This window comes from Magnolia sinica, chromosome 19 (assembly GCF_029962835.1).
Source record: "Magnolia sinica isolate HGM2019 chromosome 19, MsV1, whole genome shotgun sequence".
NCBI classification, from domain to species: Eukaryota; Viridiplantae; Streptophyta; class Magnoliopsida; order Magnoliales; family Magnoliaceae; genus Magnolia; species Magnolia sinica.
The window spans coordinates 7,445,130-7,517,218 of record NC_080591.1 but is presented as its reverse complement, the minus strand read 5'-3'; the positions used below and the strand labels follow the sequence as shown (position 1 = coordinate 7,517,218).

The 72,089-nt window shown below is 39.2% G+C and overlaps 4 protein-coding genes across 6 annotated transcripts in view; all 4 read right to left on the bottom strand.

The window, feature by feature from the left end:
• Nucleotides 1–4,262: 4,262 nt before the first annotated feature.
• Nucleotides 4,263–9,086, bottom strand: LOC131234891 (uncharacterized). The gene is made up of 4 exons (XM_058231880.1): nucleotides 8,708–9,086; nucleotides 8,462–8,593; nucleotides 5,410–5,811; nucleotides 4,263–4,712 (listed from the first exon to the last, which is right to left on the bottom strand). The coding sequence occupies exons 1-4, from the start codon at nucleotides 8,836–8,838 to the stop codon at nucleotides 4,574–4,576; spliced, it is 804 nt and encodes a 267-aa protein (XP_058087863.1). The 5' UTR covers nucleotides 8,839–9,086; the 3' UTR covers nucleotides 4,263–4,573.
• Nucleotides 9,087–21,722: 12,636 nt separating this feature from the next.
• On the bottom strand, nucleotides 21,723–27,082 carry LOC131235035 (uncharacterized). 3 transcript variants are annotated; one of them, XM_058232124.1, is made up of 3 exons: nucleotides 26,968–26,986; nucleotides 26,637–26,921; nucleotides 21,723–22,375 (listed from the first exon to the last, which is right to left on the bottom strand). In XM_058232124.1, the coding sequence occupies exons 2-3, from the start codon at nucleotides 26,765–26,767 to the stop codon at nucleotides 21,904–21,906; spliced, it is 603 nt and encodes a 200-aa protein (XP_058088107.1). In that variant the 5' UTR covers nucleotides 26,768–26,921; nucleotides 26,968–26,986; the 3' UTR covers nucleotides 21,723–21,903. The 3 variants fall into 3 exon arrangements, with proteins under 3 accessions (XP_058088107.1, XP_058088106.1, XP_058088108.1); XM_058232123.1 differs by having other exon boundaries at nucleotides 26,637–27,082; XM_058232125.1 differs by lacking the exons at nucleotides 26,637–26,921; nucleotides 26,968–26,986 and adding an exon at nucleotides 23,779–24,099.
• A 14,876-nt stretch (nucleotides 27,083–41,958) lies between these two features.
• LOC131234862 (protein DETOXIFICATION 16-like) lies at nucleotides 41,959–50,433 on the bottom strand. Its single transcript, XM_058231845.1, has 8 exons — nucleotides 50,088–50,433; nucleotides 45,521–46,065; nucleotides 44,975–45,061; nucleotides 44,670–44,726; nucleotides 44,345–44,583; nucleotides 43,764–43,882; nucleotides 43,599–43,685; nucleotides 41,959–42,091 (listed from the first exon to the last, which is right to left on the bottom strand). Exons 1-8 carry the CDS (start codon nucleotides 50,376–50,378, stop codon nucleotides 42,032–42,034), a joined length of 1,485 nt encoding a protein of 494 aa, XP_058087828.1. The 5' UTR covers nucleotides 50,379–50,433; the 3' UTR covers nucleotides 41,959–42,031.
• A 19,761-nt stretch (nucleotides 50,434–70,194) lies between these two features.
• Nucleotides 70,195–72,089, bottom strand: part of LOC131235353 (protein DETOXIFICATION 16-like) — an 8,220-nt gene continuing 6,325 nt past the window's right edge. Inside the window, exon 8 of the mRNA XM_058232513.1 lies at nucleotides 70,195–70,744. Within this exon, the coding sequence (XP_058088496.1) occupies nucleotides 70,685–70,744 (60 nt within the window). The 3' untranslated portion in view covers nucleotides 70,195–70,684. The remainder of the gene's footprint in view (nucleotides 70,745–72,089) is intronic.

The window sequence follows — 72,089 nt, the reverse complement described above, 5'->3', positions numbered from 1 at the left end:
TTTATCTTACCCCTGCAAACTGCTCCCATCTCAGGTATGCACTCTTTTCAGAGTTCAAAATTCAGCAGAGAACTGTTATTATGATAATTTCTTGTGTACTCTTGTCATATTTTTGGTTTGTTCTTGTGGATAATGTGCTAGGCCATTTCACTTTTTTCTATTTTTTACAGCGCCAGGTATTCTAATGCTGATGAAAATGGTATACAACACATGGTTTTGTGTCATGTTATAATGGGGAGTGTGTTACTTGTTCATCCTGGATCTGAACAGTTTCAGCCCAGCAGCGAAAACCTTGATAGCAGTCTAGATGATCTTCAAAACCCAAAGCATTACATGGTATGGAAAATTAAGATGAATACACACATCTATCTGGAATATATTGTGAGTTTCAGGGTGCCTCCAAGCACCAAAGGTGAATACTCCATATTCCTATATATATATATATATATCCGAATGCTCAGCTGCGCTCCAGTTCACACGGAACTTGTGGGAACTTTTTTGAGAACTCATCCTATGTGATTTGACACTGGCTATACATATTGTTAACTTCTCTATTTAGATTACCGAGGAGCATAACCCATGAGAATCTAGCTTTGAGGAGTTTTTTGTTTATTACTTAGTTGTTGATGTGATGTAGTCAGCCTTCAATTTTGTGAATGGAAATTCAATTATTGGGGTTTTTCTGGATAAAATTGGTCAGGCCAATCAATGAAAATCATGCATCCCATCACTATAGTTAGATTTTGTAGCCTTAATTTTAAGGCATGATGGGGTGTGTCAGATGCCCAACCTAGACATGATGTGCTCCTGATAAATCATAGTTAAATTAAGAATTAGATGAATCTTACTTTTGAATTTGGGGTAGATACAGCAGTAAAATCTAGCCCACTTGATGGGTCCTTCATTTTCTATCGGCCCCAAGGACCTAGCATATAAAGTACACTTGCTAACCCTTATCAGTGATGATTTGGCAGTACATTCATCCCAACTTAGTAACTGAAGAACTTGTAGAAATAATTGATGTAGGCACATACATTTCAAAAAAAAGAAGAAGAAGAAGATGGAGAAGCATGGTTATGCTTACGGATGAACCCATTCCTGTGCAGATGCGCCGCATATCTTGGGGCCATCTTGGATTAATGAGCTGCAATTTGTGTCCTCATTCCATACCACATCTTTTCCTTTTAACAAATTATGCTTCTCATTTTTCAATTCATCTTCCATTCCTTTCATCAATTTTTGGTTTCTGTTAAGAAATCTCAAGAAAAAGATGGTGGTTTTGGTTCAAGAGCACCCAAGATTCCTAAATCACATTGGATGCCTTCCCCCATGTTGTTTGCTGCAATCTCAAGAAAAATTCCTCCTGAGGATGTGAACTTGGTCGATCTTCACTATGATGAATTTAAGGTATGTTGCATGCTAGTGAACTTTTTTTCTCTTGTTCTAATGAAAGCTTTTTTTTTTTGTGCTGTCTTGTAAATTTTCTTCGAATGTGCTGTACTGTAAGGTAGCTGAATATGAAGTTTACCACAGTCGATATTTGCATTGCTGAGGTCTAATGATGAGTAACTACAATACCTCTTTCTAGCTTCTTCTGCATTTTTTTTAATTAAAATTTACACACACACACACACACACGCACACACACACACACACCTATATGAAACAGTGGAGATGGATTGCCCACTTTCAAAATTTTCTTGGGCCAACCGAAGTTTTGGATCAGTCTAATATTCGAGATATCCCTTATTCATGGAGGCACCTATCTTTTGAATAGATTGGATGTCATATAAACATCAATGTGAGCCCCAGGATGGTTTCAATGCATGGTGTCCCCAACTCCCCATCCTCAGCTTCCTATGGTTAGGGGTGGAAATGGGCCTGGACTTGTCTGACAACTAAACTAAGCCCAAGCCTAGCATGGGTCTAGCATATCAGTCCCAAACCTATACGGAAAATTGTTGTTGGTCCTGGGCCTGACTCAATGCATCCCGACCCAACTCGATATTTCATAAGATTCCTATTTTCCCCCTGAATTTTCCCAATTTATCTGTTTAAGTGGACCATGTATAAAAAAAACATTTTAAAGGAATGAAATAAATGGTCCACATTCAAGATAGAAGGTTGTTTTAAGGATTAGAATAATAAACTTGTACAATATAACTCTTATATTAAGAATCCGGTTAGGCCGGGTTGGGTCAGGCTAAAATGACTTGAGCACAAATCCAATTTGCTCAGGTCATGTCTGACTAAAATGACTTGAGCCCAAGCCCAACCCAAAAACTGATAATTCCATCAATGTCAGGCTCTAACCTGACCACAGGCCAACCTACTAGATCCAAGCACAGTTCAAAGCTGGGTTGGGTGAGCCACCTAGTCCATTGCCTACCTGTGGTGTGGACCTCTTGCCCAACCAAGGGACCAAGTGGAACCAGGAAAAACTGAATATGTAGAGATATCTCCTTCAAGTACAAGTGGCAGGGCCATTGGCAAATTGGGTCCGTCCATATGCACCAATGGTTTATGTTTAAGAATCATCCATGTCCTTTAAAACCAATACAATTAACCCTTGGAGAGATGGGTCTAACATATTCTGGTTCTTCAGACTCAATGAAGATCTACCATACCAACCGTCCCTGATCGAGGCTTGCTACAATACACCCCGACATGTTGCAATACATGAGATTTGCTGCAATGCATTCCATTTTTTTTTGCAATAAGACATATCGGGCCATAGCCTGTGGATTGGAATCAAGATTTAAAGTATTGTCCGAAACTGATACATACCAGCATTGCCCGAAAGCAATATGGCTGTATTGCCTGTATCGGCCCAAACAGCCTAATACAAGTGCAATACACTGCAATATGGGGCCATATCTGTGGTGAACAAAATTCACCACCATATAATACCTGCTACACCAATTTAAAACCTTGGTTGGAATCCTTTTCAATGACCCAAAAGTGTTTACATGATGAGGAAAAAAAAAACTAAGATTATAGCATCTCAAACCTCTGATTATTGAAAGTTCATGGAGACCATCCATATTCAAAGGAAAAGAGTCAAATGATCAAAGGGTTGAAATAATCCAACCTAAGAGTATTTGCTTCTTTGAACATCCACCACCAGAGGTGAGGCACATGATATAAATGGTTTGAATCATTAGACCAGATAGAAAGGCTAAAGTCTAATGCAATAAATGAGCATGCAGCTCGTTATACATTTGGATGGCTGAGGCTTTGAGCAGTATATGCTGGTTTCCAGTTCAGAAAATTAAGATTCATGGCTTTGTAGTAGAGACTGTTTCTAAAAAAATCTCAAATTGGAAGATCCTACCACCAATCCTGGATTCAGTTGGATGCTGATAATTGCTCTGTCTATTCCTTGGCCATATCAAATTGACATGATCATCCAAATTGATATTTTGGAGGCACAATACCCCAGAAAACTAGAGTATCCAGCCATTAGCCCCACTTGTCAGAATTGGAAACCTTCATACACTGCTTAAATCATCCTGTAATTCATCCAACAAAAACTCAATTTACCCACAAAACATATAAATTTCGCCAATTCCTGTTGAGTTTTCAACATTGTATTACAAAATCCCCCATTTTCAACATGGTTTGGAAAGAAAAGGCCTGAAATATTTACGGTAGAGGAGAGAGTAAGAGGAGATGCTACCAAGAAATCAAGTTGGCCATCAATCATTTTTGCAGCTGCCACTGGATTATGTCCCTCCAGAAGATGCCTTCAAACCCTTCTCTTCTATAGCACGGCTTGAGCATGACTGATGCAGAACACATGTATTGTCCATTCATGCTGGACCCTTCGTGGGCCTCAACATCATGGTCCAAGTAGGAAAAGTTTTCAGACGTACATTCATCGACGAGGAGAACCGCCTATCAGATTTCCAGTGGGTGATTTTGCCGTTGTCAGGCCTTTGGATCCCTACAGGTTGTTTGGCTTGGGTTTACTGCATGCCTGGCTGTGCAGCTGCTCAGTTACTGTGGCTTTCCAGGATGATCACCACCAATATAAGCAGATGGTTTCATGCGGTTCCAATGTGTTAACAACAGCGATGAACCAAGAGTAAAATGGAGACTCCGATTAAACATGATTATGAATGGATCTTGATAATGGGGAGAAAGAACTATCTGCTACTGTAATTTCAAAAATAAAAAAACAAAAACAAAACAAAACAAAACAAAAGGTAATATAATAGCCTTAATGTGGCATTCAGGCTGCGTTTGGATGTACAAGTGGATTGAATTGTGAAAATTCAGTTTAGAAGCCAAAACAGCAGCCATTTGATATAATCCAAAACAGTTGTATACTGAATCCAAACACACCCCAAATATCAGATAGTTTATCATCTCTCAAACTCAAAACAGAGCTGATGTTATAATACTATTTTTGCTAATCCTACGGGGCCGATCTATGTGCCATCCTATGTGCATATTGGCACATGGGTCTGAGAATAGGCTTCTTCACACGCCCAATAGTTGCCCTTCACAAAGCAGTGTGTGTTTGTCATTGTCGCTATCTACTGAAAATCTAATGTACTCAAACAAATCATCATGGTAACACTGGAAGCTCTGTTCGATCAAAGGAAAAGAAATTGACCCGCCCATGCTCTACGTGGCAGAACTTCAGGGAAATGCCCTTGCAGTCTTTCTCAATGTCCACTAGTTCTGCTTCCGATGGTGGGTTGCCCCTGCAATTTACAAGTCAAACAAAAGCTGAGGTAACCCAACATGAAAAACAACTTTTTGCAGCAGGCCTATGAATAGGTTTCCCACCCATTTCTAATAAAACTGTTTGTTTAAGTGGAAAACTGTGGAAATGAATACGAATCTCCTGATGAGATGGTTTCGTCAATTTATGAAACCAAAAAGGAGGGGGACCATTTCATTTCCTACCTTTTGCTTTAAATAAATAAATAAATAAAAACAAGTAAACCCATTTCAAGAAAACAATGTTAAATGTAAATTTCCACAAGAAAAGTCTCATTGTTTGACTGTTAACCTTTTAACATTTTCATGGAAATCAATACTTATCACTAACATGAGAATCATTATTGGATTCCGCTTCCGCAATTTTCCATTTTATGAGGATTCCATTGAAATGTGGTTATCTATTTTCACATTTTGGATTTTCCAACAGGCCTGATACTTGGGGCCCAACTACCAAACTATTTTTTTCCGAATAGGTGCCTAAAAGGGATGATGCTTCCGCCCTGAATCCCGGACATGATCTTATCATCCTCGACATTCAGGCAGAATGCATCTGCCTTCCACTGAAAGTGGTGGTTATCCAAATAGGCCCTAATGACCAAGGAATGTTACAATTTTTTCAAAGGAAGAAATATTACTATTTCATGCAATACAGAAATTCACATAGCCATGGATTACCTAAGTAGACAAAGGATGAAACTGGGATTCCCTGGAGAAGATTTTCTAAACTTGCTATTAGGCAAGTACACATCAAAATCTAGCTTCATTGTATTGATATGCATGTTTTTGAGCTGCCAGATGATGGAAATATTCTCTTCTGCCCCACTTTCTGATTCACCATTATTTTCTAATGTGCCCTGAGGAGAACTAGTATTGCAATGGCTCCTGTCACCCTTCAGAGTCCATGGAATATCATGGCGACCCACAATGTAGCCTAGCAATTTCAAGTGTCTGTACGCCTCAAAAGACTCCCAGCAACATCCATGCTTCCCATCTGCAACCTTCGTGTATATGTCTTTTAAGGCGATGGTCATGTCATTGTCATCCAGGAGAAGCAATGCACCTCTTTCAGCTAAAAACCTGAAACCATACGTACAGGAATGAAAAGACGTGATTGGGGATCTGATAAAAAGAAAAACCAACCAGAATCTACACTAAATTCCAGGGGTGCGTTTGGATACACATATTGAATTGAACTATAATTATTAATCCAAATTAAAATTTAGTTAGCATTCATATCAAAGGCTACACTCTAATATCGGACTTGAAAAAACATAACTGCAATTTGAGGGCTATGCCCTCATATAAAAGTACTGGAAGACTTAGTATTTATTGGTTCCTCTCAGCTTGAACTGCAATTTCAGGTCTTTTTGTGTTTTGTGGTGTTCCGCAAGAAAATAGGTTTTGGGATAAATTTGAATGAGAGGCCCTTTTCTTTTTCTTTTTTTCTTTTTTTTTGGTTTTGTGGTGTTCTGTTAAAAAGGGGATTTGATTGGGTTTGTGAGCTGTTTTGATTTTTTTATTTTTCTTTCTTCTATGTGGAGATTTTGGGTTCCTACAGTGTGTTTTTTTGTTGTAGTTCTCGGCCCTGCTTTTGGCTTTTCGGGCTATTAATGGCCACCCGACCCGATGTTCTTAAACTGGTCTAGACCCAATTTTCACAATCAATACTTGATTAAAAGAAAATAAAAAAGTAACTAACATTAGTTAATGAGTAGGTCTCAAGTCCAACCAGTTGGACCACAAAGTACATCCAATCAGTGGATAACAACCAACCTATTAAGTGCATGTGGCATCCAACCCTTCCAATGGGTTGGTCTCACCATGAGATATAGTTTTTTGTCTCACAAGGTGGTCCTCATGATAAGGATGGACTTGAGACCACCTCTTAGTTAATTGGTGTGTATGGAGGAGATTCAAGATTGGACTTGTTCCAATGATCGCGCTACAACTGACCTGAACATCAATTTACAAGACTAGAATGACGACAAACACAATCCCTATAAGTCTGGTTCCATCACCAAATTGCAATTTAGGTAGATTCTACTAAAAGAATATTACAATTTAGGTTGCCTTTGATATTATGAGTAGATATTATTGCTTGATAGTTTTCTTGTCAAATGAAATCTTTCTTAATGGATAACTAGCATTTGTTGCTCACACAAATGCTAGTCTTGTTTTTAGATCCATAAGGAGTTCATATTAGGAAAGTTCGATGGGTTAAAGTAGAAATGAGGATTAACATGGCAGGCATCTGTTTCAAAACATGGATACTTTTTGTGTATGGGAAAAATTCATCGATTGCAAAAGAAACAAACTGAAATTACGGGTTGGATTTTTTATTTTTTTTTGAGCGGTGCAGTTTGTTCTCAATGACATTGTTATCGACAGAGTTCTAATATATCCTAGAGTATTTGTTGGTGTAACAACCAGACGTTCATCATGTCAATTTTAGTCCACATTAGAATGATAAAAATGCATGATTATCCAAATTGTTCATTTATAAGATCCCACTGTAAATGTGTTACGTGGAGAAAAACTTTCATGAGAGATCCGACCATCCCTTTGAGGTTCTTGTACTTGAGGATTATGCATGGTTTCTAGATTAGAGGGAGAAAAGCTCCTATTGTTAAAGGAAAAGGAAAGAACTCATATGAACATCTCATCTTTTTATTTTTTCCCTTTGGGGTTTTAATAAAAGCTTTCAAGCGACAAACTTACATTTGCATGAACAACAAATGCTATTTACCCATTAAGAAAGATTCAAGCAATCATTTAACAAAAGAAGGCTATCAAGCAACAATATTTACTCATAATATTGAAAAATACTAACAAATCTAAAACTCAACAGCTAAATAAATCTGTGTTAGGGTGTCCTGAGAAACGTGGTTGGGTGAACTTGATTTCTTCGAAAAACAGTAGCTTGCTCAGTCATTTCCTGGATGAAACAAGTGGAATATCGACTTTGGTGGGAAATGCAAGAAAACAACAAAACCACCTACTGCGGTTTCCACATTCCATTTCTTTCAAAATGCCACACTTTCCCATGTGGGGTTGGCCTCAAGGCTTTTCCTCCAAAAACATGGCTTTTACATACTACTTCCAAACTGCCATAAGGCTGTGTTTAGCTGCAGAACTGATTTGAATTATGAGAATTCAGTTTCAATACAGAGGAAGCAACCCAAGCACGATGATATTTCCCACTATTCACAAAGAGTAAGTATCTGTCAAATATGCATTCACAATCCTTTCATGATTAACACCAATGTAATATAATTGCAAATTGGAGCCCGGAAACTCAATACCAACACTCACAAGAAACAAAAGCAATTGGGTTATTTCCTCTTACTGAAGCACATCGAAACAGCAGACTAACTAGCAGATACAAAACAACTGGCCCTGAATCATGCAATAATTACAAGCAGTACCCTGCAAGTTGCATTAGTTGTAAGTGACTTACCCGTAACTCACTCACAGGTAGTGTTTGGGTGTGAAATTTCACCTGTGAGCTACAACCAGTAAAAAAAAATTGCATCCGAAAACATGAAGAATAAGCATGATTTCACTTGCAGGTAAGCTACAACCTGTAAATCACTTCCAAACAGGCAACATGTAAGTAACTTACACCTGAAAGTCAATTTCAAGTGGAAGTCAACTACAATTTAAAAACTTATAGGCATCCAAACGAGCCCAAAAAAAGTTTCCCAAAGACAACAACACAGTCACCTACGCAATCTCCTCAATCGAGCAATAGAGCTTGCCTCTTCGAACAATTCCAGTAGTAGTCCACATTCCTCCCTTCTTTTCTACAACCTCGGCCAGTCCCATCTTCTCATCCCAGCGACCCTTTGATACATCCTTTCTAACAAAAAATAAAAATAATAAGTTTAAATTTATAAAATTAATAGAATATAAAAAAAAGCCACATTCCTAATCAAAGCAGACTAAATTGCAATAATCTTTTATTAGAATCTACCTAAATTGCAATTTGGGGATGGAGCCAGACTTGTAAAGATGGTGTTCCTCATCATTCCAGTCTTGTAAATTGAGGTCCAGATCAGCCGCCGTGCTATCATCAGAACTTTCCCAATCTTGAATCTCCTCCATACACTTGAACTGGATCCGTTTTTTAAAAAATCGGGTCACAAAGGGTGGCCGTTAATAGCCCAAAAAGTCAAAAGCAGGGCTGAGAAGCACAACTAAAAACCCACTCTAGAAATCCAAAATCTCCACAGAGAAGAAAAAGAAAGACAGCTCACAAACCCAAGTCTGCCCAAAGACTCCCTTTCTTCATGAAACACCACAAAACACAAAAAGGCCTCTCACCTAACTCTGCCCAAAGACTCCCTTTCTTCAAGAATACCACGAAACACAAAAAGGCCTCTCACCCAAATCTGCCCAAAGACTCCTTTTCTTCAAGAACACCACAAAACACAAAAAGGCCTCTCACCCAAATCTGCCCAAGAACCCCTTTTGTCGCAGAACAAAAAACACAGAAAGCCTCTCTCTCTCTCTCTCTGTTTTCCGACTGGCATCTCCGGCCCTGACTTCTCGGCAAGCTCCTCCGGCAGGCGAGCCTCTTCCCGCCCTCGTGGAAATTCTGTATTTTTCTTTGTTTTTGACTGCTATTTCATGCTCCATCTGTGTGTGCGCTTGATACACAGGGAAGCGGCTGGTGTACCACACACCAGCTATATAGCTGCTGTAGGTACGTGTCGTGCGAAGACGAGTGCTGACGTTCATCGAGCTCCGAGTTGTACGAACGGTTCAAAGGAGATCAAAGTTACATGGGCCCTACACTGATGTATTTATTATATCTACACCGTTCATCTATTTTTAGAGATCATTTTAGAGTGTTATTCAAAAAAGAATCACATCCAAAGATCATCTGGACCACACCACAAATAGCAGCAGAGATAATAATTTTCACCGTTAAACAATTCGCAGGGCCCACCGTAACGTCTATTTTCCATCCAATCTGTTTATAAGATCACAGAGCCCAGAATGAAGAGTAAAAACAAATTTCATATTTATCCAAAACTTTTGTGACCCAAAAAGGGCTTCAATGGTAGACATTCAATGCCCTGCTACTTTTTGTAACGTGGTCGACTTAATAGTTATATCTATATTATGTTTCATCTCAGGACTTAAAATGAGCTTGGCAAATGGATGTACGATTTGGATATAACACATACCTCATTATCAAACCCACAGAACTTGCTGCCGTTAATACTCCTGCTGTATAGCTTGTGTGAGGTACACTAGCCAATCCGCTTCCTATGCACGGGAACTTAGAAATGGTACACTGTGGTGTATGTTAACTCAAATAAACCGAATACTAGAGGTGGGCATGGAACCGAGTTGAGCCTATGCTTACGCGAGTTCGAGCTCGAGTTCAACCTCCAGCTCAACATTAAAACTTAGTTTATTTGTCAAAGCTGTTGAGTCGAGTTCGTAGTGATTCAAGTTGAGTCGAGTTTATCTCGAGTCGAGCTTGAGCTTTTTCATATGTAAATATTTTTTTACCAATTCTTTCAAGAAGGACAAACCGAAATATACAATCGGTGGGCCCGAAGAACAGGTGTTGTTGACTCGTTTGATCCTCATGAACCACAACCAACTGATGGGTTTTCAGCAAGCTGGGTTTTCAAATCTTAATTTCAGATATGGCTCAAACACATTGCAATTGCACTGTCTCTCTCACGCGTGGAAAGGTCTCAGCAAGTTGAGTTTTTCCAAAATACCCCTAAACTTAGCAGAGATGACTTCCCACCGAGCTTTCTTTATCAATAGTCAAATGGAATATTAATGGATAAAAAAATGGGTGCTAAGTGCTAACAGAGTTAGAATTGGGCGGCCGTGCGGTCTTCTTCGCTCAGCGAGATTGGGTAGTGGTGGTCCAATGGAGTGGGCAGTGTGCTGGTCTTCTTACTCGAAAAGACTGGTGGTCGTGGTGGTCCGGTGGATTGCTGGTCGGGAGTCGTGCGGGCGTGTGGCGGGTAGAGAAAGAGAATAAAGGGAAAACGAGCTGGAGTTGGGTGGGGTCGATTTGTGTTTGTTTATATTTTTTTTATAAAAAAATAATAAAAGTTTTATATATATATATATATATATATATAAAATAATAATAATAAATTAATATACTTATTAATCGAGCTCGAGTTCAAGCTTCGAGTCGAGTCGAGTCGAGTTGAGTTAAAATGCCTCGTGGTCGAACTCGGCTTGGACTCAACTCGAGTTACAAAAAATTAGTTTGACTCAGCCCGAGTCGGTCATTCAAGCCGAGTCAATCCAAGCTGACTCGAGTCGAGTCGAGCAAGTTATTCGAGCTAGCTCAACTCGTGAACAGCCCTATCAAATAGGGACTCAGGTTGGGCAGTGACCAGTCGGGGACCGAATTCGCTGCTGGAAAAGCTTGTGGTCCCCACATGTATGTGAGAGGGTCTAAGTTCAAACATCCACTTACTGTTTCCTGTGGTGTGTTCCACGTGAGATTTTGATCTAATTACTTTTTGGGGTCGTGTCTTAAAATGGGCTGAAAAAACGGATGGTCGGCGTGGATGTACAACACGTCATCAAGGTGGGCCCCATGGTGAGGTTAACACCCACTGAGGTGTTATCCGGGGAAAACCTTAGTGGGTATTATCTTGATTGTGTGGGACTCACCTTGATGAATATGTTGAATATCCATGCCGTCCATCCGTTTTTACAGATCATGTCAAGGACTTCATCCCAAAAATTAAGCAGATCAAAATCTCAGTGGGACCACACCACAAGAAACAGTGGTGAATGACCATTAAAAACTTTTTGTGGGCCACAAAAGTTTTGGATCAGTATTTTCCATTCATCCATGTCTGATTGACTTTATCAATAGGTTGTATGGAAAATAAACATTACGGTCGGCCCTAGAAAGTTTTTAATGGTAGGCATTTAATCTCCAATGTTTCTTGTGATGTGCTCCAACTGAGATTTGTATCTGCTTAATTTTTGACATCACGATCTAAAATGGGCTGAAAAAAATGGATGGACGGTACGGATATACAACACGTCATCAAGGTGGGCCCCATAGTGAGGGTAACACCTAATCCCCTCCCATTCATCAGTGGGTAGGCATTATTTCACATAATCTAGTCCACGTGTCCACTTGATTGGTCCATTGTCTATTGCACTGTTTTAGCTAAAACGGATGGTCGTTCTTCTCACTCCATTGTTTTAGCTAAACCTATGTTACTCTCCAACTTTTCACTTCACACATTTAACATACTTGTATCTTGGACTGAAATTTTAACTGTTTGTATTAAAATCATAACGGAATTAATTCCATACTATCATTTTTCGAAAGAGAAACGCTTAAAAATGATCCAACAGCAGGAACTTAAATATTTAGGCCTATTTGATTTTTATTTTAAAATGTAAATACATTGTAAATAATTATTATTATTTAAAATGCTAGTTAAAAGTCTTGGCCTTAAATTTTGGATGCAAAAATTGTGTGGCCCCACCATGATGTACGGATTATATCCATGCTGTGCATCCGTTATGTTAGCTCATGATTCTGTTAGCTCATTTTAGATCATGAGCTTAAAAATAAGGCAGATTTAAAGCTTAAGTAAACCATGGTAAACTAAAAAGTGGGTATTTGAACTCTCATAGTTAATAATTGCTCATGAGCCACAAGAATCATGGATCAAGTTGATGTTTTTGTTCACTGTTTATCAATGTTTGTATAGTCTTATGAGCAGGTCAGATGATAAATAAACATTAGTGTGGGCTCTAAGAAGGCATTAACTTTCAATGGTTGAGGTCCATTATAACTGCTATTTCAAGTGTTGTGGTTCATTTGAGTTATAGATTTGCCTCATTTTTTGGCGCATGTCTTAAAATGGCTTGTGAAATGGGATGGATGGCATGAATGTCACGGTGGGCTTCACATTTGTGTGCATATACAAATATATGAAATTAAATTAAAATTATCATAATTTTTTAGGCAATAATTTTTTTAAAAATGCAAATGCTAGTAAAACTACTAATAACCCGTTTACATTACATTTATAGATAATTAGAAATTGAATAAGTGATCCACATGAACTTAGATATTTAGAAATTAAATAAGTGATGTATATGGTAAGTCGATTTAAACCGTCCAAATTATGGGTCACTATTTAGATGTATCATGAAACAAACTTACAGATAATTGTTTGTTAGAGTATTGGATTGGCGGACATCACCAGATGGTTGAAAATGAAAGCAATCTACTTTAAAAAACACGTTTCCACAGAATCAAAAGGTTAAAGATTGTTTAATTAACATGAATTTCTATGGTAATTTATGTACAGTGGGAGAAAAACTTTGATACTCTGCTAAAGTTTGATGGTTGATACACATGCACTTATAAATTACTTTGATATTGCACAAGTGGCATTTGAGGAAGTCAAATTAAGGTGTTTGAATTATGGGTCGCATTTTTTTATATGCACGAACTAAAATTTAGGCACATTTGACTAACTATGAAATTGGTGGGAGTCTAAATCCTCTGCTTGTCATAAATAAAAAAATTCTTGTTTTCCTGCACTGTGATTTGTGATTAGTCCACTTTATCGCTATCACTGACTTTGTCAGCACTTATGCATTAATTGCAATGTACGAAAATGTGATCCACTTATATTGCAACAAACATAAATTTTCTGTTTTGACAAACAAAGAATTCAGATTCAATTGGTGGACATTAAAATAAAAAATATCCAAAGGTCTTATTTCAACCAACGTTTGTCCACAAATCAGAGGTTATAATTCTTCCACCAATATGATTTTTGAGACTGCTCTATCTTCAACAGATTAACCATCTTGAGTTAACTAACCATCATGCTCTGCCAAGTATCCAATTACTCCGTCCCAATATTCCCCACTGCACATCAAACAAAAGCTCTGTAGGGTCCACTGTAATGCTTGTGTGGCATCCACTCCGTTCATGAGTTCGGCCAGATCATGATAAGACGCAATCCCAAAAATCAGGCGGATCCAAAACTCTTCAAATAAGCCACACCACATGAAACAGTGGAGATGGTACGCCCACCTTTGATACTTTCTTCGGCCAACCAAAGTTTTGGATCTGGCTAATATTTGATTATCCAATAATCCTAGTGGGATTAATCTTTCAAATAAGTTGGATGGTATATTAAACATCAATGTGGGCCCAGTAGGATTCAATGCACAGCGTCCCCGACTTCTCATCCCCACGTTTCCTGCGGTTAGGATTGCAATGGTACTGGCCTGACCCATCACTTAAAACCCAAGGCCCAAACCCAAACCTACATGGGCTACAAAAGATTTTTTGTTGCCCCAAGTCCAACTCGACCCAAAAATTGATACAATTCCTATTTTATCCTTGAAATTTTTCATTATTCATTCATTTATCAAGTGAGCTATGCATGAAAACGAAAAATAAACCACCGGTCAGCATTCAAGATAAAAAGTTGTATAAGGATTAGAATGACATATTTATAAGATGACACATGTATATAAAAAGTGTGGTCCACCTTGAGGTGGATTAGGTAGGGTCAGACTAAAATGACTTGAGCCTGAGCCCGAGCCCCAGCCTGACCAGCTTGCCTAACCGTGATGTGGCCCGCTTGAATTTTGAATCTTACTAAGTTTTGGACTCACATCCTAGCAAGAACTCACACAAATAAAGACATCAAATGGTTATGCAAATTGGGTCCATCCATATGCATCAACGGCTTATGTCGCCTAAGAAAAACACCTATTAGACAATCCTATCTGAAGGATCCATGCACATTAAAATAAGGGTGAAAAATCAAAACAGTTAAAACAGTCAAATATGCGGTTGGATAAACTATAGAAAAAAGTATTGGAAAGTGTTGTTTCATGGGTTGTACTTTTTAAAAAGGAAGTCATCAGTCCTCATAAACCTGATGGATACATCATCCTGCATTGAAGCCTGTGGAGAGATGGCTCTAACATATTTGGTTCTTCAAGATCTATGGATTCTACCATATCCTGTCTCTGATAGAGGCTTCCTACAACACACCCTGACATGTTGCAATGCATGAGGTTTACTGCAATACATTCCAATGGTTTTGCAATAAGATACATCAAACCGTAGCCTCTGGTTTGGAATCAAGGTTTAAAGTATCATCTCGGACCGATGCATACCAGTATCGCCCATGAGCAATATGGCCGTAACGCCTCTGTATTGGCCAAAACAGCCTAATAGAGGTGCAATTAGGGGTGTACACGAACCGAGCTAGCTCAACTCGACTCGAAAAAGTTCGATTCGATTCAGTTTGAAGCCGAGTTCGAGTCAACCCGAGCTTATTTTTTGAGCTCGAAAATGAGTTCGAGCTGAGACCCCAGCTCGACTCTAACTCGGATCGAACCCAACTCGAATTGAACTCGGATCGAACCAGTTTGGTGACTTGGTTACTTTGATATTGATGTTGCTCACCAAGTGTTTGATGAAATGACTCAACGAAGTGTGGCTGGTGGCAAGGAAGGTGTGTATACGAAACAAGTACTTTTTTTTTTTCTTAATTTCATGTTTGCCCTGCTCAATTTCTAGTTTGCCCCGCTGAAATTCAAGCTTGCCCCGTTCAATTTCGTGTTTACCCCACTCAACTTTATGTTTGCCCCACTGAATTTTATGTTTGTCCCGCTGAAATTCAAGTTTGCTTTGCTTAATTTTATGTTTGCCCCGTTGAATTTTCAGTTTGCCTCGCTCAATTTCATGTTTGTCACGCTGAATTTCATGTTTGGAATTTAAGATGCAACTGATTGGGTCCTTCTACCTTGGATTAATCCTACTTTTTATCTACCCTTCCTAGACCTAACATTTGTTTGATTTTAACTTAAGTAAATCTCGAAATGATGCCATAGCTGCAGTTGCAGTTGTGAGTGATAGATGACATAGGAGAAGTAACTATCTTCAACTCTAAAATAACCATTTCAACCATATAATCAACAATTAATCATTTTCTAGCTTGCCCCTTTGCTTGGTACAGAGCAAAGAAAATTGACTGAAAGCAGCCTAACAAACTATACTTTAGCTTGGATAAGATATGACTCAGCTCTTTCCCAAATCTTTTCCTAAACTCTATTATCTATTTTCATCGTTAATATTTTTTTCTCACCAAGATACACAGCCAAAACTTCCTTGTTCTCGTCTTTGATTTTTTTTTCTTCTTTTTTGTTGTGAAGAGTAGTTTTATAGATTGATTAAATACTCAATTGGTGCAAAACTTGCCAACTGAATGAAACAATCTTTTTATTTGACTAGCATCACCAAACTTCAATTTTTCAAAAATAAAAATAAAATTTAGGGCCCCAATTCTTTCCTGCCAACCAAGTATATGCAGACCCTATGACCCTATTTCCGATTTGCCCTGCTTAATTTTCAGTTTGCCTTGCTCAATTTCTAGTTTGCCCGCTCAATTTCTAGTTTGCCTCGCTCAATCTTCGGTTTATCCCGCGCAATTTCTAGTTTGCCCCGCACAATTTCCATTTTGACCGCGAACTAATTGAAATTGACCGCGAAGTGAATGAAATGAATTTTCGACCATCAACCCGATGGAATCTTGGAAAATAACTAGGTTGGTTGGCTAAATTAGCTTCTCCTACCCCTAAATCATATGTGGTACGTTAAGTAAATCATTTTAGTTTAGGAGATATGCTTGTTAAATAAATAGGCAAAGAAATGAATTAAAAGATAGAAAAATATTTTTATATACTTATACATATTTACATAATTATGTATTAGAGAAAAAAGTAAAGAGGAAAAAGTTCTCCCTAAAAAAAAAAAATGTGCCACCACAGTATGTGTTTTTTTTTTCTGTATTGCTTTTGTGGGCCCTATCATGAGGTCTTTATTATATCCACACCGTTCATCTATTTGTCGAGCTCATATTAAGACTTGAGACAAAAAATAAGATAGATCTAACTATCAAGTGGACCGAACTATAGAAGGCAGTGGGGAATTAAACGTCTACCATTGAAACCTTTTTAGGGCTTACGGAAGTTTTGGATCATTATGAAATTTGTTTCTCCTCTTCATCCGGGTCTTTGTACGCAGTGAAGGAACATCACAGTAGGCCCCATCTGAGTTCCCATCGCAGGACCTTCCGTCAGTGCCCGTCTCTGCACGCCGGCCAGAGGAAGGCAGGGGTATTTTCATCCTCAAATTTGGTGTCCGTATGAGGAGGTCTAAGTGCGTATGTTAAGTTTGTATTGCTTCATACAAACCACTGGATAAAAGGTGGGGTCCACAGTCGTAAATTTCTCTGAAACCGAATAGGGACTCGGGTTCGGTAGTGACAAGTTCAGTACCGAATTCGCTGCTTGAAAAGCCCCGTGGTTCCCACCTGTATGTGAGGGGGTCTAAGTTTAAACATCCACTTACTGTTTACTGTGGTGTGGTCCACTAGAAATTTTGATTCAATTAATTTTTCGTATAATGTCCTAAAATGGGCTGAAAAACGGATGGTCGGCGTGGATATACAACAAGTCATCAAGGTGGGCCCCACGGTGAGGATAACACCTAGTGGGTGTTATCATAACTGTGTGGGACCCATCTTGATAAATATGTTGTATATCCATGCCGTCCATCTGTTTTTCAGATCATTTTAAGGACTTCCTCCCAAAAATTAAGCAGATCAAAATCTCAGGTGGACCACACCACAGGAAACAGTGGTGAATGACCATTAAAAACATTTTGTGGGCCACAAAAGTTTTGGATCAATCTGAACCTTGTATTTTCCCTTCATCCAGGTCTGATTGACCTTATCAACAGGTTGTATGGCAAATAAACATTACGGTCGGCCCTAGAAAGTTTTTAATGGTGGGCGTTCAATCCCCAATGTTTCTTGTGATGTGCTCCAACTGAGATTTGGATCTGCTTAATTTTTGACATCATGATCTAAAATGGGCTGAAAAAAATGGATGGACGGTATGGATATACAACACATCATCAAGGTGGGCCCCACAGTGAGGATAACACCTAATCCACTCCCATTCATCAGTGGCTGAAAAAACGGATGGTCGTTCTTCTCACTCTATTGTTTTAGCTAAACCTATATTACTCTCCAACTTTTCACATCACATTTTCAACCTACTTGTATCTTGGACTGAAATTTTAACTATTTTAATTAAAATCATAACGGAATTAAACCCATACTACCATTTTTCGAAAGAGAAACACTTAAAAACGATATAACAGCAGGAACTTAAATATTTAGGCCTATTTGATTTTTATTTTATAATGTAAATACATTGTAAATATTCATTATTATTTACTCTGCTAGTTAAACGTTTTGGACACAAAAATTGTGTGGCCTACCACGATGCATGGATCATATCCATGCTGTGCATCAATTCTATAAGCTAATTTTAGATAATGAGCTTAAAAATGAGGCACATCTAAAGCTCGAGTAAACCATAGTAGACTAAAAAGTGGGTATTTGAACTCTTATAGTTAATAATTGCTTATGGGCCACAAGAATTTTGGATCAATATGATGCTTTTGTTTACTGTTTATCAATGTTTGTATAATCTTATGAGCAGGTCAGATGATAAATAAACATTAGTGTAGGCTCTAAGAAGGCATTAATGTTCAACGGCTGAGGTCCATTATAACCGCTATTTCATGTGTTGCGGTTCATTTGAGTTATAGATTTGCCTCATCTTTTGAGGCATGTCTTAAAATGGGCTTGTGAAATGGGATGGATGGCATGAATATCATGGTGGGCTTCACATTTGTGTGCATATGCAAATATATGAAATTAAATTAAAATTATCATAATTTTTTAGGCAATAATTTTTTTTAAAAGGCAAATGATAGTAAAACTACTAATAACCCATTTACATTACATTTGTAGATAATTAGAAATTGAATAAGTGATCCACATGAACTTAGATATTTAGAAATTAAATAAGTGATGTATATGGTAAGTCGATTTAAACCGTCCAAATTATGGGTCACTATTTAGATGTATCATGAAACAAACTTACAGATATTTGTTTGTTAGAGTATTGGATTGGCGGACATCACCAGATGGTTGAAAATGAAAGCAATCTACTTTAACAAACACGTTTCCACATAATCAAAAGGTTAAAGATTGTTTAATTAACATGAATTTCTATGGTAATTTATGTACAGTGGGAGAAAAACTTTGATACTCTGCTAAAGTTTGATGGTTGATACACATGCACTTATAAATTACTTTGATATTGCACATGTGGCATTTGAGGAAGTCAAATTAAGGTGTTTGAATTATGGGTCGCATTTTTTTATATGCACAAACTAAAATTTAGGCACATTTGACTAACTATGAAATTGGTGGGAATCTAAATCCTCTGCTTGTCACAATTAAGGAAATTCTTGTTTTCCTGCAATGTGATTTGTGATTAGTCCACTTTATCGCTATCACTGACTTTGTCAGCACTTGTGCATTAATTGCAATGTACAAAGATGTGATCCAATTATATTGCAACAAACATAAATTTTCTGTTTTGACAAACAAAGAATTCAGATTCAATTGGTGGACATAAAAATAAAAAAATATCCAAAGTTCTTATTTCAACCAACGTTTGTCCACAAATCAGAGGTTATAATTCTTCCACCAATATGATTTTTGAGACTGCTCTATCTTCAACAGATTAACCATCTTGAGTTAACTAACCATCATGCTCTGCCAAGTATCCAATTACTCCCTAACTGTCCCAATATTCCCCACTGCACATCAAACAAAAGCTCTGTAGGGTCCACTGTAATGCTTGTGTGGCATCCACTCCGTTCATGAGTTCGGCCAGATCATGGTAAGATGCAATCCCAAAAATCAGGCGGATCCAAAACTCTTCAAATAAGCCACACCACATGAAACAGTGGAGATGGTACGGCCACCTTTGATACTTTCTTCGGCCAACCAAAGTTTTGGATCTGGCTAATATTTGATTATCCAATAATCCTAGTGGGATTAATCTTTCAAATAAGTTGGATGGTATATTAAACATCAATGTGGGCCCAGTAGGATTCAATGCACAGCGTCCCCGACTTCTCATCCCCACGTTTCCTGCGGTTAGGATTGCAATGGTACTGGCCTGACCCATCACTTAAAACCCAAGGCCCAAACCCAAACCTACATGGGCTACAAAAGATTTTTTGTTGCCCCAAGTCCAACTCGACCCAAAAATTGATACAATTCCTATTTTATCCTTGAAAATTTTCATCATTCATTCATTTATCAAGTGAGCTATGCATGAAAACGAAAAATAAACCACCGGTCAGCGTTCAAGATAAAAAGTTGTATAAGGATTAGAATGACATATTTATAAGATGACACATGTATATAAAAAGTGTGGTCCACCTTGAGGTGGATTAGGTAGGGTCAGACTAAAATGACTTGAGCCCGAGCCCGAGCCCCAGCCTGACCAGCTTGCCTAACCGTGATGTGGCCCGCTTGAATTTTGAATCTTACTAAGTTTTGGACTCACATCCTAGCAAGAACTCACACAAATAAAGACAACAAATGGTTATGCAAATTGGGTCCATCCATATGCATCAATGGCTTATGTTGCCTAAGAAAAACACCTATTAGACAATCCTATCTGAAGGAGCCATGCACATTAAAATAAGGGTGAAAAATCAAAACAGTTAAAACAGTCAAATATGCAGTTGGATAAACTATAGAAAAAAGTATTGGAAAGTGTTGTTTCATGGGTTGTACTTTTTAAAAAGGAAGTCATCAGTCCTCATAAACCTGATGGATACATCATCCTGCATTGACGCCTGTGGAGAGATGGCTCTAACATATTTGGTTCTTCAAGATCTATGGATTCTACCATATCCTGTCTCTGATAGAGGCTTCCTACAACACACCCTGACATGTTGCATGCATGAGGTTCACTGCAATACATTCCAATGGTTTTGCAATAAGATACATCAAACCGTAGCCTCTGGTTTGGAATCAAGGTTTAAAGTATCATCTCAGGCCGATGCATACCAGTATCGCCCATGAGCAATATGGCCGTAACGCCTCTGTATTGGCCAAAACAGCCTAATAGAGGTGCAATTAGGGGTGTACACGAACCGAGCTAGCCCGGTTAGCTCGCTCAACTTGACTCGAAAAAGCTCGATTCGACTCAGTTTGAAGCCGAGTTCGAGTCAACCCGAGCTGATTTTTTGAGCTCGAAAATGAGTTCGAGCTGACCCCAGCTCGACTCTAACTCGGATCGAACCCAACTCGAATTGAACTCGGATCGAACCAGTTTGGTGACTTGGTTACTTTGATATTGATGTTGCTCACCAAGTGTTTTGATGAAATGACTCAACGAAGTGTGGCTGGTGGCAAGGAAGGTGTGTATACGAAACAAATACTTTTTTTTTTTCTTGATTTTTATGTTGCTTAGAAGGTGTTTGATAAAATACCTGTAAAACAATTGCTGCCTTATGTAAAACAATGAGATTTTGAAGCTGCAGTCCATGTGTTTGTGAAAATGCTGCACATGTGAACTCGGCTCGAATTGGCCCGAACTGCTGACCGAACTGAACTGAGCTGTCCAGTCAGGCTTGAAGACCAAGCCAAGCCAAGTTTGAGCTGGGGTCAGCTAGTGGCCAAGCCAAGTCAAACTGAGGCCAGCTCGACTCAGTTCAACTCGATGTACATCCCCAGGTGCAATACAGCGCAATATGGCGCCGTCTGTGGTGAACAATACACAGCACCATAGAATACCCACCTACACCAATTTAAAACCTTGGTTGGAATCCTTTCAATGACCCGAAATATCTAACATTGGAAGACCCTAACCACCAATCCTGGGTTCAAGTAGAATGTTGATAATTGCTGTCTATTCCTCGGTCACCAATCAATTTGACATGATCGTCAGGTATTCAACCATTAGCTCCACTTGTCAGAATTGGAAATCCGCATACACTGCTCAAATCTTTGGTAGCAGATCCTGTAATTGCACCAACAAAAACTCAATTTGCCCACAAAACATATAAATTTCACTAATTCCCGTCAACTCTTCAACCATTGTATTACAAAATCTCACATTTTAACCAGCATCACCAGTCTATTTCATGGCTTGGAAAAAAACAAAGGCCTTAAAATATTTACACTAAGAAGAGAAGGGGAGAAACTGCCAAGGAATTAAGTTTGGCCATCAGTTATTTTGCAGCATCCACTGCATTATGTCCTTCCGGAAGACACCTTCAAATCCGTCTCTTCTATAGCACGGCTTGGGCATGACGGATGCAGAATACACATTCATGTATTGGCCATTCATGCCGGCCGCCTTCGTGGGCCTCAACATCATGGCCAAGGTAGGAAAATTTATTGGACGGACATTCATTGACGAGGAGAAGAACTGCCTATCAGATTCCCGGTCAGGGATTTTGCCATTGTTGGGCCTTTGGGTCCCCAGAGGTTGTTGGCCTGGGTTTACTGTATGCCTGGCTGTGCTGCTGTTCGGTGGCTGTGGCTTTCCTGGAGGATCGCCCCGAATATGAGCAGATGGTTTCATTCGGTCGAGCCACCGAAGAATCCAGTTTCCAAGATTCCTACCAACCTCGATGTCTCTTTGCTGTATGTTCTGGTGAACCTTGAGTGCCATATCGAAAACAGCATGGGTCCGCCTGCAAACAACAGATCAGCACCAATGTTAGTTGTAGGGAATATGTTACTGTAAGGAAAACATAACCAGAAGCCAGTATGCAAATAAACAAACCTGAAAAGGGGGCAATGGGTATAAAAGCTACAACAACCATACTGAATTAGTGTTCTATTTACCTGGTGCAACCTGGTTATCGAGTCAATAAGACCTCGACACCAAATCACAAAGAAATGGAAAAGAGTACTTGCATGTCAATCAATGTGACTGCCACTATTAATGGATCTATCGATTGATCCATTGGTGAATTTAAGTGTAGCTCCAATGTTAACACATTGATCACTTCATATGTCAATTTTTCCTTCCATCATTGGCATCTTCAAAAGCTGGCACCTGTCGGGTGAAATTGTGGAGGTTTTTGGTTTCAAATAGTGCAGCCTAGTGCAATGTGTCAGGTTTGGTAAGCATCTCAAGAATTATTTTGGGAACTCCGGATAGTAGATGAGCATCTAAGATAAGTTAAAAAACCAAATGGACATCATCATCATGTAAGCTTTATCCCAACTAATTGGAGTAGAATCCTTTTTCACCATTCTTGTCATATTGTTCGGATTCATGTTGGCATTTACGGTGTAAGTTTAACGCCGGCTGCCAACCTAATGCAACCCTCCTTTATCCAGGCTGGGGGACTGGCAATGAGAGCACAAAACTTCCACAGGCACAATGTAATAAACTATTACATAGCTTGATTACAATCAAGTGCTATCTAATAGTCTACTACATAGGTTGTTTACAATCAATGAGTTGCAAAACCGAATGGACGCTAAATGAAAAAGATTCCCCAGACGGAAACTACCACAGTATCGCAACCTTCAAGGCCATATGCAAGAAGATGAAAAGTTCTGTAAGAGAATACCCAAAGAATCTCTGATTCCCTTTTCTTTCCTAAGTCTCTGCAGTGTTGTTTTCCTCTCTCAAAAACTACTTTCTACCCCAGCTTAAGGAACCAAAAGTTGAGATGAAGGTTTGCAGATGAGTTGCAGTGTACTGTATCGGTAACCAATGACACAAAGTTGCATCACCCTCTATCGGGCTGTTTCGTGCTAAGGACTCCCTTTGGGACCCCTTGTCACCTTGGTTGTTAAGAACTCTGTTACGGTGGTTAGGCATGTCTCGAATTAGGCATGTTATAAAGGAGATCTGAAGTTTAAGATTCAGAGGTGCATTCCCTGGCTATAGAGGGTTATAATAGGCCAATGCTGTTAGTTGGGGCTCGGCATTCCATGTCCTAGCCCTTTGTTTCGCACATTTCCACACTTGTTGTTTTTCCAGACCTTTTAAGGAGGTTCAATTTGTTGATTCTCACAAGGTAACGTCTATAGTGGTAACAGCAAGTTAAGTCAAGCAATGGAAGGGAAAGAGGGATACTTGAAGAGCATTGGCTGGTGTGCTTTCATTTGCTTCACTTCCTTGGAAGTTTCATCTTACTTCCACAGATACCTATTTTTTCTTTTGATGCTCCATTCAATCTCTAATAAAAAAGATATACTTTGGGTACTCATGTCTTTAAAAAGGTTAGTGATAATGGCCCCATCCAATAGAGAGAAGAATGGGTCTAGATGAACATAGGATGCTAAATGAAGAATTGATATGCTTCAGATTAGGTTTTCCAGTTTGTTGCATAACCCTGTCTTGTGCTTCAAATTTTAAAATGACAAAGGTACAATGACATCATAGAAAACCCCAGTATCACCTCTTCTAAAAGCAGGTACAATGTTCTTGGTTTGGAGATGGTTCTGAAAATTCAAGAAAGGCCTTTTATCTTCTCCCATCGAAGCAGATAAATAAACATGTATTGGCAGATTTCAAGTAGGATACAAATTAGACAAATTAGTCAATAATGGCAAAAAATATCCACATAGCAACTACGCATTTATGTCATGACATAGCAGGTTGATGATGACACCAGTTCCATCAGGAGAAGGTCAATATCCCAAATCTATCTACTGAAAGTATAATGATAGGCTGACAAAGAGGACTCCCATAATGATTTTTTTCCTGCTTACATGGGCTGTAGCTTTCCAAACATCATCACATCCTCTTAGCCTTTCTCCCAGTATTTTGGGATTGGCTTTTAAATGATGTTGGAAAAGGTTTTATGATCAACTGCCCACCGGACATCAAACTCTCTTTTATCCTAGCTACGGAACTAGCCATGGTAGAAGCTCAAATTGACGGAACCTAGTGACGCAACAAAGCCACACCAGTGGTAACCACTGGCCCCATTAAACACACATACCCCAAAAGGTAAGGAGGCAAAAGAGGGTCATGGAGGGTACTTATCAGACATATCACAGTCACAGAGCACAATGCACACAATAGCACATTGGGCTCTATCACATCAAGTAATAAGAACAAGCACCCAAGTTGGCACCAAGGTATACGCTTGTACTACCATCAAAACAAACGTGGAGAGAACACACTCAAAATTCCAGAAGGATGGTCTAAAATTTCCTTCAGTGGGTTTTCTTTATCATTGCCTTTAGTTCTGATAGTGATAGTAGTTTTAAAAATGTTGATGATATTTCACTTTTTGAATTTTAATCCCTTGCATTTTAAACTCTTAAATTTGAATGGTGCATATGGGGATAGAAACAATGGGAATTCTTGCATTCTCAAATTTGTATATATAATTGAAATTTTTGGTGGGAATTAAAAATGATAGCTAGTTCTTCTAATTCATAGCCAAGCTGTTTTTATATAATCTCATATTCATTAAATATATAAGATCTTATTTCAAGTGAGGAAGGTCAGAATCCAGGCCGGCAGGATCAGGATCCCCAAATTGAGCAGATCTTTTGGCCATTTGGACCAGTGGACATTCTCGAAGCCCAATTTGCACCTCAGATACAGTGGTCTGAGGCTTGAAAAATGGATAATCCGCAACACTTTCCAAAGACCCAAAGCATCAAAACCCAATGTGAATTGTGGCTCGCATGCTAACATGGAAAACATGTGAAAGTTCTCGGTCATACGCCAGGTGGGGCTCAATGTGAGCACACCCAGCCTCACCGCAAAATAAGACTAGCCCACTCATCTGGATGGTACATCAATATAGGCTCAATGTGAACACGCCCTGTCCCAAAATACAGGTTGGTCCACTGATCGGGAAGGTACCCAGATATAGGCCCTACTGTTTTTTCTTTCTAACTTTCTACTTCCCTCGAGTAAGTTTATGGATCAGGTCATGTTCACAGCCAGCCCCAGAAATATACCGGTCCAGATCTGACAAGTATGCTTATGACTCACCTCTTTTTTTTTTTTTTTTTTCTTTCAGAGAGAGAGAGAGAGAGAGAGAGAGAGTGATTCACCTCTGCAATCTCTCCTCCTGCGAATCCCCATTTCTTGGGATCAAAGAGTAACCCAAACATGAAACAACCCATCATGGATTACCCGACGCACATGGTTGGTGGGTGATTGCATGCATCCGCAGGGAATAGTCTCGCCTCAAAAGGGAGAAAGGACACCCTGTCGTCATCAAAAAAAAAAAAAAAAGCAAAAAAGAAAAAGAAAAAGAAAGTAACCCAAACATGATATTCCAACAGTATATTTCCCTTGTATAAGTTTACAACTTGGGTCATGTTCATGGTCAGGCCAACCAATGCCTGATTCTGATCTCAAACATGTATGCCCATAATTCACCTCGCCAATCCCTCTTCCAGAGGATAGCCAATTCCATTGCATTTCCTGGGATTGAAGACAACACCATACACGATTTCTTAATAGGAATACATGTTTCATTCGAAATTCAAGAGCTGGCTTCTGTGATTGGATTTATTTACAAATGCAAAAAGATTCCTATATCTATAATAATCTCTCTTACCCTTTTCACCTTTCTTGCTATGAATAAATAAAGAACGTCTTATGATTATGAAACTTTAAAAAAAAATGTTCTCATCTGAATGGTGGAAATTGAATCCTGTATATAGAAGGGAGGGGTGGATGTAGCCAATGGATCAAGGCAGCGTATTGTGAATCCACCATGCGTGGGCTCAATTCCGGTCATTCGCTCATCATTCCTTTCCTTTGATTATTATTTATTATTTATTATTTTTCTTTTGTAAAGACGAAGAAATTAAATTAGATTTATAATATTCCTATTTACGGTGTCGAAGAATCATAAAGAACATCTTATGAAACTTTTTAAAAAAAAGTTCACATCTCAAACCTTCAAAGATATTAAGATCGAAAGAAGCAGTATAAGATTGAGAGAGAGAGAGAGAGACCTGTGAAGGAAGAGACGGATCTTGGGGTGATTAGGGCCGACGAGGCGTCGTTGGAGTTTGAGAGCCAACCTGTATGTTCGTTTCAATCCCAAGAAGTATGCAGTTCCCAACGTTATCTCCCATAGCACCATCTCTCTCTCTCTCTCTCTCTCTCTCTCTCTCTTTCTCTCTCTCTCTTCGCTTGCAGAAGAAGGGAAAGGAAGACGAATACCTACTTTATCTTTCTTTCTCTCTCTCGCGTTTGCGGAATCGCTTGTGGAAAAGGAAAAATCTCTCTCTCTCTCTCTCTCTCTCTCCCTCTCTTCGCTTGCAGAAGAAGGGAAAGGAAGACAAATGCCTACTTTATCTTTCTTTCTCTCTCTCGCGTTTGCGGAATCGCTTGTGGAAAAGGAAAAATCTCTCTCTCTCTCTCTCTCTCTCTCTCTCTCTCTCACTCTCTTTTGCGGAATGGCTTGCGGAAGAGGGAAGTGGAAGAGGGAGATCTGTTTATAAATGTACTCCTGCGTAACAGACTTGCAAGAAATAAGGCGACTCCTATCCTACTATGCCGGACCATGTTACGTATTGTACACGTGTAGTATAACTGTACGTATGGAACATATTTACCTCCATCTACTCCGTTAAAATACTGATCTTTTCTTTAAATGGTGCTAATTCCTACATCTTGTGGATATAAAAAATCGTATTCTAAATAAACGAATGGTAAAGGATTTAAACAGTCAATGTGCTCATTTCAGATGGCGAGTACCTTCATAGCAACGTATGTTTTTTAATATTTTCACGCATGGTGGGTCCCATGCCTTGGACGGTTCGGATTTAGGTGAAGGAATTCCAAGTTACAAATACCTGTTTTATGCCATATTCTCGCAGGGTATAGTGTATTTCCTCTCTCTCTCTCTCTATGTGTGTATATATACACACACGCGAGAAAATTACCACTGTAAATGCTACTCGAGCTCATGGGAACTTCCCGTGAGGTGAAACTGCGTGGGCCCACCGTGGTGCGTGTCGAACATCTACCCCATCAGTAAGATGTAACATTCCATGGTGGGCTAGGGCTTAAAAAGTAAGTCAATCTATGATTTTGTAGGCTACACCACATGCAAAAGTTGAGACGGTTATCCTCCATTAAAAAATTCATAATCATTTGTTAGGACAACTGAGATGTGATTCACAAATTCAGCCCATCTACTATGTGTATCTCACTTGGATAATGAGTTAGACCATGTTTCATGTACATCAAAATTTCATGTGAACCCCACCAAATGCTTTTGTATGTTTTAGGTATGTCTTCACATGATTTTAGATGGTATGGCCCACCTGAGTTCTGTATACGGTTGCTTTTGGGATATCCCATAATTTAAAGAAGACCCATCAAATGCACATTATTGATGTTCAACATTCTTTATGATGGGCCCACACAACTCAATTTCATGGGAAGTTTCTAGAACTTTTTTCATGTATATATATATATATATGGAAAAGGTACTATGCGGCTCAACCTCATGACGAGCTCCCATGAGGTTGAGCTGTGTGGGCCTCATCGTAATGCGTGTTGACCATCAACATCGTGCATTTGATGGGTCCCCTCTAAATTATAGGATATCCCAAAAATCATCCGTATACAAAACTCAGGTGGGCCATACCATCTAAAATCATGTGAAGACATGCCAAAAACATATAAAAGCACTTGGTGGGGCCCACTTGAGTTTTGAATGCTGCTGAAACTTGGTCTAAACCCTCATACAAGTGGGACACACATAATGGATGGGTTAGATTTGCAAACCACATGTCGGTGGGTCCAAAAAACTGATTATGAATGTTTTAATGGTGCATGGCCTCTCCCCACTTCTGTATGTGGTGTGTCCCACACAAGTCATGAATTGACTTGATTTTTGAGACCTAGGCCTACGATGGAATGGTGCATCTGAATGATGGGGTAGATGTTCAAAATGCATCACGGTGGGGCCCACACAGCTCGACCTCATGTGACGGACTCTTGAGGTCGAGCGCATATATCAGTTCGTACGTATAACGTACGAACTTTTTTGAGAACCCATCATACGTGATGTGGATCCAAAATCTGAACCGTTCATGTGAAGCAGCACCTCGTGAAACCTGTGGAGGCCAATTTTTACTTTGATCTAAAACTTTGATGGGCCATGAAAAATGAAAACAATTTCCTCCCTTGATTTGTATTTCTCTTTGCTATGGCCCACGAGAATCTTAGATCAGAGTGAAAATTTGTCATCGGGGGTTTCATGAGATTCCGCATCACATGGACCATTCAGATTAGACACCCATGACACATGTGCAAAGGTGCGCACATGCGTAGGTGCGCAGGGGAGCATGACTCACTCTGTCTCTCCCTCTCGCTATATATATATAACGGACGCCATCAGTCATTTGGTCCGGAAGCCTCTGCAATACCCGCGTGAAAACCCAGGCCCGTGGCGCCCACCATATTGTATATTTTAAAAATCCATTCCGTCCATCAGGCTCTATCCTCTAGATTATGCGGCCATGGAAAAAATCAGAGAGATCCACGGTTAAGATGAGTCATACCATATGGAACAATGGAGATGGGATGCTAACCATAGGTGATGGTGTATATATTTCATCAAACCCGTTAATCAGGTGTATTCACCAGTAATAAGGGAACATGTGAAATATGAGATCGATTAAAATCTCAGGAGGGCCACACCTTGTGAACTTATTGGTTGTGGTAGCAATTTTATATTGTTCCAATTGGTGTGGCGTTTATATGTCTTTAATACTCTTTATATTATTTATATGCGACGAAAATATTTCTTCTCATCTGACGGACGGAGTGGATTGTATATATACTGCATGGTGGAGCCCACATAGAATGAGTGTTTTATGCTCTGAAAAAAACAGTGTGCTGTAGGCAATTCAGTCCATCGTTTGGGCGTCTTTTGAATGATCAAGAAAGAGCCAGCACCACACCGACGGGAATACTTTAATAAGAGAAAATCCGTGCATTCATCACGTGTGGCCCACAGTAAGTGCGCTGTTTGGAAGAGGATTGCGTTGTGTGTCGACGTCACCAAGTTTTGTAGGCCCCACCATGATGCATGTTTTATATCCACACCGTCCATCCACTTGACGAGACAATTTTAAGGTGTGAACCAGAAATGAGGCAGATCTCAAGTTAACTGCACCAAAGAAAGAAATGGGATTTAATGCTTTTGGGGCCCACCTTTACGCAAGTGTTACATATGCATTCCGTCCATCAGTTTTCCCGACTCCATGATCTCAAAAATGAATTAGATCCAGATCTCAAGTGGACCACACCACAAGAAATAATGGTCATTGACAATAAAAAACTTCCTGTGGGCCACGAAAGTTTTGGATCAAACTGATATTTGTGTTTTTCCCTCATCCAGGTTTGCCTGACTTTGTCAACTGGTTGGATGGAAAATAAACTTTACGATGGACCTTGAAATTTTTAACAGCAGATGTTCAATGATCATTTTGTTCGCTTGTTGTGGTTTACTTGAGATTTTTTTTTATTTTTTATTTTTTCTACTTTAATATTTAGGATAGAGAAATTTACGCTGTAGACGATACCTTTTATCCAGCTGTTTTTATGAAGGATACAAACTTTACCTTACCAACTTAGACTTTACAAGTATAGGACGAAAAAATAAAAAAATAAAAAAAAATATATATATATATATTTTTATTCTTTAAAGGAGGCTTATAGCTACGGATTATAACTGTAGCTATACACACCATAAGCCAGTCTGCCAACCTCCCCCTGAAAATAAACCTCAATTAGGGTGGACTCGCCAAACTATTGGCCCCCCTGCCACTTGCTAGCTTGTCTGGCAGTGCCATGCCAATTTGGCGGCCCCCCTATGGTTATGGATTATAACCATAGCCATAGGTACCGTCCAACATTTTTTTTGCTATCCAATCAAAAGAAATAGTCACATCAAATGAAATCTTTTTTTTTTTTTTTTTTGCTTTTTGGCACTGAATTCATGGTTTCCAAACATGGCCTAATGGAAAGAAGGTAAAGATAATAATAAATAAAATAAAAAATACAATTATTTAAGATGAGATAGTGTTGTTGGCTTTACAGAACAGTCGAATAATCTTCATTTTCATGGCTCACAAGATATTAAGGCACTAACTTTCATTTGAAGATGGCTTTTATTGCCTGATTTTACATATAAAAGAATTCAACTCGTGAGAACCTCTTGTATTTGAGAAAATGCCTGATGTGTTACCATTTGGATTAGCTTCAAAATAAGAATGTATGGTTGTCTTGCCAATATTCTGAATTCTTTTTTCTGCAAACTCAATTGTGCTGTCAGAAAGATTTGGCTATATGATAAAAACCTGTCTTAGTGAATAGTGATTATTACTTTAACTTTGGAATGCCTTTTGGAATTGAGTGAGGCAACCTAGGACTTAAGTGAGACAATGTAAAAATTAAGCGAGGGAACCTAGGATTTGGGCAAGGGAACCTTGAATTGAACGAGGCAAATTACAAATTGAGTGAGGCAATGTAGAAATTCAGCGAGGCAAACTAGGAATTGAGCGAGGTAACCTAGGAATTAAGCAAGACAACCTAGAAATTTAGCGAGGGAACCTAGAAATTCAGCAAGGCAACCTAGGTATTGAGCGAGGCAACATAAAAATTCAGCGAGACAAACTACAAATTGAGCGAGACAACCTAAGAATTGAGCGATCAAACTACAAATTGAGTGAGACAATCTAGAATTTTAGCGAGGGAACCTAGGAATTAAGCGAGGCAACCTAGGAATTAAGCGAGACAAACTACAAATTCAGCGAGGCAACCTAGAAATTCAATGAGGCAACCTAGGAATTCAGCGAGGTAACCTAAGAATTGAGCGAAACAAACTACAAATTAAGCGAGGCAAACATGAAATTGAGCGCGGCAAACATGAAATTGAGCGGGGTAAACTTAAAATTCATTGGGGCAAACTTGAATTTTGGCGGGGCAAACATGAAATTTAGTAGTGCAAACGTGAAATTTAGCGGGCTAAACTTGAAGTTTAGCGGGGCAAACATGAAAATGAGCTAGGCAAACATGAAATTAAGTGAGGCAAATACGAAATTTAGATGAAATAAGACATAAACACATAAACTAAACAATCAAGCACTTGATAAATTTGAGCGAGCTTCAGATAAAATGGAAAAAACCTCAACTAAAATTGAGCGAGGCAAACATGAAATTGATTGAGGCAAATATCCAATTTAAGGAAGCAAATTTGCATTTCAACGAGGCAAGTTTCTTTACTTAGCATAGTTTGCACTATACAGAACCTGTACATTCTTGTATAATAAAATATGAGTGCATTAGTTGCACCCCACAGTTTAAGCACCCTACACTAGTTGGTAATAGCAAGTTAGCACCCTACAGTTTAAGCAACAAGCACGAGAAAGTATACTTATATAACTAACATGTTGCTAGCTGTTTCGTTAAGACTTTACATACGTGACAACTGCTTTTGTCTAAGTATCAGATGATTATGTATATGTCTGAATATACATATGTGTTGGCAATAGGAAGTTAACACCCTACACTTTATTCGTTTCTAACTGTTTTGAATTTTGTATTTTAGAAACCAGGCTTGCTATACATTTAAGCAACAAGCACGAGATAATATTCTTATATAACTAACATGTTACTAGCTGTTTCGTTAGGAATTTACATACATGACATTTGCTTTAATCTTTCGTCCCAACTACTATGGTACATGTTCATGTATAGGAAACCGAGTCAATAACCTCATTAAAGAAAAACAAAGCTTAAAACATCTTATACTTTAGCGGAGCAAACTAGAAATTCAGTGGGGCAGTCTGAAAATTGAGCGGAATAAACTAGAAATTGAGCAGGGCAAACTAGAAATTGAGCGGGGCAAACTGAAAATTGAGTGGGACAAACTACAAATTCGGCGGGGCAAGTTAGAAATTGAGCGGGGCAAACTGAAAATTGAGCGGGGCAAACTGAAATTTGAGCGGAGCAAATTGAAATAACACTATGTATATTGTAATTCAGAAAGTTGATTTCATCATCCACCAAAATTAATTACAAAGCATGTATCATACAAAACACTCTATAAATTACAAAGTGTATTATTCATCGGGTATAGGGAACTTACACTTCCGACGATTATGCCCTGTCTGTTTACATCGCCCGCACTTTACTATTTTCTGTTCCTCTCCACGCGAGAGAATTCTAAGCTTTTTTGGTCTTCCAGATGACCTCCTCTATCTTTGGGGTTTAATCTGCACACAATACTCCTTAAAGTCCGCTGAAATTTTTCATTCGCTCTTGTCACGTACTGAGTACACCAATTGGCTATATGTGGTTAGGTAATTTTGCGCCGTGTAGAATGAAGAGCAGTATGAGTAATGAGTAATGCACCATTATCTAAAAACCAGTACAATGATATATTATCAATGAATCGTTAAACAATGGAAGCTTGTGTTCACTCCCCAAGTATAGGGTTGTGATGTAGTAATAAACTCGGTGAGACCGAGGTTGAATCCCAAGGGACTGATACTTTTACGTTACCTGAAACTAGGTAGAAATAGAATTAGCCTAAGATGAAATCTAAATCGAATGAAATTTAGAGAATAATTGTGAAATAATTATGTAAAATTTAAGAAAAATTAGAGATAAGAAACTAGGGATTTAGAGGATCCACTTGTAGGGATCAGGGAGATCTTATGCCTGCTTCAAAAATCATGAAAATTAAACTGAACTTCCTCTGATATAATTTTAAAGAGATAAAAGGTATATGAATTAGAATGGATTCCATCACCAAACCATGTCCAAGAGACAAAGCAAACAACAGAATTAAACTAATTACCAACCAATCAACATGCTATGAAGGTTAGAAAGGGTACCGACATCCAACCATGCCCAGGGGACGATGGCGAACAATAGGGCTTCCTGACGTCATAATCAAAATAAGGAAAAAGAAATACTCAAAGCCATCGCAGACTCATTGTAATTTCAGTCACAACAGACCATTAAAAACTAAAAATATTCCCATAATAAAATTAAATCAAAGTCCATTCAATCTAAATAAAAGGCACACGCATAAATTCTCCCATCACGCTACAAGCTTCACCTCTTAGCCCTAGCTAAGAGGTTTAGCCAATCACAACCATGATTGAACTAAAGATCTCCTTAAGGAAGATTTAAAAAAAAAACAATTTAAGAAAGGAAAAAGACTCTGTGAAGATGCACTGCTCCACGCTCTTTCTCACTCTGCCTTTGCTTCCTCACGTCCTGCAATACCCTCTCCATACCTCTCTCTCTCCTTTTATAACCCGATGTAGGTCGGCTGGGCTGTTTGCGCAGCAAGCAAGTCGGTTTTACAAAACCGACTCTGTTTCGCAGTTGGAGACGTTTTATGCAGCCGAGAAAAACAACAATTTTTCAGTTTTGTTTGCACATGCAACCATGATCCTTAACGTGCGACGTCTACTCCTATTTGGTAGGTTTTGAATTGCCGAGAAGTTGAATGGTTTGGATTTCCTCGACAGTCAGTCTTGATGGCCCACCTGGAGCGTCAGTTCTGTATGCAAAATCGAGTTTGCGTAGTGTCTGCCTGTGCTGATTGATTGGTGGGGTCCATGATTGAAGTTGGACAAGAAATCCACTCCGTCCACTGAGCTCACCTAGAAAAACTGGTCGTATATGGATGGTTTTGGATCGGATCTGTAGTGGTACGGAATATCTCTCTCACTGCCGTCTATCTTGCGTTTGAACGGATGAAATCCGATCCTATTTGTTTCTTGGAATTTTTCTACCTAGGCCTTGATTAGTGTACCTGTGGGAGTCCAATGGACGGTCCGGATTGGACCGTAGAATTACGATGGTGGCCCACAAAGAAAAATCGCATGTCCTTATTCTTCTTTCGCAGGAGGGGATTTGACGTTGAGAGGGAATGCTCGGTCGACGGTCTTTGACCGCTCTGACCTAATTCGGTGCACATCGGCTGTGCCGTGTGATATACGCCCTCCATATTAAGTGCGGTCTTCTGGGATGTTCTTTGCGCCATCTACACCATCCATTCAATTCTCCATTTAATTTTAGTGGTTGAGACGAAAATTGACGCATATCCAAATATCAGGTGGGCCCCAGATCAATGTATTGTGGGCTGATCTGTCCATAGGGCCACTTTCAGAGGGATCTAAGGGTTGAAATTCGACATGTACGGTTAATTTGTGGGCCCTTGGCCATGTATGAAGTTTTGAGCTGAATGAATGGTGGGAACCCTGAGATCTTGCATTCTGGCTGACTTTCAGGCCGCTTGAGCTTCAGTTTCTCGATTTTCGCGGATCCCTGGCATGTAATTCCGTCGATCTTGGTCCCCTGGAGTCCGTCTCTTGCCTTTAGTGTCATCAGAGCGTTAAATCCATGCTTTAAGCTTCCTTTTCAGTCCATGCTCGTAACTACACTCTGCATCACAAATATGATTAAAGCGGGCCATTAACCGTATCATGTTCGTAAATCTAAGCAATAACTGGGGTCTAATATGCAATATTTGACCCTCAACAGCTTGCCATAAGACAAAACTCGATTAAATAATGAAGGACCGAGAACTCACTTTCTATTATAGATGAGGATGATACAGAACATAAGGAAATAAAGAGTAAGCTACGCGTTAAAATTTCAAATAAACAACCAGCGCTTATACGGATTAGGCCTTCAAAGATACGAATGATTTCATGTGGTGCTCGTTAAATTCAGCAATGCTATCTATCATAACATTAAGCGAGGTAAGCATGAAACTTGAGCAACGCAAAGTAGAAATTGATCAAGGGAAGTATGAAAATTTAGCTGGGCAAACTAGAAACTAAGCGATGAAAGCATGAAAATTGAGCGAGGCAAACTAGAAAATTAAGTGGGGCAAACTGAAAATTCAGTGTGCAAACTAGAAATTGAGCGGGGTAAACTAGAAATTGAGCGGGGCAAACTAGAAATTCAACGGGGCAAACTGAAAATTCAGCAAAGCAAACTAGAAATTGAGCGGGGCAAAATAGAAAATTGAGTAGGACAAACTGAAAATTGAGCGGGGGCTAACTAGAAATTGAGCAGGCCAAACTAAAAAATTAAGTGGGGCAAACTGAAAATTGAGCGGGACAAACTAGAAATTGAGCGAAGCAAACTAAAAAATTGAGTGGGGCAAACTAAAAATTTAGCGAAACAAATTAGAAATTGAGCGGAGCAAACTAGAAAATTGAGTGGGGCAAACTAAAAATTCAGCAGGGCAAACTAGAAATTGAGCGGGGCAAACTAGAAAATTCAGTGGGGTAAACCGAAAAATTAGCGGGGCAAACTAGAAATTGATCGGGGCAAGCTAGAAATTGAACAGGGCAAACTGAAAATTGAGCGGGCAAACTATAAATTCAGCTATGTAAGCAAATAGGAAATTGAATAAGGCATACATGAAATTGAGTGAGGCAAACATGAAATTAAGCGATGCAAACTAAAAATCGAGCGTGCATAGCACAAAATGAGATGGGATAACATTAAATCAAGTGAGCATATCATGGTATTGAGTTGGGCAAACATTAAATCGAGCGAGCATAGCATGATATTGAGATGGGCAAACATTAAATCGACCGAGCATAACATGATATTGAGATGGGCAAATATTAAATCGAGCGAGCATAGCATGATAATAAGATGGGCAAACATTAAATCGACCGAGCATAACATGATATTGAGCTGGGCAAACATTAAATTGAGTGAGCCTTGCATGAAATTTGTCGAGGCAAACATTAAATTGACCTTACCTGCCATGAAATTAAGCTGTGCAAACATTAAATTGAGCAATCTTAGCATGAAATTGAGTAGGGTAAAAATGAAATTGAGCGTGCCTAGCATGAAATCGAGTGAGCCCTAACATGGAATTGAGCAAGTTTCACATGAATTTGACCAATCAACGCATAAAATTAACTAAGCCTAACACATGAAATTGACTAAGCCTAACACATGCACATCAACTTGTAATAAATTGACCTTAGCTAACATCAAATAACTCCCCCATGAAATTCATCGATCCTAACGTGGAATTGACCGAACTTCGTATGCAATTTAATTATACGAGGTTAGCGTTTTTTTGAAGATATATACATCCGACTACCATATTACTGGTCAAATGCAAGTTGAAAAAAGGTGTTTTTGGAGTGAGGGAATATTTTTAACCTTTTCAAGGATTGCAGATGCAACTAGTTTGTAGGATTTCACGTAACCCTAGCCAAGATGGAAAATGACAAATGTAGAATGATAATATGTAGATGATAAATGGAGATTCCAGTAAGGAAAATGAGAAGAAATACGTGCGTACGTGGGTTTTTCGTTGCAAGGGAGTGAAAGGCAAGTATTTTAATTTGAAAATGGAGTGCGTGGATTTTTCGTTAAAGGCAGTGAAAGCAACCGCAGTGAAGAGTAGGGGTATTTTCATCCTTAACTGCTCTGACCATATGTGCAAAGTCTAAGTTAGTAAGGTCAGGTTTGTGTCCTTCATAAGATTGCACCTAGTTGTATTTATATTCATGCACATAGATGTGTTTGGAATCCTTTCGTGCACATAGTTGTATTTTTATTTGTTGATATCCACATCATGTATCCCGACCATTTATTAGGTCTAGTCCTTTATTCTTCTACAATTATTGTAAGATCATATAGATGGATGGTCCTACACAAACTTGAAATTGAGCGGGGTGAACTAGAAATTGAGTGGGGCAAACTTGAAATTCAGCGGGACAAACATGAAATTCAGCAGGGAAAACTGAAATTCGAGCGGGGCAAACATGAAATTCAGCAGGGGAAACTGAAAATAGAGTGAGGTAAAGTAGAATCCTTGGATGAGTGGGAGAGGAAGTGTTCAAGTTCCGAATTCTATTGCCTAACGGCGCCATAGCAGACTTAGAGTTAGAGAGATTTGGAAAAAGAACACCTGGAATTAAGTGGAAGATAATGTGGGATGGAGACGTTTATTTTGAATATCAATGAGCGAGGTAAACTATCAAAATGAGCGAGGAAAACTAGAAAATGAGTGAGGCGACCTATAAATTGAGTGGGGCAACCTAGAAATTGAGCAGGGCAAACTTAAAATTGAGCGGGGCAAACTGGAAATTGAGCAGGCCAAACTTGAAATTGAGCGGGGCAAACTGAAAATTCAGCGGGGCAAACTTGAAATTGAGTGAGGCAAACTGGAAATTGAGCAAGGCAAACTGGAAATTCAACAGGAGAAACTGAAAATTCAGCGGGAGAAACTGAAAATTCAACAGGGCAAACTTGAAATTGAGCAAGGTAGCCTAGAATTTGAACAGGGCAAATTGGAAATTCAGCGGGGAAACCTAGAAATTGAACGGGGCAAAATGGAAATTGAGCGGGGCAAACTTAACATTAAGCGAGGAAAACTAAAATTTGTGCTTCGTAACCTAGAAATTGAGCAGCGCAAACATGAAATTCAGCGACGCTAACTTGAAATTCAGCGATGCTAACATGAAATTCATTGGGGGTACCATGAATTTCACTGAACTTGAAATGAAATTGAACTAGCCTAACATATAATTGAACGAGCTTCACATGAAATTCAATGAGTACTTCGGTGAAGTTAACCAAGCAATTATTGAAAATGACAAGGTGGTTCATAGATTTTCCGTAACATCACATGAATGTGTGGATGTTCCCAGTCATATCTTTATCATTTGTCTGTCAAATTCGTGAATTACTCAGGGAATTCAACCAATCATGAACCGGAAATGTCGGCGACAACTCGAGCATATTGTCGAGAAGTAGGTCAAATAGACCAAGAACTCTTGAAATTTGAAATTAGTTTGATCAGCACGATAAGAGCGTACTAAGTTAACTGATTTGGGCCCACCTTGAATGTATGTGGATTATCCACGACATTCATCCATTTTTCCATCTATATTAAGGGTTTGAGCCCAATATCGTAGCATATCCAAATATCAGGCGGATCATACGAAAGGAAACAATGATTCAACCGTAGAAAGCTTGCTACGCTTCATAATGATATTTTATTTGTAATCCATCATGTTCATCGGATAATTTATACATAGATGAACCAACAACGCAGATGCAAGCTTCATCCAACAGGCAATATATTAAAATATACCTGTCGTGCGTGCTTTCTTCAGTGGACCGGCCATTTTCAGGAGATGAGAAAATGTTGATGTATGGAGAGGATGGCGCGATCCAATGGAGGGATTTTCGTGCCGGAGAAAAGGGTTTTTTATCTCTTTCTTAGTGGAAATGGAGTGAGGAAAGGGAGTGAAAGCACTGTCAGTGAAAAGGAGGGGTATTTTCATCTTCAAAATTGTTGTCCGTATGTGCAAGGTCTAAGTTGGTAAGTTAAGTTTCGGATGATTCATAAAAGGTAGTGTCTACAATGGTAAATTTCTCTTTGGGATATGTAGACGCCCCACTATCAGATAATGGCTAAAATTTGACTATTGACTTCACATAGACCCTGATGAGATTGTTTACATGACTATAAATACACCAGACGGACAACTGTGGAGCCAAATTAGGCCACACATGTTAGACTGCTCAAAACCTACAATTAGAGCTGAGCAGAATCTGACCTGATCCGGTGAATTCGACCCGATCTGGTGGATCCGACCCAATCTGAATCGAACCGAAGGCTTGGATTGGTGCGGATCGAGTAGGACCACTCAGATCCGATCGTACATCGTATCGAGTTCGGATCGTGGTCAATTCGGACTAATCCGATTTGAAATCCAAACAAACCCTAACTCCTCTTTCTCTATCCGAAGGTGGCACCGCACCCACCCATCTCTCCTCCTTTCTCTTCCTCTTTCTCTCCCGATTTCCCTACTCTCCTTCCTTCTCTCCTTCTTTCTCTCTCGGTTTCCCACATCTCCTTCTTTGTCTCCTCTTCTCTCTCCCTCTCTCTCCTCCTTTCCCAGACCATGTCGGACTCGGTTCCCCAGATCGAGTCGGACTCAGTTCGGGTCAGGCCAGCAAGGATTCAGATCGGATCAAGTCAGCCCTGCTAGACTTGGTCCTAAATCGGATCGAGTTCGGGTCAGGTTCTTGAAAAATCGGATCGAGTCGAATTGGACCCAATCCGGTCCAACTCAACTCGATGCCCACCTATACCTACCATTAAGTAGCTGGTTTTGATTTCATGGCTACTGGGAGACCGGTTTTTATTATTATTAAATTTTTTTTTTTAAAAGGGCCACCACTTAGTTGATTTTGATCAAACGCGCCACCCAATGGCTGGGTTTGATCAAAACCCACTACTCAATAGCCGGTTGCAGTCTTTTGCTGTGCTAGACCAATCATAGCCTCACAGCCTAACAGTTTTTGTTTGGTTTTTCTGAACCTCACTCCATGCCAAGTCAGCAACACTCGATTAAGACTTGGTAAAACCAAACCACCTGATGAGTGGTGGCCAGCTTGGGTAGGTTGGCATGGTACCACTTGTGAGCGGCTCTGATTACAGATGTTCAGGATTTTGGTAAATTTCAATTGGTGGGACCTGCCATGAACATGCCCAGATTGGATCTCACATATACACTTCATCTCTCTGATTAGTGGGACCTGCCATGAATATCCAGTAGGTAAAAATCAAGCTGGACAGTCATCAAGTGGGCCATGAATGTTCTCTTCTATTTATTTTTATCATACACATATATGATATAACACTAACTGATTTGTGGACCTTCCTGATTTTGGACTGGGCATGTTCATGATGGGTCCCACCTGATGAAAATATGACTTGCCAATATGACAAGATCCAAGCTTTCCATCAGGTGGGCCACATTGCATAGATCTTCTGGTGTGGCCCAAAATGCACGAAACCAAAGGATGACGAGAAAAAAAATGTTTTAGTTGTCTGTTGGTTTTGTACATTGCAGCCCAGCTGAGTAGTGAAATGGTCTGATATTCGAGCCAGGAAATCTAATCAGTGTGGCCCACCTGGAGGAGAGCTCGGACTTCGTGAGTGTTGTCACATTGGCGTGTACACTAGTGTGTAGATGGTGTAGATGGGCAGGCTCTGCATCCATGTTGATGTAGAGCAGGCCACAGACACTTACATGACAAAGATGGACCAGAGAAGGCCTGATCGGAGGCAAAAATGATTCGGACCATCAGAACCTTAAAGCAGTCATATCTTGCAAACTGGAATGAGTTTTTCGACATATCATATATGGTTTTGGAATGGGAGAAGCTACTTTAGCCAACAAACCCCACTATGCTGGGTTTCCCATGCTGGATTTGTAAGATTCCATGAAATCAACGGTTGGAAGTACAATTTATTTTCATTTTTACTATAAATAGTAAGTTTTAGTTCAAGGATAACTTTTGATCCTTTTGAGTTGTGGAAGTCATGCCCAACATGAAAGGGCTTAGAAAAATTAGAAGAATAACGTGGTTGAGCCAAATTTGACACTTACTATTTTTGGCCCAAAACCATGAAGTCTAGTAAGAATGGATGTCGTTTATAGTGAGTTTATTATTTATAGTAAGTCACGTTTTTAGGGTATTTGAGTCTAAAACTTCGTCCTATGTCAGAGCCCATTATTTAAAAGATTGTAATTTCATTTTTATCATCAATCAATTTATTTCGAATTTATTAGAAATTATTTCTACTTTTATCCCTCGTGGATTCGAGGAAGCTTTGTGAGTCCAGAGAACTCCATGGATTCAGAGTAGATATCTCCTGGGGAAGACAGTGATCGACCTCATCACATCCCTCCCTGCATCACATGTGGGCTTATCAAACCTTGTACATGTATTGTTGTTGCTTACTGGGACTTTAGAACCTTTAATGGTTCAAAAATGCCGAATCTCATCTCAATAATCATTTGTCAATCTCGTCTCAATCATCATCCGTCAGTACTCTGTGGAGTAAGTTCATTGGCTTGGACAAGACATTTAGTTCGGGCCTCCATTCCTAGATCAAGGAAGGAATACATCAGATGGAATAATTTCTTAGATGTATTACTGTATCCCTTGAACTCTATTAATGGATATTAGTTTTGGGCTGCAATCCATCTCTAGCCAGGTCTATTTCAAGTCTTCTTCAATCACCAAAAATAGGGTATGGTTGGTGAAATGAGGTTTGCAAAGCCGACTTGGAATGACCTGACAAGGCTCCAATGATGATGATCCATTTGTATTTGGGTTAATGATTTGATATTTAAGGTTGGGTATGTATATGCCATGTGTTGTATCTCTATGCATGTGTCCGATGCATTACAGTGCCACATGATCAAAGATTTCTCTTACAAGATACAATGATCCAACTATAACTGGCTTTCCCTTGATTTCTGTGAAGAATGTTTACTGGAAAGATGATAAGAGGTCAGTTTTAAGATGCCATATCCACTGGGAGGCTTGAATTCAGAACTCTATCCTTAGCTTTACTTGCCTGAAAAGAGAAGAAACGGTGTTTAAGTTATGAAAAATTGCATGTACACTAGGAAGAAGTTGAATTGAAATGAATAGTTAGTATTAAATGACATATTTTCTATTTCCATTTTTCACAAGTCAAAAAGTACTAGTAGATAAGTAAGCATAAGCTGATGGTAGAAAGAACGCCTCAATGCAAGGAGGCTTGAAAGTGAAGGAAAGGTGAAGGGCTCATTTCTAATCAGAAAGGTAGAGTTCCAGCGAATGCCGACATTCTATAGATCCTATTTCAATGAGAACTCAATGAGTCAACCAACCTAAAACATCTTTGGTTTTTTTTTTTGCTAAGTTGTGAGATACTCCATGTACTTCTTGATGGAAAACAGATAGCAGACTAAGTGCTAATAGTGAAATGGGAAAAGACTAGTATTTCTTTATTTGGTCAAGCTTGAAAAGCTTTAGTTCTTGAAGCAGCTTTAACACTGTAGGAATACTAAATGCAAATTGAAATGAACTTCTACCATGAAAAGTTGAGTTCTGTATTTGAGCTAAAAAGAAATGCCTGATTTAAGGTCTGAGAACATTAGGGCCTACTTTGGTGACACCCAAAACCATTTTCTCCCTTCACTTTTGCCCCACATGTGCTACTGTAGTTAACTGCGCCTGTTGGGAACTCAGATTTCTCTTAAATTAAGGCCTGTGTGATGATTTTTTATTTGAAGGATGGCCCACATGATGAATGGACATGCTTAATTTTAGGGCCTGGGTAATTTCATGACATGCTGACCCCAACCAGTTGGGAAAAAGGCTTAGATAATGATGATGGTAATTTCAAAGCATGGCGCATCTAAGGGTTGGCCCTAATCCTGCATTAGTGCATGTGTAGATTGGCAGTCAGATCCCGCTGGCCAAAATCATAGGGAAATTTGTGAGATTGTTTATTGCCAAAATATTGCCTTCCATTGATCCTTTGAAATTTCATGTTTTATATGATTTAGTTTATTGTGAGATTCTGATTTAGATTGAAATATGATTTTTGTTGTTTATTTGATTTCTTACATTTGTGGGAGGTTAGTATATCTTATACTTTGAATTGCTCTTCAATCCGTCTATAATTTCCTAACATCATATCTAGCCTAGATCATGCGTCCTACATCAGGGTCCTTGACACCCATGTATCTGATTCCTTCACCAGTCTACCACAACATTCTGTAGCTAAGCTTATATTCTTTTAGTTAGCTTTTGGAATGGGGCTGATCTTTAATAGCTACTGGAATTTGTTTGGGAAGTGTTGAAACACCATACCACATTGACCAGAATGGAGAAAGTTCATCAAACCAGCCCAAGAGCTCAATGTGGCAAATAGATTAATTGAGGACAATAACCATTCTTCTCAATGCAAGTATGGCAACTTCCAAACTCACCCTAATTTATGAAGACTAATCCAGAATCATGTACTCGTATCATATCCTCAAAAACAAACTAATTTGAAGCTGTCCAGCTCAAGTAGAAAGGAAGTTGCTTACCTCTTTCTCCCAATTAGTGCAGAGAGTTATGGTTCCAAGCGACAACACTTGTACAAAAAGCCCGCATACAATCCCCATCCAAAGACCCTGCTTGGAACATTTTGAGCATTAAGGATAAACACAATCTCTCACCAACAATACAAATCAAGAACATGACCAACCAACCTTTCCTCCAACATGTAAGATGAAGGCCAAGAGAATAGCAGAAGGGATTCCCACAATGTAATAAGCACCTAGATTAACAAAAGCACCAAGCTTCTGCCATCCACATCCTCGACAAGCACCTAAATTTTTAATTTTGGCAAATTGTATGTTATTGATCCGTGATTCAGTTCAACTTGATTCAAAGCTAGGAAGAGCTTATGCTATAAGATGGAGAATGTAATTCAAAGCTAATTTGACAAATAGATACCAATTTCTTACTGCTGAAACAAAATTCACAAATATATCCCAATCCAAACTGTTCAAACAGTGGACCTACTGTGGATGGGTCACTATAAAGAATCATTTAACTGTCTAATTGGTGCCCAAAAAACTGGATGGTGAACTTAATTTCAACAAACAAAGATCCATTAATAGAAGGTTTTGATTGCCATTTTGGAGACATGACCCATATACAGTCTTGTGAATGATTTGAATGGTTTGGATTGTGTTATATGTGTCCTATGTATACAGTGTCAGCATGAATGGGTACGAATGGTCAGACGCTGCAGGTTGATAATAGCTGGTTGAGAAGAAGTTCATACCGGAAAGCACGGACTGCATTCCATCCAAGAAGTTAGAGGTTGCAAGCACGGGCATCATGATTGCCATGTACTTCACGACTTCTTGTTCATTGCTATATGCGTAGCCCCAAATGCCACGCACCAAAATCATGATTAATCCTACTACCACACCCACGGTAACAGCCATGACCACCACAACAATTACTGCTAAGCGTGCAGCTTGCGGATGCCCAGCGCCCAATTCATTAGACACTCTTGTGCTGAGAAGGGAAACATGACAATATAAAATACAATAAAATCTAGAGAAAAAACACTGGAAAGGATCATTACATCGAACTCGACTGACCTGACTGCACCACTAAGGCCAAATGGGATCATAAAGAGCATTGAACATGTGTTAAGGCTGTGGAATGGATGAGAGCCAATCATTAGTAATGGCTTTCCAGATATCAAAACCATGTAGAAAATATGCCTAGTAGACTTGATAGTTGTTGAATACCATCATATGGTATTGCTGCTTGATTTAAATTCTCTGTGTTGTTGTTATCATTAGATTCTTGTAGCTTGCAGTTAGCTTTTCTTTTAATTTTAAAAAGAGTTTGGGGCTTGTACAAATTCTAAGGAAAGTGCAGAGATGGAAATAATCCGTACCTGATAGATAGCACTGATGTTTCTAGCTTTGGATTAGGAAGAAGACCAGACATGAGAACCAACATCTCAAATGACCAGAATTCCAAGCTGTCTCAATTCCGAATGATAAATTATTAAGGGTTCTTTTGAATGTTAACCCAGAATCAGGTCACAAGTGGAATGGAAACTTCGAGTGAAGGGGTGGTTATGAGTTCTGCTTTGTGTTTGTGGCAGCATTGATTTTCGGAATTACAACATGCGGTATTTTGGCTCTCCCGTTCCCAACCCAAATAATCTTTGTTATTCTCTGGTAATCAGTTTGGAGTAGAATGGCCGAGTTATGAGATCCTACATAATGCAGTTCCCAAAATCCACACCACCCATAACCATCCATTCCATTCCAAAATTGGAGTATTTCACAGATACGAATAGGTTAATAATGAAATACGAATAGGCTTCTCAACAAGAGATATTGTAAGTGTTATGCTTTCTTAAGATAGGCTGTAGGAAAGCGAAACACCAAACGTTATATTTCAATAACAATTATTTAGGAGAAGTGTAACTTACCAAACCATAATTGCTGAAGGAATAGCAAGTCTTATAAAGTTGAGGATATCATGCAAGGCCTCCTTTGATAAACCAGTCCACGTCTTCTTGCAGGCAGGAGAGTACTTAACATAAAGAGCCAACAGAATCACATTGATCCAATAAGAGATGGAATTTGCCAAGGCAGCACCTTTGCTACCAAGGCCAGATTTGAACACCAGAATCCAACACACACAGAGATGGAATAAGGCAGTAATTGCAGTGGTTATCATCATGGGAAAGACAATGTTCTGGGTTTGTAGGAATTTGATGTAGCACTGAAGGAGGCCGTAAGCAAAAATGCACGGTGTCATCCAACGGGCATATTCTCCGGCTACCATTGATATCTCTCGATTTTGTCCAACGGCCAAGAGAATTGGACCTGTGTTAACCCAGATGAAAGCAAGGGGGATGCATACAAGTAGAAGGACAAACATAGCCCTTTGCATATGTATACCAAGCATATGATATTGTTTCGCTCCATAAGCCTGGCCACACAACGTATCCAAGGCACTTGACATTCCCATCTAGCGAAACAAAAAAGCAGAATAGATTAATGATTTCATAGGTGTTTATGGATTCTGGATCTTGATAAATATAGAATCCTCAAAAACTGAATATTAGGAGAGAATTAAAAAGAGCTAGGGTATTTCAATGGTCATCTAGCATTTAAATATTTCATCTTCAAAGAAATCGAATGAAGTTTAATGGAGCCAAAAGTGGAATGGCTGAAAAATGTAAATAGGCCTTTTCAGGACCAAAAATTTGTGGTTATGGAAGGTGTGAGTGTCAAGAATGCAAACTCCATGATTTTTTGTTAGGTTGTTATGTTTATATGTTGCCTCATGTCTTTACGTTATTTTCGTTAGCTTGTTATGTTCATACGTCATCTCGTGCCTTTATCTTATTGTATATTGGGCTTAGTCCCACATCGGCCCTGCCGTTCCTCTGATGTTTTCACATACTAATACCAGTTTTATTCAAGATGTAGTATCATGCACACCTAGTAACTGTAATCTGAGTGCCCCAGATCTTTGTTAATATAAAGCATGTATTGATTCTGTTCTCTGATTCTTGATATGTAGGCTACCCAAAAGGAATGAGTGGGCCAGATTCTCAAGTTTTTCTTGATCATTTGGAAATTGGGGATGAAAGAGGGTGTGGGACGGTGCAATGGGAACTTCGCTTTCTTGTTAGTGCTCAAACTCATAGAAGATGTGTCCTGTGTTCTACCATACAATTGGCTGCTTCATAGTTGATTTTCTCCTCTGAATGGGCCTGTGCAGACTAACACTGATGGTAGTAAGATGAATCCTTGTCAGCAATTTCAGTGGGTCCTTCCACATTGACCAATGGGTACAGGTTACCGAACTATGTTGCTAACCTCAGTTGTAACAATAGCAGTAGTAGAATCTACAAAACATGGGATGCAATTCTTTCGCATTAGCTTTGTTAGCAGAGATAGTTGTCATTGAGGCAGTTCCCTCAGTGTAAGGAAATGGGCCATTGGATAAAGCTGATTTGGTTAATTGCAGTGAAAGCTAGCACAGTTCTAGTGAAATGTTTTGTAAGCTCACCTTTCGGGATTCCTTCTATATGGTGCGTAACGGGGACTATTCTGCTATTGATTTGCTTAGTGATGGTGTTTCTTTGCTGGCTCCAATTAGCCATATTCTCTCATTTTCACTTTCTTGTAGTTCATCAGTAAATCCTCTTTTAAAAGATTAAATGCTTTGGGTGAAATACAACAGTAGTGCTATGTTTGGATGCACTAATGATGTGAAAATATAGTTTATGGAGATGAATAGCAAATACTAACGATGTTGTATATTGTAATATCTTCTGTTGTAGGTTACCATATCTTTTCCAATAAATTCTTCCTCAGCAAAAAGTTCCTATGAAGAATCTGAAATTTTTGAAGAAAGAAGAGGATAGAGAATACAAGATTTTGATTCAGGTATCCATTAAAAACTGAACTTTTTTTTTTGGGAAAAATGAAAATTGAATAGAGTCAGCTTAAAGAGCTCTGAAATTTCAAAGAGGATTCAAATACAAGAACATCACCATAACTCAATAATTTCTTTATCAGCAAGAGAACACCTCAAGAAACCCAACAAAACAATAATTCAAACTGGCCAGCCTTTCCAAGATATCGATGAGTAAATATCTAAAAACCCAATAAAAAGCAATAAACCCAAATGTAAAATATAATGACATCTTTCATTCAAGTGTCTTACTCAGCATGAGTTACACTATATTCAATCGAGATTACTAATGGAAGAATGGTCCAATCCTTGGCTCGAGGCGTTTGCTTAATAAAAACTCTCGGTTTCCGGATGGTTCAGTAATTCAGACCATTGGTCTGTTGCATTCCAGAATGGATGGACCATGCCCCCAGAAATCTCCTAGATTGGAAGATCCACACAACCAAGCTTTAGGCTTTTTTTTTTTTTTTTTTTCCAGTCCAATATGGACCACTTGCAAGGTTTGAAAAATGGTGTTATGACACTGTAATAGCCAACTTGCATTGTGGTTGGAAAATGGAAAATGTCTGGCCCATGGGAAATAATGGCTGTTTTTCCTTTTTACCAAAATCAATGTTAAGGATGTTATGGTTATGAAAACCGCTTCCGTGCATAATGTCCATTATTCTGTTATATACGTTGTCATCGAGAAATTATTCAACAATCAATTTTCACCACATAACACAATTGAGAGTGATCGTTTGGGTTACTATGCCGCTGCACGATGGCAGTTGGTTTGAAGAGTGCACTGATTGGATCACTGGAGTCATCAAGCGATGTGGATTTTGAACCATTTTCCATCCATGCCCACTTGATAGACAGTGCTCATTCATATGTGAACCTGCCACAGGTACCGAGTAGAACCAGCTCTACTATATAATTAGCCTCAAGAAAAGCTACTAACATGGATTTTTCTCTTTCTTCTTCTTCTATCTTCTTCTCTCTTTTGTTAGATGGGCAGTTCTCAAAAATCTTTAGGAGTTATTTAATACTCTAGCTGCACTTAGAATGGTACATGTTGTGTATATAAACCCAAATTAAACCAACCAGATTGTATAAACCACTGTTGTTAAGTCAAAGAAATAAAAATCAGGTTGTTTGAACCATCCTAGCCTCTGATTCATGAACACTTTTTTATTTTTAAATATTGAAATTAGAGCATTGGATATTTTTTATTTGTGACTGCCCAATAAGAATCTAATATTTTGATCATGTCAAAGTATCAAAAGCATTTCTCAAAGATGTTTGCTCAAAAACATCCTGACACATTGCTATATTATATGCCGCGACTTTAACCATTGGAATTGGGTTCTTTTCCATGACCCTAACCATTTTTGTGTGACAGGGCTTCCTTTGTATGAAGAATGCCCCAAAAATCTCTCAGATTGACTATTTTAACCCTTTGATTATACACAAGTCATAGCGACAATCCACTTTAAAGCAAAATATCCAAATTTCAAAGGTTGAAATAGTATAATTTGAGAAATTCTATTTGTTGTCTATCCACCATAAACGGTGAGTGTTAATATACGAAATGTGGGTTGTACAGCTGTACAGCCCGTCTAGGGATGTGTGGATGTCGCCCGTACAGCTATATGGCCCATATTTCGTATATTAACAGTTAGAAACATTGTTTATATAGTTTGGATCATTGGAAGACGACCCAATTCAAACCCTAAAATCCCTAAGTATTTTATTTCAATAGGACGGGTCCTTACTCTTGCCCGGGTGTTGAAATACCACTACAATTGAGTGTGTAGGATGTGTGTGAGTGTTTAAAAAATTTAAAAAAAAATCAATAAGGCGCAGATTAGGTGTAACCCTTGCCATGGGCCCCACCTTAATGATTTTTTGTATATTCATGCCATCCATCCATTTTTTTCAGCTAATTTTATGATATGGTACCAAAAATTAAGCATATCCAAATCTCAGGTAGACCATACTACAGGAAAAAATGGTGATTGAAAGCCCGCCATTAAAAACTTCTAGGGCCCATAGTAATGCCCACCGTAATATTTCTTTTCCATCCAACCCGTTAATGAGGTCAACCAGACCTGGAGGAAGGAAAATATATAAATAAGCTTGATCCAAAACTTTTTTGGCCCACAAAAAGCTTTCAATGGTCATTCACCACTGTTTCCAATGGTGTGGTCCACTTAAGATTTGGATCTGTTTAATTTTTGGAATAACATCCTAAAACGATCTGATAAAATAGATGGACGGCATCGATATACAAAAGCTTCATCAAGGTGGGCCGTATACGGTAAGAGTAACACTCACTAAGGTGTTACCCGGGTAACACTGAATCCACTCCCATTTTAATATGTATGGATAATGGATGTATTCAACCAAACCTCCTCAAATCTTATATGTTTGTTTCTGCCCACACATATAAAGGAGAGAAGAAAAAAAAAACCATGAAGGAAATGAAATGTAAACATAGACATGGTACGTCTACTTACGTGTAAATACCATGTAATTCATGCATACATGCATGTATAGATGTTTGTCAGCAGCCAACATACCATGAAGCTGAAACCAGTCACCCCAGCAAATGAAGTAGCCATGGAAGCACCAGAGAGAGCAAGCTCCCCAAGGTGGCCCACCAACATTACAGAGATCAATTGCAAACACATCTGCAAGAGATTGACTGCTACAAGTGGACAAGCTAACCATAACTGCTTCTTTAGCTCTTCAACTATCTCTCTTTTCCTACCCAATTTTCCTAAGCTTTCTCCATCGTTGGATTCCAACCTCTTATCATAGATTGAAATTAGAGGAGATTGGAGAGATGGGTTTCTTTCATCTCCTTTCATTTCTCTTGTTTTTCTCTCTCTTTCTTCTTCGACAAGGCAGTGGAAGGAGAAATAATGATAGAGCTCCAGACAATATATGAACATGTGGTCGTGCAAAAGGCGAGTTATTGATACTCTGGCAGTGTAAGACGCTCGATACACAAGCACTTAGAGTTGTATACGTGGCGCAACATAAATAGATACTAAACCAATTAAATTGTGCCAGCCACTGTCTAAATCAGTCCCAAAATTAGATTGGTTGAGAAACCCTGACCTTTGATTCGAGGAAACGTGGTTGAAATAGAACCAACGGATTTTTTTATTTTTTTATTTTTTATTTTTTTGCATTTTCAACCGTCCAATAAATGTCCAATAAACCGATCGCCAGATAATCCAATAAGCTTAAATTTTGCTTGGCTTAAAACTATAATTTAAATATTCTTATATTCCACTTATGTGCAATTTCAAGAAATTTCAGAGTGCCTGCGTATTATAAATCAAGCTCTGCCAGAGTATCAAATCTTTTGTCCTTATATGCAAAGCTCGGGCCTAAGGACGCGGATTATGTACTGAGTAAACTGTGGGGCCCACTGTGATGTATTTATCTTCTCCAGGACCAGCGTATCATAAGTCATGTTCTGCCAGAGTGTCAAAGCTTTTGTCCTTATGTAAGGTGGGCCTAAGGGCGCGGATTGCGCACTGAGTAACTCAATATCCTGTAATCATACTGAGTAAACTCTGTGGGACCCACCGTGATGTATGTATCTTATCCACTCTATCCATGCGTTTTACCATGGCATGAGCTCAATGTTGAAGTATATCCAAAGCTCAAGTGGACCACACCACAGGAACCAACGGAGATAATTACATCCACCGTTGAAAACTTCCAGGGCCCACATGGATTTTTATTTGTCATTTCATAAGGTAACACTGATATGGATGAAAGTAAAACACAAATATATCAGCTTGATACATAACTTCTGTGTCCCAGATAACTTTTCAACGGTAGGATTTCAATTCCCACTGTTTACTGTGGTGGGTCCAATTGAGCTTTGTATATGCTTCAACTTTGGATTTATGCTCCAAAATGAACGGGTAAAATGGATGGACGGAGTGGATATGACACATACATCATGGTGGGCCCTACAGAGTTTACTTAATACACAATCCGGCTATGTAGATATTGTAAAGTAGGACGTACAAATGGGGGCCATGGTTGATTGATCCAAAATGTTGAAATTTTGGGACTTAGCAAAGACGGTCCATGTTCCAAAAATATCTCAGTCAAGAAATCCTAGCCGTAGAATATTTTGCATTTTTATTGAATGGGAACCGTTGCTGTACTTTAAGTCTAACTAGTTCTTTGTTAGAATGTTAGTCACCTACTGAAAGGTTCAGCAGATTTACATGTGGAACTTTTTATAGATGGATAATCTGAAGTGGGGCCCATGATATCAACGGTTGTGATCAATGAATAAAGGAGCCTTCTTGTAGAAACTTGAACCTGAATTGTAATGTGCATTTTCTCCACTAGAACATTGTATAATACCTCAGGGAAGATTCAGTACACATTGATGCCGTGCCGCATTATTACCGGCTTTAGACGCGGATTAGGTGGTGTTGTGATTATGTGTCGGGCGTTGTGGGGTCACCTTATGTATTTATTATATATCCACGCCGTCCATCCGTTTTATCAGCTCATTCTAGAGTTTGAATCCAAAAATGAAAAAGATCCAATGCTCCAGTGGACCACACCACAGGAAACAGTGGAGATAATGACACCCACCGTTGAAACCTTCCTAAGGCCCACCTTAATGTTCATTTTCCATCCAAACTTTTGATAAGGTCACAAAGACCGAGGAAGGACAAAAGCAAATAAACTTTTGTAGTTCCAAAATGTTCTTAACGGTGGGCGTTCAATTACCCACTGTTCCTATGGTGTGTGGTCCTCTTGAGCTGAAATCAGCTGCAAAAACAAATGAACGGCATGGATATAAAAGACATACATCAACACAACAAATGAACGGCATGGATATAAAAGACATACATCAACGCAACAAATGAACGGCATGGATATAAAAGACATACATCAACACAACAAATGAACGGCATGGATATATCCACGTTGTCTGTTCGTTTGTCCATATCCTTTGAGGAAAAATAAAACAGATTCAATTCTTATGTGGACCATATCATGAAAAACCGGCGGTGATTGACCATTAATATGCCACAAAAGTTTTGAAGCAAGTTAATATTAGTTTTTTTTTTTTTTTTTTTTCCCTTTATCAAGGTTTGTGTGACATTATCAATTGGTTGGATTAAAAATAAACATTACTGAAATATTAATTACATTATCAACAGGTTGGATTAAAAATAAACATAACTGAAATATTAATTTGGGCTCTAGAAAGTTTTTAATGGCAGTGCGTTTAATCACACTGTTTCCTATGGTAAGGTCCACCTTAGATTTGGATGTTCTTCGTTTTTTTAGCTCACACCTTAAAATGATACGAAAAAACATATGTACAGGCTAGATATAAAATATATGGATTAAGGTGGGCCCTACGATAAGGGCTGCAATGTCTGGGTGTGACCAGGGCATCACCTAATCCACTCCCGCGTTTTATATGCAGACAAAGATATCCCAACTGCAAGTGATTATCAATGGCGAGGAATCGTGGATGGAAGTGAGTACAGTGAGTAAACTTATCGAGGCTACTTTGATGGGTGTGTCATTATCCACACGGTTCATGTGTTTTTCCAACTTATATTAAGTATTAGTTGAAAATTGAAGTATATCCAAAGCTCAAGTAGACCACACCATAAAAATAGTGGGAATAATGACGCCAACTTTTGAAACCTTCGTAATGTTTGGGCTTCACCAATGTGGCAAGATTTGATTGGCCCATATGTTGCTATCAGATATAGACATGGTAAAGCATGTTTAAGAGTGGTTGGCTCTGCCACCTCATAAAAGGTTGTATCAATCAAATCTTGCAATGTTAGATTCTCACTTGCACTTGCCTAACTTATGAGGTTGTATCAATCAAATCTTGCAATGTTAGATTCTCACTTGCACTTGCCTAACTCACATTCCTGGGGGTGGGGGAGGGAGGGGGGATGTTGATTGTGAAGTGAGGGATTCACCATGCTATAGTATGGTGGGTAAACTCATCAAGGCTACCTTGACGCATGCATCATTATCCATGTTGTTCATGTGTTTTTCCGGCTTATTTTAAGGTATAGGTACAAAATTGAAGTACATCCAAAGCTCAAGTAGACCACAACATAAAAATAGTGGGAATAATGACGTGAACTTTTGAAACCTTCCTAATGTTTGGGCTTCATCAATGTAGTAAGATTTGATTGGCCCATATGCTGTTATCAGATATAGATATGGTAAAGCATGTTTGAAAGTGGTTGGCTCTGCCACCTCATAAGAGGTTGTATCAATCAAATCTTGCAATGTTAGATCCTCGCTTGCCATTGCCTAACTCTCATTCGTGGGGATGGAGGTGTGGGGAGGGAGGTGGGGCACTGATTGTGAAGTGAGGAATTCACCACGCTGTAGTATGGTGAGCAAAATCACCGAGGCTACGTTGACACATGTGTCATTATCCACAATGTTCATGTGCTTTTCCGGCTCATTTTAGGGTATAGATCCAAAATCAAAGTATATACAAAGCTCAAGTAGACCACACCATAAAAATAGTGGGAATAATGGCGTCAACTTTTGAAACCTTCCTAATGTTTGGGCTTCACTAATGTGGCAAGATTTGACTGGCCCATATGTTGTTATCAGATATAGACATGGTAAAGCATGTTTGAGAGTGGTTGGCTCCACCACCTCATAAGAAGCTGTAATAATCAAATCTTGCAATGTTAGATCATCACTTGCCCTTGCCTAACTCCCATCATTGGATGGGCGTGTGACCCGTCCACCACCCCTTTGGCGGGTGGAAATGCTTGGTGAGCCTCACCAAGATGTGTGTTTTATCCACATCGTCCACTCATTTTGGCTCATTATTTTAGGACATGGGCTAAAATTTAAGATAGATCCGAATCTCAAGTGGGCCACACCATAGGAAAATAGTGGTTATTGAACAGCCACTATTAAAAACTTCCTAGATACACCATAAGGTTTATTTCCAACCTATTGATTAGGTAACACAAGCTTGAATGAATGGAAAACACAAACACCAGCTTGATACAAAACTTTTGTGACCTGGATAAGTTTTTAATGGTGGGTGTTCTATCACCACATTTTCTTGTGGTGTGGTTTACTTGAGATTTGGATCTACTTCATTTATGGGTTCCATGCCCTAAAATGAGTTGGAAAAAAAATGGACAGTGTAGATAAAACACATACATCATTGTGGGGCCCAAAATGCACTATTTACTAGCTAATAGCAGCATGAGTATGCAAGTTGCGTTGGTGACCTAGACAACCACCCACGACTATCATTGGCCAGGAAGCATGGTAGGACCATTTTCAGGGGCAGATTGTGTAGTGAGGAGCTCACCATGATATAACATGGTAGGTAAATTCCTTGGGGGCCACGGTGTTATATGTATCACTATTCATATTTAGGGGTGTACATGAACCGAGCTAGCTTAGTTAGCTCGCTTGACTCGACTCGAAAAAGCTTGATTCGACTCGGTTCGAAGCTGAGTTCGAACTGAGTCAAGCTGATTTTTTGAGCTTGAAAATGAGTTCGAGCCGAGTTCAAGCAGGCCTAGCTCAACTCGACTCGGTTCAAATCCAGCTCGAATCTACTTCGAATAGAACCAGTTCGGTGACTCGGTTACTTTGCCATTGATGTCGCTCACCAACTGTTTGACAAAATGACTCAACCAATGGTGGCTGATGGCAAGGAAGGTTTGTACATGAAACAAATACTCTTTTTCCTCTTTGTTTTTCTTGGTTTGATGTTGCTTAAAAGGTGTTTGATAAAATACTTGTAAAACCATTGCCCTTGTTTGTAAAACAATGGAATTTTGAAGTTGCAATTCAGGTGTTTGTGGAAATGCCTCAATGGCAAACTCGGCTCGAACTCAGCCTGAGTTGCTGACCAAACCGAGCTGAGCTGGCCAGTCAGGCTCGAGGATCGAGCCGAGCCGAGTTCGAGCTAAGGTCAGTCAGTGGCCGAGCAGAGTCGAGCTGAGGCCAGCTTGACTGGGTTCGACTCGATGTACACCCCTATTCATATTGTCCATATTTTAGGGCATGAGCCCAAAACCAAAACAGAAATGGATTACATGTGACTTGGGCACAAGGATATACTCGGAGCTAGGGTTGTACATGAACCGAGTTAGCTTGGTTAGCTCGCTCAACTCAACTCGAAAAAGCTTGATTAGACTCGAGTTAATTTTTTAAGTTTGAAAAAAATTTCAAACCGAGTTCGAGCTTGCCCGAGCTTGACTCGACTCGGATCAAACCCAACTTGAATCGAACTCGGATCGAATCAGTTTGGTGACTTGGTTACTTTGATATTGATGTTGCTCACCAAGTGTTTGATGAAATGACTCAAAGGAGTGTCGGTTGGTGGCAAGGAAGGTATGTATATGAAACAAATATCCTTTTTTCTTGATTTTGATTTTACCTATAAGGTGTTTGATGAAATACCTGTAAAATCGTTGCTGCTGTTTTACATACGGTGAGAATTTAAAGGTGCAGTCTATGTGTTTGTGAAAATGTTGTATAGGTGAACTCGGCTCGAATTGGCCAGAGCTGCTGACCGAACCAAGTTGAGCTGGCCAGTTAGGCTTGAGCACCGAGCCAAGCCAAATTCGTGCTGGGGTCAGCTAGTGGCCAAGCCGAGTCGAATTGTGCCAAACTCGACTCGAATCAACTCATGTACACCTTTACTTTGAGCTGTGTGGGCCCCAAAGAGGTGTCCGTGACAAATCCACTCCGTCCCTCTATTTTGAAAGGTCACAATAGTACAAGATTCTAAAATTCAGGAAGATTCAAAACTCAATTGGGCCACACCAACACGTCCACAGTTGAAACCTTTTAGGAACTGACTATGGTGTTTATATGCCATCCAAATTGTTAATAGTTTTATCACCATTAAGATAAACAGTAGGAAGAAATATCATCCTGGTACAGAACTTCTATCACCCCAGGAGTTCAATCACCACTGTTTGGTATGACATGGCCCACATGAGTTTTGGGTCAATCTGAATTTTAAATTCCCGTCCTTTCCACTCTGCTCTTTCAAAACAGAGGAGCAGAGTGGATTTGTCAGGGACTCCTCCTGTGTTGTGTCCGGTTAACCACACGACCCAAAACTGGACGCAGATGTCGTCCTACGGAATCCGTTCGGGCAGGGCTCCGTGGAGCTATATAAGTATTCTATCCACGCCGTTCATCATTTTTCTTAGCATATTACTGTATCCGTCCGGAAAGGGCTCTGTGAAGCTATATAAGGGTTTTATCCATGCCATTCATCACTTTTCTCATATCAGGAATGATATAAAATGAGGCAGGCCCGAGATTAAGTGGACCAAAAAGTGGGGATTGTATGTACTCCGTTCAAAAATTCTTAGGAGCTAGAGAAGTTTTGGATCAAAGCTGATATTTGTGTTTTCACTTCATCCACGTCTACATGCCTTATGAATAGGCTTGGATGGTTAAAAAACATCAAGGTGGACATTAGAAAGGTTTCAACTGTGTGTGTCATTATCATGGCTGCTTCCTTTGGTGTGGTCCACTGGAGCTATGGACCCGCTACAGATTTAGGATCATACCTTAAAATGATACGGTAAATCTATAAATGGCGTGGATAAAACAATTACATCACGGTGGGCCCCACAGAGCCCGTGCGGTCCAAACACATTTGAATGATGACGTCAGCCATTTAAACTTTTTTAAGATTCGACCTCCTGACCGCACGGACCACTGTGATATATTCGCGGGAGATATATTCCTGACTGTAGGGACCACTGTAATAAATTTTTCTTACATCTATACTGCTGTCCATTTTGACAGCTGATTTTCAAGACATTACAAAAAATCGAAGTAAATCCATATTTCAGGTGGAGCACATCAAAGAAAATAGCATAAATTAACTATTATAAAACTTTTCATAGGCCACGAAAGTTTTGAATCAGGCTGATATTTCATCTTTTCCTTTATCCAGGTCTTTTTGACATAAATCGGCAGGTTGAATGGCAAATAAACATTCTAATGAGCCCCAAGAAATTTTTAATGGTGGGTATTTAATCACCATTATTTCCTATTGCATGGTCCACCTAAGATTCAAATCTACTTCACTTTTTTTTAATCATATTCTATAATGATATTTTAAAAAAGGACAGACGGTGTGGATGCAAGGAAATTATATCAAAATGGGCCTGGAGTAATCCATACACTCCGGTGGATACAGTGAAACTGCGCCCCTTGTAAAATGGAAGCGGATTGGCTAGTGTACCACACACCGGCAATATAGATGGTGTAGGTACGTGTTGTGACGGGGTGGCTTAAAGGAGTTGGCAGGTGAGGCAAACGCCTAAGGGCCCCTAATTATGAAGGCTCTATATTATAGCAAAATTAAAATTTCTTAATTACGAAAGTCTTATATTACAAAAAAAATTAAAATTAAGAAGGAAAAAAAAACTTAAATTTTTTAAAATTAAACTTATTGAAAAACCTACAAAATAGGAACGTCTAAAAAATAGTTTACAAATTTGAAATTGAAAATAAAAACAAATCATAAAAACTAACACTATCAATAATAACAGTCTAACTCTATCATCTCTTTTCAAAATAATAGCATCATTCCCAATAAATTCTTCTCCTAAAACCTAGGACTACTGCTACTAACTTTATTGCTAATTAAGTTCTCAAAAAATTAAATTCTAACGTTATTTTTCTAAATTAAATTCTAACTTCAATTTTCTAATGGTTAGGATTTATTTTCGAAATTAAAAGTTTTAAAAGAAGTTGCAAAAATAAAAATTAATACTTCAATTGAAATACTTAATCTAATAAAAGAACTAGATTGTTTTTCAAATTGTTTTATTGTATATATAATACTGCTTACCATACCTGTTACAGTTGCATTTGCAGAAAGAAGTTTTTCAAAACTAAAGATTATAAAAAATTATTTACGAATAACTATGTCTCAAGATAGATTAAACAGTTTAGCGATTTTATTTACCGAAATTGATTTATTGGGTAAACTTGAATACAAAAATTTAATTAGTAATTTTGCATTTAAAATGATAAAAAGTAAATTTATAGTTTAATTTTGAATTTATTAATTTTTATTTTAAAAATTTTAAATCAAAAAGCTTCATTTTTATGACTTGCCCAAGACCCCCAAAAATGTTAAGCTGCCCCTAGTCGTGCGAAGATGAGCGCTGACGCTTCTCAGGCTCCAAGTTGTACGAACAGTTAAAGGAGATCAAAGTTACATGTGCCACATCGTTTATCCATTTTTCGAGATCATTTTAGAAAATTATTCAAAAAATTAAATCATATCCAAAGATCAAATGGACCACACCAGAAATAGCCATGGGGATAATGATTTACACCGTTAAAAAATTCGTAGGGCTCACTGTAACATTTATTTTCCATCCAATTTGTTCATAAGGTCACAAAGACCTAGATGAAGAGGGAAAAAAAACTTTCATATTGATCCAAAACTTCTGTAACCCCCAAAAGGGTTTCAATGGTAGACATTCAATCCCCCACTGCCTTTTGTAGTGTGGTCCAGTTCATTGTTAGATCTGTCTTAATTTTCGTCTCAAGCCTTATGACGAGCCCGCCAAATGGATGGACGGTTTGGATATAACACATACCTCATGATGGGACCCACAGAACTTGTTGACGTCAATACACCAGCCATATAGCTGGTGTGTGGTATATCAGCCAATCCGCTTCCCATTGGATCAGATGTCCTAGACACTGGCCAGGATGACACGTGTACCCGCGTGTGTAAAGGGGTACGTGTGGGGGCAGGCAGACTGTATTAGCCACGTGCTTGTATAAACCCAATCCTTTTTCATGCTTCCACACATGCCAATTTGGCACGTGTGCGGAACTTTCCATTGGTCAAACTCGGCCAACTTTTAAGCCGTCCATTTGTTTCTCAAAACTGTGGCTCAGATGTATACATGGTCGAGTTGATATTTCGGCCATGGATGATACGCGTATGAACGGCTTGGATGTTCGATCGCTGCGTGTGGATAGGATTGGTTATATATGTGCAAAGAAGTACCAGTACCAAAGGTTTGGTAGCACTGCTTGCACCCTGTGCTTTGCCAAATGGTGATCTGGTCCACTCATGTTGCTGATCTCACCTTGGATATGCCACGTGGAAAAATCTCACTGATCAGATTATTCCCACTTCATACAAAGAATGGTTAGAAACATCTGTCCACTTTCTGAAAACCGTTGAGTGGAAGATGAGAATATCTAATTAGTGGTAATTTTTCCAGACGACATAGGTCACAGTAGTTAATACTAGATGAACGGTCCGGATCATGATAAGATAGTTAAATGGGCCAGAAAAACGGAATTGTATCAAACGGGTGAGAGATCTCGCATGCTTATCTTTTGTTAATCCTAAAGAGGACCAATACTAAATTGAATTCTCAGCCCACCGAGTGGGCCATTTGTCAAGGTGATCAGAACCATTGACAGATGGTCTTGTCCTAAGTAGGCCATGTTGTAAATATGGGTTGGTACAAAGGATCCTGGCCATCCGTTAGAGTTTACACTCAAGTCCATTTTCCAATGGTTAGGATTAATTTTAAAAAGAGGGCCCCCTCTTAAAATGGGCCAAGTACAGATCTACAGTGCTGGCGGACTACAATTTCATTTCAGCACTCCGCGAACCACCAGAATCGATCCTGAAACCGAAGTGCCAGAAAGATCCAGAAGAACGTCAGCTTATTTTGGAAGTTTCGCTGGTCTTGGGGGCATTTTTTTCCAAAGACGTAATACATTAGAGTTCGTTTTGTTTCCGTCGCGACGCAGATTCTAGTCTATTTTGCCTAGCAGTTGGGCACATGCTGACTGTTCTGATGATCACAACCGTCCATTTTGTGGAGTATTCTATATGAGATACTGAAGTTAACTTAATATATACGTATTATATTTTTCATCACTATAATAATATAATAATGAAAAGAAAAATATTAATGGCTCCATTTCATCTATCGAGATCAAAGGATAGAATCATCGATGACGTATGATTACTAAAAGATAGCTCAATTACTTTATTAAATATAAAATAGACGGTCCAAATCATCTTAAAATCTCACCATGTGGCCCACTGGGTGGAAAAACATGCTCGATCATATGTCGCGACAGAAGCAAACTATTCTCATAGACATTGATTTAGGCCACAACGCAGAGCGGCGGGCGGACTTTTGCCGTTCATTTGACGTAATTGAATAAGGAAAACATTGATACTCTTGAAGAGCATGAGTCTCCATACCCATGCACAAATATGGTACACGTGGCATACAATTGGATAAATCCAAACCGTCCATATTTTTTCCCTAACGTAGATGGTATCGTAAACCAGATGGATTTTATTTTATTAATTCCCTAACATTGGGAATTATTCGTTGGATGTAGACCACCTACTAACTTCTATTTCGTCTGTCGATTTTATAGCACCAATCTAGCGGTTAGATCATCTTAAATTGTACGCTATCCCACTTGGGGCCAAAATGGTCGGTCCAGATTGAATTACTTCCATGAGGCTGGCATGACAAAGACTGAGAAGATATGGACGTGTAGCAATGCCGGATAACGAGCTGCCACGTATAGTATCTGACCGGATGCCCCGCATGCTCCCACCAACTATTTGGCATTTAGTCATTGAATTTTCCTTCGTTCTTCTTGTGTTATCATTATGGGTGTACGGGACCGGAATGGTTTACAACACCTGTTTTACGCAGCAGCGTAGAGCACGCAGCTCTGTGGGGCCCAACATATTCTTGTACGTAAATCCAATCCGTCCATCAGATGAGAAACATTATTTAAACTGTACGTACAAATGATAATAGTGAAACAACTCCTGTGGGCTAAAAAAGTGAAGAATGTAACACTGCCTAATTTCACACGAGTGTGGCGTGTATAATATTTGGATCAGGCTGATTTTTTTAATTTCAGTTTGTCACGGTGATTAGACCCGATTGATGGGTCTGATCAAAGATACACACCATGGTGACCCCACAAACAAACCTATGGTTGGTATCCCATCTCCCTGCGATGTGGCCCGGATCATGCTGATTTTTGGCCTCAAATCCCGTAAACGAGGATAGAATCTGATGGATTGTTTGGATTTTTAAAAAAGGACGTAGATTGTATAGTGAGGCGCTCACCGAAACGGATTGGCTACTACCCTAGCCACCAGCCCAGTGGCTAATGGTCAGTGCTCTGTGAGCCCCACCATGTCATCCATTCCTTTCATCAATTGTTACAGTTCATTTTATTGCTTGATAGGAAAAATTAGAGGGATATAAATCTCAGGTGGACCACAAAATAGGAAAACAATAATGATTGGATATCCACCATTAAAATCCTCCTAATGCCCACTGTACTGTTAATTTGACATCCAATCTGTTCATTAGGTCATAAAGACCCAGATGATACCCACCCGAATGTTTATACGCCATATGACACCTTGTGTAACACCCTGGAAATCGGGGGTCGCGCATCCGTCCGACTCCCGAGTTCCCGAGAGTCACTATTAACAGACATTCATTAATGTGCGATTAATCTGTTTAAGTTGCATAGCCTGAAGTTCCCTGAACATGAAACATGAACACACAAGTCTGCTGAAGTGAAGAGGTCTCACATATACATATACAAGTCCAAAAATATACATGGGTCGCGCATGGCATTGCCCAACCAAAATAACAAAAGAATATGATATCCAAAAGAATGGGGCTGAGCCCATAACCCAGCCATCCAATACCGCTCCTCAAGCAGGCGGCGATCCCTCCATCAGCTGAAAGTACGACAGCTCCAACTCCTCGTCCAGGCTCGCATCACCAGGTTCCATATAATCTGTATCACCTGCATCTATGAACGGGTGTGGTTGGTGTTTTAAAACACCGTCCCAGAGTGGGAGTGAGTGATCAACTCAGTGGGTGCTATTAGCCATAAGTTGTAACAAGCATCAATTGCAATAGGGATTTAATGAAAAACAATCAATCATAAGCATCTGTCTAGTCTTGTTATTGCGTATGCATGCAGGTTGTTATGATGGATGCCCTCGCCACAACACTCCTCGTGCGACGCCATCTAATGATCGCCAATGCCGACACTCCCTCGGTGCGACCTCGGCCGAGTCGCCAACCTAACTAATGCGATGCGATGCGGTCGTGTTAGCCAAGTTATTAGTTAGGTTCATTCATCTAGCAGATTGGGGAATCTGGTACACCCCATCTATTAATGCCCTAATCTGGGTGCGAGGCCAAGACCCCCCAATGCCCGAGGTCGAGGCCCCGCGGTCCGTGATCCCGTCGGGTTCCTCATCCCCTACTTCAAGCACATGAGGAGTGCCAAGAGAAAGGGATCGCTCGCGGTCACTACGGGGAGGCGCGGTACCCCAGCATAGGCCGACAGCTCAGACACAGTGTCCCATTCCACCATGCCCGGCTCACGAGGCTGTGGACAGATTTCAAGTGGGTTGTTGTTGGGCTGCAATGGTTGTAGGGTGTCCCAGTTTTCATACAAGTGTGAGCAAACAGGGTTAACAATCGTGGTTGGCCAGACAGTAGGCTAGACCGCACGAGTCTAGGCGAGCGCATGGCAGAACGACATCGGGTACAAGCAACCCACGTAGTCTAACTACAGTCGCCCACACACACTTGTCCAAATCCGTGGGTTTAGCCTCAAGGCGATCCTAGCAACGAGACCGCCTTAGTTTTCCTCGTTTCCTTGGCCAACCGCAAGGTTTGAATGGTGGACCACAACATATCAACGGACAGGGGTATCGACAGGCAAGATCGTCATGTTCTCATACCTCAATCATATAAATCATACTCATCAAATAAGCAAGTTCTCACAATTCATTAGCAATAATGCAAGTGTTGTGGGTGTTGGTGAGGAAGTTGCTCACTTCCTACATTTCATAGAAACATCAACATGGGAATTGATAAGGCACATCATGTGAGCAATCCACAAATCATCCAACAAGCGATAATCAAGATTCAACAAGTCATGTGAGGAAAATCATATAAAACATACAATTTCATACCATTAAAATAGGCATAAATTCCTAGGTTTTCTCTATACCCTCTAAATGCATCAACCAAACAATCATAATCATTAAACTCATATTGAAATTGGTGCTAAGCTACCTAGGAGTAATAGTCCGCACCTATGGCTCGATGGAGATTCTGGAAAACGCCCTAAGAAAGAGGGTTTTCGGGGCGATCGGTCGGAATCCCTAAACCAAGTTATTGTATGTTAGAATTCCAACCCAAATCCACATTACTACACGAATTTCAAGAAAGATGGGTGAAAACCTCACCTAGGCGACCCACGGACGGTTGTAGAAGCCAAGGAGAAGAGTTTCTCCTTGTAAGAGAGGCAAGGAGTTGGAGGGGTTTACTCACTTGGAGCCCCACCTTGATCTAGGGTCCACCTTGGATCTCTCCCTTCTCTATTTCTCCTCTTTATTCTCCTTTACTCTCTTTCTCTCTTGGTAGTTGTAACAAATGGGAGAGAGAGTTATGAGGGATAGGGTTTATTCCCTAGACTTGGGCCTTTTGGCCTTAAGTTCCCTTAAATTCCCAAATTAGCCTACTAAGGGACATTTTCGGGGTTGGCATGGTCCTAATGCTCCTTTGGCCACCAAATTCGGTGGGTAGGTGCCTTATGGCCTGATTAGGGCTCGTGTAAAATTTGGGAGTAAACGGGTAGACGAAAGTGGGGTTTGAGTCAAAGGTTTTGATCTTTAAACGGCCCTGTGGGATCCATTCTAGTGATTTGAGTAATTCTGGTAGTCCTCAGGCTATGAAATTTCTAGGATGGGTGCTTCATGGCCCGATGAAGGGCCACGCAAAATTTGGGGACGATCGGACCAGGGGTTTGATCGCACGGGTCCGATTTGTGATCGACAGTGACCGGCCCACAATCGGGTCCTAGAGTTGGTGGACAGGTGTAGGAAAATCCATTAGGCCTCCACGGTAAATATGGAAAAGATCCAACGGTCGGATAACCTAGAATCTTGGTTCCATTTACAATCGCCAGATTTTGGTCCTGGCATGGTTGAGGTGCATTAAGTCAGTGCCAGATCCCACTTCTGAGTGCCTGCTGGGCCCGCGGTCCGCGATGGTCCACAAGCCCTGTGAGCCCTATGATCCCCTAAATTTTTAGATTTTTCTGACCTTCCGGCGTCGCGGTACAGCCCGGACGGACTGTAGCTCAGTGTAAATGGTCACTCGGCTTAGCGGCCCGCACTTGGTCTTGCCATGGCCTGTCCGGTATAGTCAAATGGGCTAATCCTAGATTAATTAGCTCATGACACCCCCACCACGAAGTTTAAAACGCTCGGTCCTGCAAAAAATCCGACATGGACGCCACAAAGATTAGCTTGATCCAAAACTTTTATGGACTCCAAAAAGTTTTTAATGGTTGATGTTCATTTAACACTATTTCCTATAATCGTGGTCCACTTGAAATTGGGATATACCTAATTTTTGATCTCATACCTTATAATGATCTGAAGAAATAGATGAATGACATGGCTGAAACACATACATTATGGCGGAGCCACATTGCACTGACCACCAGCCATTGGCTGGTGGCAGGGGAGTAGCCAATCCGTTTCCGCGCTTATCACCTTTACCATGTTGTGAAGACTCCGTGGCGCCACCATGATGTATGTGTTTTATCCACACCGTAGCTCACCACCTTCACCACGGTGTCAAGACTTTGTGGGGCCACCATGATGTATATGTTTTATCCATACCTAGCTATCTATTTTTCCAGCTAAAATCCAGGAACAAACATTGAAGCATATTCACAGCTTAAGTGGACCTCACTAAAGAAAACAGTGGGGGAAATGACATCCCCCGTTGAAATCTTTCTGGAGCTGAGTATGATGTTTGTTTGCCATTCAGACTATTTATAAGAGTGTGTTTGCACACACAAAATTTTAAATTGTGGGCGTCCAAATCCTGCCGTTTCCTATAACATGGGCCACTTGAGTTCTGAATTTGTTTGATTTTTAGACTCATATTCTATTATGAACTTGAGACGCAGATGGGCAGAGTGACTTTCTCACAGGGATCTTTATGGCCCCACATGGCTTCAAACCATAGGAACTTTCAGTGCGCAAGGACAGGCAATTCACACCTATACCAATTAGCACATTGATTTTTATATGGGAGATGGAAAAACTCAAATATTAGCATGATCCAAAATTTCTATTGCCTAATGTGGTAGGCATTCTACCTCATTGTTCCTTAGGTGATAGTTTACTTGAGTTTTAGATATCTTTACAAATAACAAAAAATGTATAGCCTCACACAGAAGCAGACAAGTGTGGTTGGTGCGTCGAGGTCACCAAGAACTGTGGGTCCCATCATGATGTATGCAATATATCCAAACCATCTATCCATTTGGCTAGCTTTAAATTTTATTTTTTTTAAAAAAAAAACAAGCGACACACACACCCCCATACACTCACACTAGTGGAATTTCACCACCTATGATACTCAGGGGTTGAAACTCATGAGAGTCTACCACTCTAAGGATCCAAAAAATTTACATTTATTCCGTTTGGCTAACTAGTCTTAAGGCTTGAACCTAAAAATAAGACTGTACCAAAGATCAAGTGGACCACATTGAAAAAGCTGTGGGAGATTGAACCCGCTATCATTGAAACCCATTTTGGGGCTTACAGAAGTTTTGGGTGAATATAATATTTGATTATACTTTTCATCCAGGTTGTTGTGACCCAGTGAATTGATTGGATGGAAAATAGATGTAACGGTGGACCCTATGAATGTTTTACTGGTGAGAATCATTGTTGCTATTTGTAGCGTCGTACACTAGAACTTTAGATATGATTCATTTAAACCTATCTAAAAGTTGGGAACATGCCAAACTTGCTCAGGCTTTGGATAGTACAATTGTTGTGCCATTTCAATTTAACTGTCCAATAAAGTGAAGACATATGAGGGGAAGCGGATTGGCTGGTGTACTACGCACAGCTATACATCTGGTGTATGACTGCAATTGGACTTCGAGCCTCTAAACAGTAGGTAATAATTATTTATCTTTTTTTAGAGCTCGTAATAAGGCTTGAGATGAAAAATAAGATATATCTAGAGATCAAATGGATCACACTGCAAAAAGAAGTGGGGGATTGAACGTCTACCATTGAAACCATTTTGGGGTCACAAAAGTTTTGGATTAATATGGAATTTATTTTTCCTTTTTATCAAGGTCTTTATGACCTTACAAACAGATTGGATGGAAAATAAACATTATGGAGGGCCTGGAATTTTTTTAACAGTGCAAATCATTATCTCTGCGGCTATTTGTGATGTGGTCCGGTTGATCTTTGGATACGATTCATTTTTTGAATAATGCTCTAAAATGATCTCGAAAAATAGATGAACGATGTGGATATGATAAATTCATCATTGTGGAGCCATGAAACTTTGATCTGTTCATACAACTGGGAGCTCGAGGAGCATCAGCGCTCGTCTTCGCACGACACGTACCTACACTAGCTATATAGTTGGTGTGTGGTACACCAGCGAATTCACTTCCCATATGAGGACACTCAACTACACACTAGCGAACATCAATTACAGAAACGAAAAAGCAATTCGACTTCGAGCCTCTAAATCAAGGTAAAAGACAGAGAGTTGTTTGATTTTCTCACTGCAATGATAATTTAAAGTAGGTAATAATTATTTATCTTCGAATTTCATGGTACTGACAACTGCCTTCATTTATACCACTCTCACGTCACCTAAGGAGAAAACCGTTACATTTGTGGGGTCCACCATAATATACCTGTCTTATCCACACCGTTCATCTCTTTAGCCAGCTCATTTTAGGGCATGAGCCGAAAAAAGAGGAAGATCTAAAGCTCAAGTGGACTACACCAACAGGAAACAATGGGAATTGAGCTCCTACCATTGAAAGCTTTTTGAGGACCCTAGAAGCTTTGGATCAACCTGATATTTTTATTTTCCTTTATCCATCGCTATGTGATCTTAAGAACAGGTTGGATGACAAATAAACATCAATGTGGGCCCTAGGGACAGAATAGCTTTGAACGGTTGATGTCTTTACAATCACTGTTTCTTAAGGTGTGGGCCACTTGACCTTGGAATTTGCCTCATTTTTGGACTTTCACCTTAAAATGTGCTGTTAAAAAAGTTGGATGGTGTGGATAAGTCACATACATTACAATGGGGCCCACAAATTTAAATCAATAATAACATGGTTTTCTTGGATGGGTTTCGAGATGTAATTTCTAGCAAATTTCAAACAGGTGAAGTTAGTTATAATTATTTATTTACACGTATTTATATTAAATTACCACTATAGTTAGAAAATCAAATAAGGAACGAACAGATCTATGTGAGGCCCACCGTGATGTATCTGTTTATCTACGCCATCATTTTTTTTCTCATATCACTTTAAGGCACGACCATAAAAATGAGATAGATCCAACGCACAAGTAGAAAATAACAAACAATAAGCTTGAGTTGCATTAAATGTACAAAGTATTAAATGCAAGTCATTTTATGCAACATTAAATGAGTCATTTATCACATGGTCCACTTGAGCAATCTGATTCATTTTTGGACTTATACCTTAAAATGACTTGAGAAAAGGAATACAGGGAATGGATAAGCAGATACATCATGGTGGATCCCAAGGTCCCCACATAGATATGCCTATCCCCGGCTAAAGAAGGGTAGGGCTAGGAAACAATCTATTGTATTTTTTAAAATAAAAAATAAATTTCAAAAATAAAAGTTTATTTTAATAAGTAAATAAATATATTAATAATTAAAACTTTGCATAAATAGAGTGTGCAATTAAATGGTAAGAAAATGGTTTTCGCTTCTGCAACTAAGGTTCAAATCTTCTCAAGGACGGTGTGCGCTTGCTCGGTGTGGGCTGCTTGGTCGCTTTATTAAGCGCGCTTAGCACTTTGCATGTGCACATCGTCATATGGAATCAAAATAGCCTTACTCTTTTTGGCACTGATTCAAATCATTTTGAGCCATGATGCAACTTGAATTGAACTGTCTAAAGTATTTTAACCTTAGTGTTGATTGAGAATGATTGTGACATGGTTGTATATGTGGCACCTATTTCACGTGTCGCTTATGTGGCAACAGTTAAGTTGATTAGATCATGTGGCTACAATTTTTATTGTTGGATAACTTTTTCTTTATAAATGGGTACAGAAATAACTGCCATAGGACAAAGAGTCATATTTTTTCATGAAAGACAATTATTTGTTGTGAATGAGTATGAATTTCTTGAAGAAGCACATTAGTATCTCTTCATGAAGAAATCCATGACCCTTCAATTGATATAAATCCTGAATACTATAATTTAGAAGTTAATACTCTTAATTCTTAAGATTATATCATCTTCTGTGTAAGTACTCTCAATCTGACTCTTGCTAAGTTTGTTCTGAACGTTTTAAAGGCATATCGGTATCAAATATAGAGATCTGTTCAACACTTAAATGTACAAAATTTCGTGTTGAAATTCAGATTGAGAGTTCATTTTATCCTGAAGACTGGAACTACCAGAAAAATGGGAGCAAATCTGTCTTGAGATATTGACTATTCAAGTCAAGCCTTGATCTCGATACATCTGATCGTCTCACACAATTTGCATCCTCAAGGCATTAAATGTTATTGAATTGCATTAAGTGGAATTAACATTATTATTATGTAATGAATATATGTCTGAAAATACCATGGTATTTTTATTATCCAATCCCATGTTTGGGATGAAATTCTTCATTTGGAAAAAAAACATCATATTAATGGCTTGTTTGGTTGATTGTAATTATTGGAGTCAATAGTACATAAATAATAATTATTTACAGGGTATATTTTAGGCAAGTATGGCATCTCATTGAGATTCTTAGATTGTGTGCGACCGCACAGTGCTATGTGACATGAGCTCAAAAACAAGGCAAATTCAAAGCTCAAGTGGCCTACAATGGGAATAATGAACTCCATTGTTGAAAGCACTGTTTTTTGTGATCTAGTCTACTTGATCTCTAGATCTGCCTCATTTTTGTGCTTATGCTATGAAATGATTTGAAAAACAGGAATGAATGGCATTGGATATAGCACATACATTATGGAGGGGGCATAAGAGCTTTGCTTTGCATAGAGGTTGAAAGTTACATTCTTTACGAGATGGAATTCCCTCTCTTCCAAACAGATGGCAAAATCCATCACCATTTACCTTAAACCACATAGGCTCTTAGGGAAACCTGCTTCTGGCGGACCATGGAATTGTAATCAACAGATCATATTTCACAATTGATGTTGGTCATCACCTGTATGCATATGTAACTCGGTTTTCACTTTCAAAGGCCACATATGGATGGATGGCGTGGACAAAAAACATGCATCAATGTGGGGTACATAGATATGGTGTATTTTGAAATCCACTGAAAATTCCGCCATATTTCCTGTTGGGACTGGATGATATAATACTCGGATTAATCCAATACTTTCCATCTTTTTAAAATCTCGGATGAAATTTACATTGGACCAAATGCAATTCCATACCACCTAATTCCACGTTCCAAACAAGCTCTAAGGACTTCACTTCCAACAAGCACACCAAAGCAAATAAGATAATTGGTTATAACTACTTAATTGGCAAATGAAAATTATTAGCTAGAACTGCTGAGGTGCTCGTCGTGGGCTGAACCATGCAAATGCTCTTATTTGTCCCAAACCCAACTCAAAACCTAGATCTAAAGACCCAATAGGTACTTGACGGCTCCAAACCTGATTGGATCTGGGTCTCTTCAAGAACTAGACCTGGACCCAGCAAGACCCAAACCCAGTTTTCTCAGGCACAAGTACTATATGACCAACCCATTGACAGCCCTGTAGATGGATCATTTGGCCCTGCACATAAAATTTTCATGGTACAAGGTATAGAGTCCTACTGGATCATATATGATTTTTCTTGTAGCATTATGTGCCGTGTGTTGTATTTCACTTAAGCATATATACTTTCAAATTACAGTTTGAGATTTACTAAATATAGTGATTTACTCTTCATGATTAGGCTCCGATTTGTCATAGAAGTTCGTATTAGAACATGCTACATTTCATGATGCCATTTGAATGGGGATGTTAGAGCTGTCGACTCTATCTCTAGCCTTCATTGCCTGAAAAAGAGAGAAGGAAGACGCACGGCGTTAGCAATGCACATTGCAACTCCACAAAGATTATGACCTCATTTGGTTGCACCAAGTATCATGAAATTATGCTGTTAGTATAGAAAATGTTCACATTTCACAAAAATTTTGCCACATTCATGTTTGGTTACTTGTAAGTAGTTTCAATTTTGTTTTAATGCAGATCAACGAGATTCTTGAGGAGAACATGCATTCAAATGTGGGGTCCACCTGATGGATGTTCCAGATTGATGATTAGACCCACTTCCTACAAACAATATGAAGTGGCCATTTTCCTAAAAATTAATCAGATGGTTAGGATGCTCCGATGAAAGTGATATACATCATTAAACACTCTGTCATTATCAAACATTTAAAGTACTCCCGATTAGTGAAAAAGACTAGGGTACGTTTGGATACGCTATTGAAATAAAATGGCCATAATGCAGTTACCTTGGCATTTGTATTGAGAGATTCGACTATGAATCGCAATGGTGTTGCTCTCGAGTTGGACTTGATAGGAATGTAATTGCTTTTCATTTTAGGGTTACTTGCTCATTATGATTACTAGGGAGGGTAATTACAATGTGGTTTTCCTCTCCACTGAACCAATTATTGCAATTCAATTCAATAGTGCATCCAAACAACCCGAGTCACTTCTACCAACCAAGGTGAGAATATTTTCCTTGACCCAGGATTGTGATTTCAACTGGTCTTAAAATTTTCTTTTTTCAACTTGGAACTGAACTTGGAATGTTCTTGATTTATCAACCATGATTCAACAAAAAATTCAAAAAATCTACTCAGAGCCATTACTTCATTTGGAGCAAAGAGCCAATCTAAAATGAAATATAGTTTAAGACCTTGAAAATTCTATTAGACTAGTTTTCTAGCCAGGTCGGGTTGACTCGAAGACTCGGATGAGTCTTTTCTTGACTTGACTTGATATTTAATAATTAAATTAATATTATTTATAAATATTTTAAATAATGATATATAGAAAAAATATACTAGTAATGGAAAAATATGTAAGGATTTGGTGCCTGGCTTGTTGGTTAGAGATCTTGCACGCTCTGCAAGAAGTCTTAGTTGCAAAATCCTCATTTCATGTCGTGTTGCGTTGAGTCAAGTCAAATGAGTCCTGAGCTGACTCGATGAGACATGCTGAGTCGAAGCCGAGTCATGTTCACAAGCAGTTTCAGGATGACTCAACCCGAAAATTGAGTTGACTTGGCCGGGTTTTGAGTTGAGTTACTGAATTTTAGAACTATAAAATCCCCTTCTTTCTTTTCTATGAAAAAACTTGCTCAAGAGAGTGACTCACTTTGAGTCATTG

Coding starts and splice junctions, on each gene's coding strand:
- LOC131234891 (XM_058231880.1), bottom strand. CDS start 8,838: ATGGAGGAGATTCAAGATTGGGAAAGTTCTGATGATAGCACGGCGGCT. Junction 8,594..8,707: donor ATCCCCAAATTGCAATTTAG/GTAGATTCTAAT, acceptor ATTTTTTGTTAG/AAAGGATGTATCAAAGGGTC. Junction 5,812..8,461: donor TGCTCGATTGAGGAGATTGC/GTAGGTGACTGT, acceptor GTATGGTTTCAG/GTTTTTAGCTGAAAGAGGTG.
- LOC131235035 (XM_058232123.1), bottom strand. CDS start 26,767: ATGGTGCTATGGGAGATAACGTTGGGAACTGCATACTTCTTGGGATTG. Junction 22,376..26,636: donor ATCCGTCTCTTCCTTCACAG/GTCTCTCTCTCT, acceptor TGTTGTTTGCAG/GCGGACCCATGCTGTTTTCG.
- LOC131234862 (XM_058231845.1), bottom strand. CDS start 50,378: ATGAAAGGAGATGAAAGAAACCCATCTCTCCAATCTCCTCTAATTTCA. Junction 44,727..44,974: donor ACATCAGTGCTATCTATCAG/GTACGGATTATT, acceptor TCCATTCCACAG/CCTTAACACATGTTCAATGC. Junction 43,883..44,344: donor AATGCAGTCCGTGCTTTCCG/GTATGAACTTCT, acceptor TTAAAAATTTAG/GTGCTTGTCGAGGATGTGGA.